This window comes from Gossypium hirsutum, chromosome A12, assembly GCF_007990345.1.
Source record: "Gossypium hirsutum isolate 1008001.06 chromosome A12, Gossypium_hirsutum_v2.1, whole genome shotgun sequence".
Lineage (NCBI taxonomy): Eukaryota > Viridiplantae > Streptophyta > Magnoliopsida > Malvales > Malvaceae > Gossypium > Gossypium hirsutum.
Window position 1 is genome coordinate 95,280,470 of NC_053435.1, and position 58,332 is coordinate 95,338,801.

The 58,332-nt window shown below is 33.1% G+C and overlaps 1 protein-coding gene, 2 non-coding genes and 1 pseudogene across 3 annotated transcripts; 2 read left to right on the plus strand and 2 right to left on the minus strand.

Moving 5' to 3' along the window:
- Nucleotides 1-1,097: 1,097 nt before the first annotated feature.
- LOC107920336 (uncharacterized) lies at nt 1,098-8,153 on the minus strand. Its single transcript, XR_005906375.1, has 12 exons — nt 7,911-8,153; nt 7,729-7,768; nt 7,032-7,604; nt 6,315-6,392; nt 5,628-6,198; nt 3,900-4,520; nt 3,638-3,792; nt 3,103-3,287; nt 2,868-3,001; nt 2,418-2,773; nt 2,237-2,340; nt 1,098-1,810 (listed from the first exon to the last, which is right to left on the minus strand). It is a non-coding gene; the product is annotated as an uncharacterized protein (transcript).
- A 5,365-nt stretch (nt 8,154-13,518) lies between these two features.
- LOC107918779 (aldehyde oxidase GLOX) lies at nt 13,519-15,872 on the plus strand. Its single transcript, XM_016848361.2, has one exon. The coding sequence runs from the start codon at nt 13,959-13,961 to the stop codon at nt 15,636-15,638; it is 1,680 nt and encodes a 559-aa protein (XP_016703850.1). The 5' UTR covers nt 13,519-13,958; the 3' UTR covers nt 15,639-15,872.
- A 1,259-nt stretch (nt 15,873-17,131) lies between these two features.
- Nucleotides 17,132-21,332, minus strand: LOC107918430 (protein NRT1/ PTR FAMILY 4.6-like; annotated as a pseudogene).
- Nucleotides 21,333-27,370: 6,038 nt separating this feature from the next.
- Nucleotides 27,371-27,477, plus strand: LOC121211792 (small nucleolar RNA R71). Its single transcript, XR_005907010.1, has one exon. It is a non-coding gene; the product is annotated as a small nucleolar RNA R71 (small nucleolar RNA).
- Nucleotides 27,478-58,332: the final 30,855 nt, after the last annotated feature.

The following is a 58,332-nucleotide window of genomic DNA, read 5'->3' on the forward strand; positions in this document are numbered from 1 at the left end:
TATTTGATTCGATAATCGGGTTAAGTATAGGGGTGTTACAATAATAATATTGTTATAATTTTTGTTTATTATTTTTATATATTCAATAAACTATTATACATATAGTGATTTAAATAATAACAACATGAAAAGCGTACTTTATGCAGTCACTTCAGTAAGTAATTTTGCTAACTCAATCACTTTGATCCAAAACCAAAACAAGAAAAAGCTCACTGAGTCAAAGCTAAGAAGTTACTTTGTTTAAGGGAACACCTTAACTAATATTGTACAACCATACAATGACAAGACTATATCTTTCATTAGCGCTTATCTCTTATATGTTTAGCATATGAATCATCGTGAAATCACATTATGACCTACTTAAAACTCTATAGCAATAAGTGCAATCACACTTGAGTACACGTATAGAAAATCTACTATAACTCAACTAATGACTCGCTTTAGCAAAACCATTGTCCAAAAAAAAAAAAAAACCTTTGCATATTAAAATATTATCAAACTTTCCCAAAATCTTTCTTTTCTCTCTAAAATCACCGGAACAACCTTAGAAAACTTTGGGTAGCAATTCTTATATTAACAATATTCTTAATGTCTTATTAAAAGTATTCTTAATAATTATCTGAAAATACAAAGCAGCCAACTCTTAATCTTATCCTAAAGTAGCCCTTGTTTGGCTAGTGGATTTCAGATCTGGAGATTTACAAAAATAATTTAGTTTTTGGTCAATGGATTATTGGAGTAGACTTTTCTCATGGTCCAAAAATATTTACATCAACTAATCTTTGGTCAATGGACTATTGGAGTCGACCTTTTTCCAAAATTGGAATTTAGTTCACATTTTATTTGGATTTTGTTTTCGGAGATAAACATCCCCCCAGATTTTGATAATCGGAATCTGACTTTTCTCATGGTCCCATCGTTCGACTAAAGTTGGCATTTAAGTTGGATTCTGGTTGGCTTTATTTAAACTAAAACTCATCATTGGTGCCTTAATTAGTGTTCTAATTCCATTTTGATGTAGCCTATTTTGCTCCTGAAAGACGGCTAGTTTCCAACTGAAAACGGAACTAAAATTGGCAAAGCAGGAAGGTAGAATAGGGAAGGATGAATTGTATGACCAGTAATCAAAATAAATGATGCAGATAGCAACTTATATCTTATCCACCATAAAATATTCAAATGCCAAAGAAAAAAAACACAAGTACCAGCTTCATAACCGGTGCTAGTCTTCTTGATCTGCAAACTTCAAGCCATTTGGGATGCTCATGAACCAGGGTTGCTTGCTGCCATCTCCATGAGTTACAGCAGTTTTTATAAGAGGATTACGGAATCGTTATTTTTCAAATGTAACATTGCTGTCTTAGAATCCTAATAATTTTTTGTATGACCAGATTATCCATAAAGCACTCTGGTTCTCTGATTTTTTTTATTTGCAACTGGTACACTCTCCCGCCTCTAGATTCTCCTAAAAAGAACATTTCTTTCTTGTCAGAGAGGGTATATAAAAAATGCCATTCTCAAGATAGCAGCTGCTTGAAGAAATCCTTGCGGTTGTATTTTTCATACGGGTTAGCAAAGCAAGTGCTTTTTTTTGCTCAACACGGGAAGATAACCATCTTGGTTTCAAAGATTCTGCACAATCTGGCAGTAAAAGCCTAATGCCAGGTTACAAAATGAAGCTTTGAAATCCTTGATGGTTCAATTTAAAGTAACATAAGAGACGCAAGTTGAAATCCATCCTAAATAATCCCTATGGAGACACTAGAAGTTGCATTTATCTTCAGTGAGTGCTCTGGGATATATGTACGACCTGTTGCATCATAAGGGATCAACCATAAACATTACATTTGATGATACCCAGTAACAAAGCGTAACATTTTATGGAATGAAGAAACTAAAATGAAATGAGCAAGATCAACAAAAGGTGCCCGTGAGAATGTGAACATAAAATATACTACCTTATTGGTTGAAGAGAAGAAACTACTAAATACAATGTAATCCAGAAAATGCAATCATTATTCTATTATGCTCTAAGTGCACCGGAGTTTTATCTTTCAGTGTCATACATGGATATATGATGTGCTCAGGATCAGTGCAAGGCTAACTATCAAATCATAAATAGATCTCATAGACAACATAGAAACCAGATATAACAATTTTCAATTATGCCACTTGCAAGGTAGATCATTTAATAATAATAATAATAATAATAATAATAATAATAGCAGATGGATACCTTTCTCCTTAACATCAATCCGTAAACTGTCCAAAGTTATAATGCCATCAATCAATGGAAGTAGCTCAAGCTTGATGGTAGCCGTAGATTGAGCAGGAACACATCTGAAGCAATCAATCGAAATTGTTATCATTTTCTATATCCAAATTTTGAAATAGTATTATAAAAGGTGATGCATTACCCTAATGGTACTCTACTCAGCAGCCAGAGATGAGTATATCCCCAATAGGAAGTTGGAATGAAATTAGATATTGTAGTCAACTGCTCATTGGAAGATGTAATCCTAGTCCTAGCGTCACCATTCTGTTTCTGATTCTCTGATACAGTGGGCATTGAGCTGAATCTCTTCACTGCATTATTGCGCCTCTCGCTACTTGCTTTCCCCTCAAGATCAGAAAAACCAATAAATGGGCTCAATGGTGCTGTCGGATAAGAATTCAAGGATACCACAGATGGAGGTGAGGTAAAGGAGGCTGGGGCAAGAACTGTCATAGTTAGATCTTCAGGTGTCAAATTTGATGCCTGAAGAGTTAAGACCTGACAATCACACCAGTTGAATGAGAATTGTCATGGTTAGAAAAATTGATAGTGCACAAGGATGAAAGAGAGTGAGAATCAAATAGCATAAAACCTGAACTGGAAGCTGGGTGATTCTTTCATTGGGTCTAGAATATTGTCCGGACATTTTGCATGTGACAGATATCATAAGATCCCTTAAAACCCGTGGTCTCCAATTTGTTGGCTGCTTTAAAAACAATCTTGATTCTAAAACATAAAAAGGAACCAGTACACTAATAGTTAGAACATGTATATTACTGCAAACTTGTTGGATGATATTGTAAACTGAGAGAAATGCAAGCACATACTGCTGTAATTGCAGCGGCATGATACCATAATTGCATACTTGTGAACATTTGAAGTACTCCCCTTTTTGTCGGAAGTCTTCAAACGAGGTTTCAAAGTGGATGACTTGGACTTTCCTCCATAAATTTTGAGGTCTTTCCATATAGAAGAAGCTGGTTTTAAAATAAAAGAATGCTCTTCACCCCTCCTGCAACAGAAACCATCAATAAGCTCACGGGATAGAACTCTGCTAAACCTTAATTCCAGAACCACTTCAAGATATTAGATAACAGCCAAATATATGTATACAGTATACCCTTCAAAGTCAGTCCTCATGTATGCAACATTTGTAGCAAATTTACTTATTTAATATTCTACAACAATTTGGTTTTGTTGCTCGTAAAATGAATCAGCCACATTCTAAGAAAGTGTGACTAGATATGGCAAAAAAAGATGAATATATTTTTCTTTTTGAGGGTATACCCTAATCATCATGCTAAACTGCTAAATGTCAAAAAACATTGAGAAGTAAATTAAGGTACCTAAAGTGAAAACAACCTGAGAGCTAGATTTGGCAAACAATGGCCATCTCCCGCTTCAATACATGCAATTGGTAAGGAAGCAGGTGGTCCACCTTTTGAAGCCTCTTCTAAAACAAGTGTTATAGCATCTATGTATACTACAATATCTGGTATATGTGCTGGAGAAACATTCTGCAAAATAACTTCATAAGTAAATAAAAGAACCTAGCGAGCATGTCCACAGAGAGTGGAGACGAAGTGTTTGTGATTTATCAGGTATAGTAAACATTAAGATTTACCATTATCAGAACACAAAGGAGGTCATCTGTATTACAGTTGGCAGAATAAGAATGAATCTCAACAGGTTTAATTATTTCAAGTTTCCTCCTCCATCTTCTTCCTGGGATATGGATCCCTTCTAATCCACAACGGACAGAAAATCTTTCTCGCTCTAGTGACACACCCCGAAATGATAAAATATCTTCAATCCCTGTTCTTTGACTCTTCAAAATCTTTTGAGAAGAGTAATGGTCCACCTCATCAAGGTCAAATGATAATTTAGAACTTTGTGCTTTAGCGGGTCCACGAGGAGGAAAATTTTGAGGAAGTGATGACATGGAGTAACTTCTAAAATTACTAAAAGAAAAGAGCTGGGAGCCAGAGGAGGCAGAAAGGGTAGATCTATGAGATGGGCTACCAATTCCAGAACCTAAAGGATGAGAAGATAAAGCACGAGGTGAAAGAAGAGTGTTATCCACAGGAAGCAACCATTTCAACAGTTCTCCACATGGATCGTGATTTGCATAAACTCCATTGTCCTCATTCTCAGAGAGGTTTCTGTCCAGATATTTCTCAAACTGAAGAATTTCAATGACAGGATCTCTGAAAAAACCAACGCCAACATTTACTTGTAAAAGTACCTGCATCCTTCCAAACAGAGAAATAGAATGAGAATCATTAGTCTGAATCAACAAGTCAACTAGCCAAGAAAACAGTTGATTCAATATGCCAACTAGAACAATGGATTGTGAAACAAAACAGAAGCGTTGCATCTAAGGGCTTCTGCGGTCAATTGTAGAACAAGAGAAGCCCTAGATAATAGTTAAGGAAAGTAGTTTAAAATCTGAATAAGTTGAAAAAAAGAACCAAAAAGTCAGCAGCCAGGTTGCAAAATGTAGCAAATTGAAGTTCAGTTACATAACTAGCAATGCCCTCATAAGCAACCCTCCAAATTATAAGGTAAGAATATCCTACCTGAAATTACTTTTTACATAACTCGAAGTTACCAACCTTTTCTCACAACACCATCCAAGAACTCAAGTCTTTGAATATAGGTTACATCAGCAAATCTTGATATCAAATAGCAATGTCTAACACTCTCAGTAGCAAAGATCCACAAAGGTGGAGTTTAGGAGCTCAACTTGACATTAAGGTACTAACCAATAGTGCACCCATCTTGTCATAAATATGGTTAATCTTCAATAACTTGGCTCAAAATCTCTCTATTCTCCTCATTTTCTTTTTTCAATTTTTTGTTTGGCTTCGTAGAAAATCCAATTGTCTGTAGCTTTGTTATTAAAAGATTTATTGTCAGAAAAAGGAGACAGTTCTTGGGATAGAAAGGTGAATTCTTGCCAGGTTTTGACAGTGGGGGATTGGAAAACGCTTTAGCCTCTAATTGGAGGCAAGACAGAAAGGGGATGGTTCAAGCAAGAGTCAGAGATAGGTTGCAGAGAATGCATAACTTCTATGCGACCCTGCCCCTGCCATTCTTTTCTCTAGGGAAGTGAGCATTGCTCACTTACCCAGCTAAATGTTTACCAGGTTCAACAATAATACATCCAACATAGTTAGACAGAACTATCAAGCAGCTTTTACAATAACACCATTTGCATGCAAAACAGACACAGTTAACTTGCTAATATCAGCTAAAAGAAATTAAGTGCAAATGCCTGCCACATTTATCTTAAGTCAAAGCAAATAGGAAAACAATATCTTTAACAATTTAGTTCTTCAGTGGTTCTTACCACTATATCTCCATTGGAAAGAGAGCAACAGTTAACAGTATCTCTAGCAACTCCACTAGAAACATTAGCATCAAAGTTTCCTCTATCAATAACTGCAGTCCAACTAGATATATTCTTGGTAGTGTTTTTGGCTTCATTTGCAATAGATTGTTGACTATCAATTTCATATGAATCAGAAGCTATCTGAGAAGCACCTTTTTTGACCACAAAGGCTCATCCCACTCTGCAATCCTCACAAAGAAATGAGAGTTATTAAACCTTTTCAATAGTGTTTCTGTCTGTCTTCTCTGCTCTTCCATTCTAAGAAATGATTCACTATCAGAGACATCTGTTGCTGGATCAATCTTCTCTTTCTCCAAATTTTCATCATTCTGACTTATTACTGCACCATTAGGACTCACTTCCTCTCCTCCAGCCACTGAACTTGTCTCACGCTCCATGTCTCCATTTTGTTTCTCAGTGCCTTTCTGCATGCCATTTTTACTCATCACTTCAGCAACTTTAAATGGTGTAATAATTTCTGTTTCCTGATTACATGCTGATAAGCATACTAGAACATGAACTTGTTCACCTGGAGAAGGAAACGGGAATAGTTTCAAGTTACAAACACAATATCTCCTAAGTGACTGCAAATCAACAGCACACTAAATCTTAGAGAAGTAAGAGATTTGAAAAATAAAAAGGTACCAGGAAAAACAAAAGAACGATCCAGGGAGCGTAATGAACGCATGTGTGGTGCACAATCCCAATCATCAGGGAGATCCTCTAGAAAAGCATATCAAGATTAATATAGGACAAAGAAATATGGAATAAATCGAATACTAGTCCAGGAAGTAGATCAAGAGCATGCACCTATACAAACTTCAGGAAATTATTATCAAACTGAAATATACTTATAATAATTCCACCAACATCGTGAACCTGACAAGCCATCACAAGCACAATTCTATGCCATACCAATGACTCCTATACTAAAATCACAGCCTACCAAGACATACCTTATTAACCAACTAGATGATCAAAAAAACTTCTAGTACCATCATATTTCAGTGATTAGTGCATTCTCATTCTAGTTTCCAGACATTATAAATCAGCAATTAAAACAAATACCTGGCCATTGGCTTTCTACACAACCTCAACTATTCAGATATAGGATGTTAAAATCATATTGATTCAATGCACAGCATGAGGTCATACACTTGCAGCAAATATCTCTAATAAAGACAAATCAGTATTTTACAAATTTAACTGTTTTCAAGGAATAGGGAGAGGAGAAAAAAGAACAAAAATGAATAAAATTCAATCAATAAAACCATAAATATAGATGGGAAAAACTACAAGAACCAAAAATTGCCAAACAAAAATGTGTGGATTAGTTAGCTTTAGTGGACAGTTTGCACTTACTATTTGGAATAATGATCCATCCATCTTGCTCGGACATATCAATGTGGCTAGCAATGACTGAAGCATTCTTATCACAAGCAGCACCAGCATTCTTGCCTAATAAACCGTTGCTTTGTCCATGATTTTCAACCTTCAGATACTCTGGAAATGGATCCTCTACAATAAGCCTTTCCAAACTAGTCACTGACTTAGGAACATAAGATGATTCCGCCATATCCTCTTGTACTGATGGTGATTCTGGTGTTCCCTGTTGATTGGACCGCAGCAGCAGAAAGTTCATTGTTTCCACCAAAATCAGCTTCTGCAATGATACTTTACAACTGAAGTACTCGAGGAACAAGTTCTACTCTAAAACAAGAATGCCATCACAATGCGCACAACTAATGGTTATTTCTCTTTCAGAATCGATCAAGTTTCTCACTCAGCTCCAGTTTCTCAAGCAAAAGTGAACTTTAAATTCTACTAAACTGAATGAACCAAACCACTCTTCCAACAATAAGCTAAACTAGACCAAATTTTCTTCACCGAATTCCTTTCCCTTCAGGTCTTCGAATCATCTTGAACTTTAACTTTCTAAGTTTACAATAAAGTTCAAGTAAAATATAATAATAAAAATAATAATTCTAACTAAGTGAAATAAAGGAAACAAAATCTCGTAAACTGGATTAAGCTGTGAACTCTTACAGTCTCCGATTACCTTATTAATCACGAATGTGCACAATCAGGCAAATCCAAAGCTAGATAAATTTCAAAAAGAAAAAAAAAAGCGAAAAATGAATTCAAGAACAAAAATGTGATTGAACAATTTGCATTTGATTAAACATAACAAAAGAAACAAAGAGATGAATGGAAAATGGAAAATCGTGAACGGTTGTTTACCTGATCGGAGATCAAATGCTTATGAGCTATCCTTTTCTTCTTTCTTTAACTGTTCGGTGGCAGTGGAAAGGAAGATCTAATTTCCTGAGGAGACATTTTAACTATAATACATCGGTTGTTCAATCTGGTTTTCGCCCGTCTTTTAAAAAAGACTAGAAATTGGGGTTTTGCTCGATTGCGTGCCTTAGCCCATTTCTTCTAGCTTCGTACCAGTTTACTCCAGCCCATTCCAATTGATACTCCATGATTTGCGACTTGAATACTTTTTAAAAATTTAATTTTGTATTTTTCCATGAAAATGATAAATTTGATTTAGTTTTTGTATTTATATATACATTTATTTTATTTTTTATAAAATAGGAATAGAATTGTTCCATTTAAACTATGTAAGAATTGTGGGTTAGATATCTAATTTAATCATTTATAGTTTTGTTTCTAGAATTCATTATTTTAGCTTTTAGTTAAAATAATCGTGATTTTAAGTATTTTTTTTTAATTTATTCCAGAATAAGTTTAATATGTTTACGATTTTATATATGCATGTTATATTTAAAAAATATATGTGAGACAAATTTAAATAATTTTATTTTTAATTAAAATTAAAATTTAAAAATAATTTAAAAATTAACAATTAAAATTTATTATTAAATATTTAATCTAAATATTTGTTAAGAATAAAATTTATTATAAAAAATAAATTAATAAATTTTATTTTTTATCAAATAAAAGTAAATTCATAAATTATCGTTACATTCATAAAGTACTTGTCACATTATAAGGAAGCACCAAAGCTACCTAAAATCTATTTACACCGTTGCAGCCTTTTACACAATTAATAGTAAAAAAATTTTAGACGGGTGTAAAAGTACTTAAGTTTACATTGATGTAAGTAAATTTCTACCCTTTATTTATTGGGTAAACTACATATATATATTCAATCAACTATCAAAAAATCTCATTTTAAGCATCTAAAATAAAATAATAATAATAATAATAATTTATAATTTAAGCACTTACGTTATATAATTTGTTATTTTTTATTACTCTAAGTTAAAAATTCTTTGCAACAAATGCCCATTTCTATTCCATTTCTTTACGGTGCAAATAGTTGAGTAGAGCAGGGAAGCAGTGAGTGAATTGACCCAGAAGAAGACAGCTTAGGACGATGTTAGGTCAGTGATGATTGGGGTGGGTCGGAACCTAAACTCAAAAAATAATAAAATGTTTTATTTTGGTTAATAATTAGTTTTGGGTGAATTATATTTTAGTCCTTTTAAATTTAAAGTGGTATGCAATGGTAAATTGTGTCATATGACTTCCAATTGGGTCACATGTCAAAAAAATGTCATGTCAAAGTTGTGCTAGAGTTTTTAATAGGAGTAACCCAAATGAAGGAACTATACAATGTAAGTGCTTAAATTATAAGATTTTTATTTTGAGTGCCTAAAGTGCAATTTTTTTTATAATTAAGTGACTATTTATATAGACTACCTTATTTATTTATAAGCAAAATAAAACATTTTATTATATATACTTTTTATTATATTTGAATTAATTATACACATTTCATCTAGTAACATTTGAAAGTATTAATATTTTTAAATATTTTTTACACTTTTCTATATTTTTAAATATTTTTAATAATTTTCTGTATTTTAAAAATTTTGTATATTGAATGTTAAAAGAAAAAAAAACGTACACTATATCAACCTATATAGATTTTTAAAAAATTAAATAAATGTATATTGATTGTTTGTAACGTATACGAAATTAAAAACTATAAATGTAGCTTTCTAAAATATAAAATAACTTTACAACACTAATGTTACTATATTGAGGTCGTATCAATTTTATAAAATGATCAACACAAAGTAGCTTTCTAAAATATTAAAGCTACTATCAATTTTATTCAATTTTATTTAAAATCTAATATTATTTATAGTTTTAATTTCAAAATAATTTAAATAATATTATTTTATATTTTAGAAAGCTAGAAAAATTAATTTTCTTATCTTATGTTAAATAGAAAAAATTAATTAGATAAATATTTTTTTTATTATCTATCTCTGTATCAACCCTCTTCATTCTCTCTATCAACACAAATAATTGAAATATAAATGTAGTTTATGCTTGTCAAGCCTGACCTGACCTGAAATATGGGCTTAAAATTTTGCTCAAATCCACTCATATTTGTAAATTATTAACCTAATTCCATTTTAAGCATTTTTAAAAAATTTTAAAAATACTTATTTATATTTATATTAATTTAATATTTAATATTTAATAATTTTATATACTTTTTATTTTTTATAGTTTTATATGGGTCAAATTCTGCTATTAGATCTTATACTTTGTATAACTTGTGGAATTAGTACCTGTACTTTAATTTGATCAATTTTAGTCCTTGTACTTTTCAAAATTTGAAATTTTAGTCCTGACCAAATGGTAGCAATTAAATATGTTTGGTTAAATTATGCTGTTAGTCCTATATTATGTATAAAGTTATAGATCTAGTCTATGTTCTCCAATTGGATCATTCTTAGTCTTTATATTTTTTGAATTTCAAAATTTCAATCTTAATGTAAATGATGGTCATTAAACCTATTAATTGATTTCTTTTGAGAGTAATATATAGAAATAACAAGTTGGCGTAGCATTCCACTCGCAATAATATGTTTGATGCATCAAATTTCGAAAAAAACATAACTTAACTTAACGAATTTAATAGTTATCATTTAATCAGGACTACAATTTCAAATTCTAAAAGTACAGAGACTGAAAATGACCAAATCAAAGTACAAGTGCTAAATCCCCAACTTGTGCAAAGTACAAGGTCTAATAACATAATTTGACATTTTATATATAGTCATCTTGATATTTTAAAATGTTTATTTTATAGTAGTATAGAATTAATTTTTATGTATTATAAATTACATTATATATATAAAAAATATGATATAAAACACTAAAAACTTTAAAAATGGGTCGGGCCAGGCTTGGGCCTCGAATATTCAAGCCCAAGCCTGGCCCATATTTTATGAACATGCCTAATTTTTTTCCCAAGCCCATTTTTCGAGCTTAATATTTTTGCCCAAACCCTCCCAAATTTCGGGCGAGCTTTCTGGCCTAGGTACGTAGCCCGCCTATAAACATGAGAGAGAGAAAGATGGTTTCTTTGGTGTTGTGAGTAGACTTATATACGAGGGAGAAGGGATGCCATGCATCATAAGCTCACTGATGGCGGCACAGTCACATCTTGTCTCCTTATAGCGACGGTGATGTAACCTTTTAGGTTGGTGATGTGGCATCTTAGGACGACCAAGCAATCAATGGGCCTAACGTTTCATGCGCTCTTAGCAGAGATGACTTAGTTAGAGTTTGTCATGGTGCTGCATGATGTTTAAGGTCTGCTTAATGTAAGGTTGGGCTAACTAAGGGTGCTTTTGGATGGGTGGTGCGTTTACCTCCAATAAGATTAAAAATAACGATAATAATGAGATTAGTTATTGTAGTTGTGAGGCAAAAGATTCCACTGCACCACAGCCAACGCCCATCCAAAGACACCCTAAGACATGTGTATAAAACTAAAAATTATCAATTTGGAGAACAATGACTAAATCTACAAGTTATGCATAATATAAGAGTAATAGCAAAATTTGACTTAATAGATTTAATAGCTACGTTTAAGTTAAGATTAAAATTTTAAAATTCAAAAAATATAAAAACTAAAATTGATCAAATTAAAATATAAAGACTAAAACATCTTAAAAAAAACTAATAACAAATTTCACATAAATGCATATAAGGATAATAAATTAAAAAAATATAAATTATTAAATTATGTAGTATCAAATTTTAAAAATATGTATCAATAATAAATAACATGATATCATTTATTAAAAAATATAAATATTTATTTATATGATTTGTGATGATTATATGATTTCCAAAATCATATATATATTATATAAAAGAAGGTACGAGAGAATATATGAAAATGTTAAGTTCTGATTAGTTATTTGAGTTTGAAAATATTTTTTTAATTATATTTAAAGTGAGTTTTGTTTTTTAAAATAAGTTTTAAATATAAATTTCTTTCCATTAATAATAATTATAATAATAAATTTTAAACATCATCAAATTATATATCATATACTATAATATAAGGTGAGGAACAATGAAATTTGAAGAAAGTTTTAGTTGTAGATGAATTATTGGAGTTACAAATTATTTCCATAATTATTACTCAATTTGATGTGACTTATAAGTCAATAAATGGACGCCTTAACAATTTCAATGAATACACATATGCTCAACATGGTTTTAAGATATATATGTATATTCCAACACACATATTTGAGAAAAAAATGCATATAATTTGGCAAGTATTATAAGTCTGTAAATAGCTTTGAAAAATACATGTATTTCGATATATTATATGATAACAATAAATATTCACTTAATCTAATATATATTTATATATTCATTAATAAAATTTATATATTTACAAAAATAGTTATAAAAACATAATATTGTATAAAAAATTATAAAGTTAAATTTAGTTTCCATAAATAATTAATGAAATTTATTAAAAAATTACAAAATGATTTAATTTATTTTAATTGATAGATACAAAAATTAGTGCATCTCACACGGGTAAAATAATTGTTTAACAATATATATATGAATATAATTTAATATATTTTAATTGACATATACAATCAACCTCTTTAAAATAAATTTTAAAATTAAATTACCAATTTTCAAATAAATATCAAAAAATAAAAAATTGAAATTATTTTGCTTTTACTTTTTCAATCTTATTATTTTTGAAATATAACATTTTCAAAAAAAAAAACTAGTAATCTATATATTTGATAGAGAACTTGAAATTAATTATCAAAATGAAACTGATAAGGCCATGTGAAAGATACGTATGTTAACCGGGCCGCCGCTTACGATATGATAGACAAAAATCCAACAGTGGTGGGGACCCCTTTGCCACTTGTAAGTTACGAATCAAGATTCGCCCAGCCTGGCTAACCATGTTAGCTTCTCAATCACAACCCAACATCATCGCTAACGATGAACCATTGAAAGTTAAACCACCCCTACGCGTTGATCCGACAAACATTCACGAGCTTCTCCATTATTATATGCCTTCTACAACAATACTCATAAATACTAAATTATATATTAACTTAAACACCAAATACTAATGCCAAGAGTTAGCTTTTGAAAAGTTTAATTTTAAATCTAAAATTGTAGCTTTAATATGAAAAGTTTTGGTTTAAGCTTTAATGTTATATTTTAAATAGTTTTAGAAATGGAAATGAAAAAAAAAAACTTATTTTGAGTGAGATAAATGAGAGGAAATAGGTAATTAAACTTTTTTGAAAGTCGAAAAGCACTTTTGTTTTCTAAAGCATTTTTCTAGTTTGAAAAACATTTAGTAAAAATTCAAAGTTGTACTTTCTAAAAATAATGCTAAAGAGTTACTTAGATAGTAAACCTAAATCATAAATGCAAATTTAAATCTTATATCACAAAGAGTTGACCGGTGATTCCAAAAATGGAATCACAGACCATGAAGCAACATATTTTCCATTATTACAAACCCTAATTCCCACACGTAGATATATTTTCAATTTAAATCCACACTTAAGCAATCATCCTTTACAATCACAAGCTTTCTTTCCAAAATTTTCAATTCCCTTACTTGAAAGGAAAAAAAACTAAAAAGCTGTCTCTCTTGGAAGACAATAATAAAGTCCGCACTCCTCAGCCATTACAAAGTTTTCTCAAACTTGGCCACTATGAATCAAACCCATCTATATACTCCGCAGTGTCATATAAGTCCCCTCCAAACATTGACAGGCAGCGGCATCTCTTTCTTTTTAATATTTCCCTAATTTTAATACTAAACATCCGGTGTTTTGTAACTCATCAGCTTCACATGCTGCAATCTCTTCTCTTTCCATACTAATATATTCCTACACCAATCAATTCCCGTTAAAATCTCTGGTTGGCCATCAAGAACCAGCTAAAATGGGGTTCAAGAATCCATCTCTTTTCATGATCTTCTCCTCTTTATGCATTCTTTATTCTTTCTTGAAGTTATCTAAAGCTGACCCATGGCTTTTGGTCAACCAAACCTCGCCTTCCTCCAATGTATCAGGGGGTAACTGGCAGCTCTTACAATCAAGCGTAGGCGTCTCCGCCATGCACCTCCAACTCCTACCAAACAACAAAGTTGTCATCTTTGACCGTACGGATTTCGGCTCTTCCAACATTTCATTACCCCCCGGCAGCTTCTGTCCTAAAACCGACTGCACTACCCACTCTGTCCTTTACGATGTCGTATCCAACACTCTCCGTCCCCTCCACGTCTTAACAGACACCTTTTGCTCTTCCGGTGCCCTCGACCCCAACGGTACCCTTATACAAACCGGCGGATTCAATGAAGGCGACCACGTCATTCGCACCTTCGCCCCATGTAGCGCCGACTCTGTCGCCTGCGACTGGAATGAACTCAACGCTACTCGCCTTGTCGACCGTCGATGGTACGCTACTAACCAAGTTTTACCTGACGGACGAATCATCATTCTTGGCGGTAGAAGGGTCTTTACCTACGAGTTTTACCCTAAAAATGACGCCCTCAACAACAGCAAGAGCTTTTACCTTCGTTTCTTGGTGGAAACTAGGGACCCTGAAGAGAACAATCTTTACCCTTTCTTGCATTTATTGCCAGATGGGAATCTATTCATATTCGCTAACAAAAAATCCATATTGTTTGATTATAAAAGGGACATTGTTCTAAAACAGTTCCCTCTTATTCCTGGAGATGATAAGAGAAACTATCCTAGTACCGGCTCTTCGGTCATGCTTCCATTGAGGCTGTCTGGGAGGTGGCCTCCGGTGGTTGAGGTGCTCATTTGCGGCGGTGCACCCGCGGGGGCATTCATGAAGTCGGATAAGATGAAGGTTTTTGTAGAAGCGTCGAGGACATGTGGCAGGCTGAGAGTGAACGATGCAAATCCGCAATGGCTTATGGAGGCCATGCCCATGCCACGTGTCATGTCTGACATGATACTCTTACCCACGGGTGATATGATCATTATCAACGGCGCTGCTAATGGGACTGCAGGTTGGGAGGATGCTGTAAACCCGGTTCTCAATCCGATTCTGTACTCCGTTAATGGACAACTATCTCAGAGATTTACGGTTTTGTCCCCGTCAAAGATCCCGAGAATGTACCACTCCACAGCAATCCTTCTTCCAGATGGCAGGATATTAGTGGCTGGGGGAAATCCTCATACTACGTATGTATTCACAGGATTATACCCCACCGAGCTGAGTTTGGAGGCTTATAATCCTTACTACTTGGATGCTAAATTCAACTTGTTAAGGCCCTCCATTATATCGGTGGAGTCGGGGAGTACGGTGTCGTATGGCAGTAGATTCGGAGTGTCCTTTTCGGTGTCGCTTTATAGGCAGGGCACGGTTTCCGTAGCGCTGATATGGCCGTCGTTCACGACACACTCGACCGGGATGAACCAACGCATGGTGGTTTTGAACACGGCGAGCGTGGCTCAATTGTCGATGGCCAATTTCAAGCTGGTAGTGGATGGGCCGACCAATGCTAACGTGGCACCTCCGGGTTATTATATGCTGTTCGTGGTCCATTCGGGTATTCCTAGTCACGCAGTTTGGGTAAAGGTGATGTGATTTTAATAATTGATTTCCCCAACGTGATTGATCATATACAATTGGATACTGTTCTTTTATTTTTTGGTTTCTTATTTGAGCCGAAATACAAAAATAATAAATAATAAATCCATAGCATAATTTAGGTTGATAAGCTTCAAGCAGTAAGCATTGAAGCCCAAATTTTAGCTTCTCCCCTTTTTTTTTTTTTTGATTCTTAAGATTTATTGTATACAACAATTATAATTTGGTTCACAGGCGCTTCCCTTTTCGTCCTTTATGCATTTGATTTTTTATTTTCTTACTTAAATCGAAATGAGTTCAATAGTAATATTATATATAATTGTTCATCCATATTAATTCATATATAAAAAGATTAATTAAATTTATTTACATCCATTCATATTGTTTTTAAAACTTATTATGTTAATTTTATTTAATTTTTAATTAATTTATGTTTTTTTATTATATCTGTAGGCAACTCATATATATCTATATATATTGTTTAAATCCATTTTTGGATATAATAGTTTTATTCAAAATCTTTCAAATGTGAAATGATGTTTGTGTTTGGATGAATAATGTCTCTTTGAAAATGTGTATTAACTGACAGTAGAATTTTTTAATTTGTTTAAAAAAAAAACCAAGTGTGCTTAATTAATATATTTTTTTAAAAATAAAGACTAAATAAATAAGATAAATGACAATTTCTTGAACTTATTTATGAAGTTATAAAATTACCCTGCATTGTTTAGATTCCATAAGACGTAACATCAAAGATTATTTTCATATGCACTCTCGGTCGAAAGTAAAATTTCCACAATGAAGGTATATAATAAAGCTAAACTACAACTAAAATCATTAAATTATTAATAAATTTATTTTTTATCATTTAATTTTAAAAATTATAAAATGGTCGTTGAATTAATCGAAAACTATTTAAATATTTTTATTTATATCATTGGGATGTTAATTTTTTTTTAAAATCCGGCTAGCGAGCTCTAAGTGAAAATTCGACGATCAGTATGGTGGATCAATACCCATCAACGAGTAAAGCATACCTTATATCCAAGTCAATCTAACAGTTAATGTTGAAGATTGATGAAGAAATTTGTTTAGATTTTGGCTTGCATATTCATGGCATTCAAAGTTGCTTAATGAAAAAATCTAAACTATAAAAGAAATGGGAAATGGGAGCTTTCGATCGGAGTAGATGATGGGAATAAAGAATGCCATACAATAACAATTTTAACAATTTATTGATTTAAATGAAAACTTTTAATAGTTCATAATCATTTTGTAACTTTTTGAAGTATAGTAACCAAAACGTAAACTCAATAATAGTTTAATAACCTTATATGTAGTTTACCCTAATAGTAATAACTATGCTGTTTATTTAATTTTTAGAATTTTAAATTTACCACTTTAATTGTGAAATTTTTAAATTTAGGCACCAAATAATTATTCTAACATCAAACTAGGGAGGGGAAAGAAAAGGAAAAGCAGAAATCCTATAATTAGAAAGTCGCATGTTAAATAAAGAGTAGAAAATGCAAAGCCCAAGGAAAAAGCTAAAATAGCTGATAACCAACAGTTAGTGACGCAGTTGCCTATATACATGCTTACAAACAAATATCTCAAAAAGCACAGGGTTTGGCATTTATGTCACGGGCAATTGGGATAAGCATGGGGCTGAGCTGAGGTTTCATTTCTTTGAAATCATCAAGCGAATTACTGGAGCAGAACAAAAGAAAACCCAGAGACTTGCTGCTTCAGTGCATAGCATTTGAAATACGTCAGAATTTGGTAGTGGATGTTTTTACTTGGTAGATCCAACTGATCTGTATTTGTAGCGCATGGCCCAGAACAGGTAATGCATGAAATTCAAGACGCTAAGCACACACACAAGCCAGTAGAATCTGTCCAAACGATACCCATTTATTGTATGATCAGAGAGCCAAGGCTTGTTTCCGGACTTCTCTGTCACGTTATTTACTATTGATACAATCACCGAGCTTAAATAATACCCCATGGCCAAAGAAGCCCAGCAGAGAGATGTAGCCAAGGATCTCATGCTTGATGGCGCCTCTGTGAAGAAAAATTCAAGTAAGCCTGCCAAGGTGAAAAGATCTGCTGACCCCAAAAACAAATACTGCAAAGCAATCCAAAAAATGGTAATGGGTAATGGGTTGTTCGAGTCAAGTAGGCCTGAGTTGTTTGCCAGTGCCACTCTCTTTCTCTTGATCTCAACAAGGGCTGCAACTGCCATGGCTATTATGGAAAGAAATAAACCAATTCCAATTCGTTGTAGTTGAGAGATGCCGGTCTCGGTTTTAGTTAATCTCCTAGCGAATGGGATAATGAAGTGATCGTAAACTGGTGCTAGGATCATGATGAAGACCACAGGGAAAACCGGTAGGGAAGCTGGTGGGATTTTCAATGAACCAAGCTTAGTGTTCATGGTGGCAGCTTGTTCTACAGAAAATGTGGAGAGCTGAGCTAGGCAGCAGTTGAGAATAATGGTGCAAGCAAATATGGGTAGGATTTTCAGAACAATCTTGACTTCCTCCACTTGCTGGACCGAGCATTCAAGTGCTGGGTAAGCTGGCTTGTTCTCCACTGCTCTGTTGATGAATTTGAGGCTTTTTGTTGGGATTCCGTCTCCACCTTGCTCAATTTGTTTAGCATTTTCTTCAGCTTCCTTGCTGGTTTGGGTTCGATAAGAGGGGCTTGTGGTAAGGTTGGCAATGGCATTGCTTGGACTTCGGCTTACGCAACTACTGTTCAGCATAGCGGCAACCAAGACCTGTTGAAGTAAAAACACGTATCGTTACTAGTATATATCTTATTTTGTGGAATTCATTCAATTAAAACATGTCCAATTTGCTTTTAGCATACCTTGCAAATGGTTGTCAAAGGGCTGCCAAAGGGTATTTTGCTCCTATAAAACGTAGAGCCAGCGAGGAAGATCGGGATTGATAACAAGATTGCAATGGTGGAGATGGCAAAACCCCACTCCCACCCTTTGTTGTCTTCGATCTACACAACAAAAGTGACGGCAATAAGGGCACCAAATGAGAGACTGAAGACAAAGTAGTTGAAGAAGGTGGATCTTTGCTTCCTTCCCTGTGGGGTATTCTCATCAAACTGCTCGGCGCCATGGGTTGGTAAGGAACCCTTTATCCCTCCAATGCCAAGTGCCACAAGATAGAGGCCCATGAACAGCATTGCTGCTTTCCCACCTCTAACTTCCTCGCATGGGATGGAGGATGCGGATGGACTGCATTTGGGTGGCTTTAGGGAAGGTGCCCGTGCTTGTATTGTAAGAATGATCAACCCCTAATCAACCATAACAGATTTGGCTATTTCATTATCACTGTCATCACATATGCTAGTTCAAATCAATCATGTCAACAGTTGAAGCTTATGTTAAAGGCCATAGCTCATTCATTGGACCAAAATGAACCGTATAAAACATTTTGAAGGCCTTAAAATACAGGCCAGAAGGGATCAGTCCTGGACCAAACTAATAGGCCAGTTTCCCTCTATAATTTCCCACATCCAATACCAAAAAACTAAAAAACTTGCACCATGGCTAAAGGAAAAGTCCAACACTTTGGGGTTCACTTTAAAAATCATCCAATGAAGTTAAACATTTCTACAAAGAGTGGGTCCTTCATCACATGTTACCCACACACAAGATATTGGACTACATTGCCGACGAAACGTCATTGTAATGACCCTGTGGCTGTTTTCTACATAGCTTTAAAAAAAATTGGGGTGCATGTGGGTTTGATTCTCACTTCTCATTCCATAGACATTCCAATTCTCACTTTGGGTCTACCATAGTAACCTGTAGCCACACACGTGGTACACGAACTTGCCCAAAAAAAGTAACTATTCATATATATACATATGATTTTTTTTATTGTTGTACTTTAGGAAGAAAATCCCATTTGAGGAAAGAAATAAAGGGATTATAATTGGATTTGATTTTCTAATGATTTTCTCCCACATAATACAAAGTCATTGGTGGATGAAAATACTGTATCTTAAACGTAGACCGTACGAGCTGGAGAGACAAACGTGTCCCCCAACCGTACCCAAAGCTGCGACGATTTGGACGTTCTTATAAACAGGTGTCTAACCAAAAGAGTTACCATCTGTCATGTAGGCTTATCATATCATGGGTGTGCTTTCAAACAGAGACAATATTTCAAAGCAATAAGACAAGATAGATATAGAAAAAGGAAGTTTCTCATGTCGTAAATAGCGACACAAATATTATAAAAAGGTCCCCGCCACCTCCTCCCTATAGCCCCATCACCAAAGGCGTTGCCTTTGATTGGATACGTTTCAATTTTCATGACTATCCAATGGACCCGACGTTTCTCCTTCCCCTCCACGTCTAAATTTATCTTTAAAATGTGCCTTTTCACAATTTAATTGGACATCAAATAAAATTTGAGGTGAAAGAATCTCAAAAGCTAAATGTTGTTGCAAGTTTTCTCATGTGATGAAAGATTGAAATTTGAAAGAGACCCTTTTACTTTTTCTCTTTTTCATGTTTTGTTTTGAATTATATATATGTGGGATCTGATAGAAAGATTGAAATTTATGAGCATTCATCAATAATGCCTCGATAGATGTACCTAAACAGACGGTGTTCCTTGGATCTATATACCAAAGTCTTAGGGTTGCTTTGCGCCTATGACGGCCCCCAAACTTTAATGCTTTGCACACTAAGATTTTTGGTCATTGTCTTTTTTTTTTCTAAAGTGCTCATCTTTCATGCAAAAGGCCTCTAACTTGCTTTCTCAAAAGAAAAAAAAAAGAAAAAGGAAAAAAGAAGAATCATCGATGAAATTCAAAAACGACAATAGAAATGGTTATGCATATAGAGAGAAGAAGAAGCAGGAGATAGTTAGTACCAGAAACTCGATGAATGCGCTTATCAAGTAGATGTGATAAGTGGTGAAGAAAGCATCAGATAAGAAACCTCCAAGCAGAGCTAGAAGAAAGGCAGTCCCCATGAAATTGGTGACATTGTTTGCCGATTTAGATGGAGATAAGTGCATGTACTTGGACAAATACATCACTAGGTTGCTGGCATTTGCCAAGTACGCCAGGTTCTCCAGCACTTCCACAACTGACGACACACACAAAAATTATCATTATACCATATCAATGAAAGATAATAAATATATTATATAAGTAGTCCCTTTCAGGCTGGTTCTTTCATAGGTAACTAAGCTAAATTACCCAAGACAAAGGAGGCTGCAAAAATGCCACCATGTCTACCCTTGAGAGCAGGTCGATTCCTCCAATCAGCATAGCCTTCCCATCTGGTATCCTGTAGGTTCACCCCACGTTCCTGCGGCCAAAACTCAAATCAAAACGAAGTGTTATTAGGAAAATAAGAAAGCAATACACAGCTTTCTTGTATGTTAGCTTGAACAAAGCAAATTAAGCAAGGGGGAGGAGTGAAAGAGAGGAGGAGAACATAAAAAGAAAAAAAGAAAATGGAGAGAAAATTAGGGGAGGAAAGAGGAACCCACCATTGCTAGCTGTTTCTCTCTCTTAAGTTTCCAACTTGGTTAAGTTGGATTGGATCTCAGGTGAGAGAGGAAAATTAGATTGGAAAAGATGGGTGGTGAGTGGTGGATGTATTTAAAGAGTGGGGAAGGGAACTTTGGAGGAGAGAATTGTCTAGACAACTTAGAAAATGACTTCGATCCATCCCCTATGGTATTTAACTCAAATGATTCTAATCTTCAATATTCCTAAATTTTGCTTTATTATTTTCTTAATATTATTATTTTTTATAAGTAGGATTCTTCTGTGATAACTAATGAGATATTAGCACATATTACATAAATCATGTGTGGGTTTTGTATAAATTTATTTTAACTTAAAATCTTATTATTATGTGTGGATGATGTTTAATCCTATTTGTGCTTTTTAATTTCTAGTTAGAGTTATTTAAATGTGTTTGTTATAATTCCAATCTAATACCTTTGCCTTTATTATTATTGATGGATATGATTGTATGTTTCATTTTTGTAAAAATATAATAACAAAAATGATCACATATTACAACCTTAATTATGAAATATATAAATTAATTTTTTATATATATGTTTTAAATATGAAACTAGTTTTAAGACCCAACCTATTAAATTTTGGACAAATAAAAATTAAAATAGTATATATATCTTTTTTTAGAATCAAAATACTTTTTATATTTGTTTTCTAGTATATAAAAATTAATTATTTTAAAAGTCTTGATTATATCTATCAATAATAATCATAGTATAAGATAGAAAAATAAATTGTATACCATCCACAAAGAGGAAAGGAGAGGAAGATTAGGATAAAATTATGAAATCCTCCCAACCCAAAGCAAAGAGAGGAATAAGGTGTATATTTGACTCTCAACATAACCACATACTGAGTATATTTATATTCAATTACTAAATGTAAAGTTGTTAAAGCCTCAGCCTCCTAGTTATAGTATGTTAGCTTTCGCTAAATAGCAACAATGTTAAAAGGAAAGCAAATCTTTAATCTTTGGGATTTTTATTTCTTTATTATTTTCCATGTTTCTAGTACCACTACTATAATAATAAAATATATATACTTGTTGATTAAAATATAACTAAGATGAAAGAACTGATTCGTTAATCCTCCCCGTATACGTGTTCCAACATGATCCTTTAAGCTTTGCTCCTGACTGATCAATTCAAGAATTTTATCTCCTGGATGACGACAACATGTACATGCATAGCAGCTTTTATACAAGTGCATTTCTGCCTGATTATATTTGTTTTATAACTATTTTCCAAAACCCTAAATCAAAGTTTCACACGAATGAATGGAATCTTTGTAGATTTGCTATCATCTATTTTGTTTATTAAAACTGAGTTTTGACGGTCTCTTGTAAAAATCTTGACCAAGAAATACGAGTAAAGAATGATTATGGAGAAAAAGTGAGTCAAATTATAGCTTTTTTAAGGACATACCCACCATCGCCCACTTAACATGCTTAGTGGTACGACCATTGATGGTGATCTTTCTAAAACTATATATAAAAATAAAGATACCTTAGAAGAAGATTTAATTCTTTGGTTTGGTTAAAGTTAACAGACATGATAGAATTTATGCTGGCAACATGGTTTTCAGTATCATTTTTGTATCGATCGATATGTTTCAGTTTTAAACCAATATTATATAGTTTATGTTCTATTCTAATTCAAGTTTCAGTGTATTGGTACGTTTTAACCTACACTTATTAGTATTAGATTTTAATATTTTAAACTAATTTATTTATATATTTATCTTTTAACTATATTTACTTTTTATAATTATAAATATAATCAATTAATTAAATTATTAAATTTAATTAATAATTTTAAAATTTATATTTATACATACATATTGATATCAAAACAAAAACAGTTGAGTGTTAGGATACTAATTATTTTGGCCGGCAGCAAAAGAGGAGCTATATTGTATTATTGCGTTGTTCACTATCTATGGGTTCTAAGCTAACCCTGACCTTAATTATTTATAGAGGAAAGATGTAGCATCCTTTGATCTTTTTCTGTTAATAAAATTTGTAAAGGCATTAGTTAGGAGTTTGGTGTAACACTTTTTAGCCTTTTGCAATTGTGGAGGTAGACCAAAGGATTCCTACCACATTTGTTTGGGAAATTGAAGTTCAACTATTCGTTGACTGCTTGGAATAGCCAATTGAACCCATGGCTAATTGATTCAATTTATCGTGAGAATTTTTTAAACATTCTACAATATGGTGCTTTGATGTGTAATGAAAATTGGTGAAAAGCATAGGGCAAAATCAAAGCATCCATGCTATAAAAGAAGCATTTCATCAATCACCACAAAAATTTAAGATTCATTGAAAACCAACGGGAGAATGCATGCAAGTTGCAGATAGTTAATAAGGCATCATATAAGAAGGTTCACACATTTCCCATCAGATTATGACAATACTTTGTGACCATCATAAACCATTAATTTTAACATGATCCACAAACTTAGTTCGTCCTATATTTATATATATATAAAATCAAGGTATTCTTTGTTTTACCCAAAATTCTTTTGTTTTTTCTTTCTTTTTACGCCTTAATTTCTCCGATTAAATCTTGCCACATACTGTTTTATCGACCTGTAATAATCTGTCTAACATAAATTTTGATGTAAGCAATGCGTTGTTCAACTTGTACCCAATCAGAGTACGACACCTAATTAATGAATATGATGTGTAAAGGTCGCTGTTTCATGAAAGACGGGAGTTATGAACACCAATGAAATTGTGTCTTTGGACATTTTTTTTTCTCTTAATCTGAATGCGATTGGTGTTATATATGTATTCGAAAAATGCTTTTCATAAACGAACCATGATGACGCTAATGAGTTTATTCCATGCACATGCTTGTCAAGTTCAGAAAGTCATAAAATGGAAACCATGTTCAGTATTTTAATTACAAAAATACTGATGAGGTGAATTAATTTAACAGGCGGGAAATTGATGAAACCGGCCAAAACGGCCGTTTGTTTATTGCGCCAATTATAACGTAAGATTTAGGAAAAAGATTTGTAGTAAATATCCATAATTGAATTTGTCCACATAAAATTTTAAATTTTTTTTAGTATGATTAAGACTTCTTTCTTGTTTGTTTTATAGTGCGTGAAGATCATTTTTTTTTAAAAATTTTGTAATTTGTCTTTTTTTTTTTTACAGCATCATCTCAAATGCTCCAACTTGAATTATTTTCTTTAAGAGTGCATGTACTTTACTATTTATTCATACCATTATCGTGTTATAAAATAAGAAAACCATTTTTGTTTAAAAGTTTTGCATCCAGAATATCCTAATTGGATTTTGAAAACACGAAATCTCGTTTTTACTTTTATTTAATTTTCTACGTTTTTCACCAAAAAGAAAATATTGAAAAATTTCTCTCTTAACATTAAATTTAATTTTTTTCTCTCATTTGCAGATAATTCTCTTATTTAAATCTATATTTATCATTAATCCCTTCCCAATGAACCTAACTCACACTCATTGTACAACATATTTCTCTATCTCGTAACCCAACTTTATCACTTTTCCACCATTGCGATGTTAAACTGTATAGCTTTCATTTCTTCTTTTCTTTTTCTCTAGTTTTATTTCAACCCTACACTAATCATTCCCTGGGAATATAGTAAAAAAATAGAAGAAAAAGATGGAGAAACTGACATCTACCGTTTATGGCAGGAGTGTGTTTATCTAGTTATAGGAGTTAAGAAAAACCCATATAAGTCATTCGATTTTGAGAGATGCATTGGTAGCAATCAGGAGATTTAAAGAATAAAAAGTTCCATTCGAATTTGAGAGTGAAGGATGTTGTTCATTTTCTATACACGATCTCCCAAATCTTATGAAGAAATAGAAGAACCTACTGATTTGTTTTATTCTCTTATTGTTGGTTTGAATATTTCTATAGAATGGGTGTGATTTGTAACACTTCTAGTTATTTTTATTATTTATGATTTGAAGGATGTTTCTACCAGGTTTGATTATTAATGGTGCGGCTTAATTTAAGCACAACTTTTTGTGCAAAAGTAATTCCTTTCTATCGAAGGATGTTTTACGCAATACACATGCTATAAATATTGTCAAACCATTAAAAATATTACGCTATGCTTATTTTTTGGTCATTGTTTTCAAAATTAGACGAAACTAAACAGTCGAATCAACTGGTATGAGGACTAGCCGAGGTATCGATCCAGAATAAGTAGTTGGATTGGTTGACCTATAAACTAGTTAAATTGGTTAGTTAAACTTGTTGAAATGGGTGGTCAGATTAATTGAATAAATTTTTTTTAAAAAAATTTTATTTTTAATAATTTATTCAACTGAAGTGGACGAATCGATCAGATTAGGAATCGGTGATCTGACCAATTTAACCATCGGTCTAGTTTTAAAAACCTTGATTTTAGTGTTAATGTAATTGTATGATGTTACTAGGAAAATTTGAAGTATTTCACAATGAAAACAATGGGTGGAATGGATTTGTAGACAAGGAGTATAAAAAGTGTAGTTTGAAGTAGTTGTGGATATGACTCGGGTTTAGGGTCAGGTTTGTATAACATTATTTTGAGGGTTTAAGGTTTATCTGATTCATTGTCACAATATATAATTGTTATTATAATACATTATAAAAAATGAATTTGATTTATCGCTTGTAATGAAATGATTTTTTCCCTTTTATTTTTTTAGTTTTAAAACATAAATAAGCAAATATATTTTAAACATGAGCAGGTGCATTAGAAATGCTTAATTCTTCTAGCATTCTGCCCATAAAAAACTTGGTAAAAGTTAAGGGTTCTATTTCTATCCGCTATTTTTTGGGACTTAGACATAAGCTTCCTTTAGTGGTTCTTATTTAAGGATTTCTCCTACTCTTCCCTTTTTTTCCTTTTTTAACTTTTTACTATGAAACTTGATGCAAAAGCAAAAGGTGAAGAAAAATAAAATACATCTTTGATATTTTCTCTACAAATTGCAATATGTTCCAATATCTTTTTTTATCATTCAATCATTTCATACTTTTAAGAAACAAATAGTGATAGTCTTTATGTGTTTGGTTTGTTAATCAAACTTTCTATATAAAAAGTTAGCTATATCCATCTTTCTACAAAGTAAAAAGAAAAAAAAGAAGATAGACTAAAAAACAACATATAAAAAGCTCATAAATATACAATGTTTAAAATAAAGATAAGTTACAATATTGTAAATAAGAACTTCAATTGTAACAATTGAAATATGTTAGGTAAGCATTACATTTCTCCATCATTTAACAGAAACAAATAGTTGAAAGAAATGATTCATTAATTTTGATGTGTAAGTTAAAGACTTCTCATATACGTAGTTACAACAAATAATAAAATTACCTTGTAACTAAATTCATAACTACTTGTAACTAACAATAGTTACTTTAATATTCCCCTTACACATTCTCGAACAAAATCATCAAGTGCTAGCACATTCATCTTATCACGACAACGAGAAAACACTCCTATAGTTAATAGCTTAGTAAGTACATAAACTATCTAATCACTTTCAGATATATGATTAATTTAAAGTTGTCCACTAAGAACTTTATCACTCACAAAATGCAAATCAAGCTCAACATGCTTGACTCAAGCATGTAATACGAGATTAGCAGCCAAAGACACAGCGGTAGAGATGTCACACCAAATCACTGGGACACCTTTAAGACTTACACCAATCTTATTCAGTAAGGAGCAAAACCAAGTCAACTCAGATGTAGCATTTGCTAGACTTCTATATTCAGCTTCAGATGTTGATAGAGACATAACACTTTACTTTTTAGAAGCCCAACAGATGAGATTATCCCCAAGATGCACACAAAAACTTGAGGTTGACTTATGATCCTCAAGGGAACTTGCTCAATCAACATTTGAAAAACCTGTTAAAGACATACTCGAAGGCTGAAAACACTAGCATAGTAACCGCGTCGAGGTTGAAAACACCAGCAACTTTCGTCGGCTTTGTTCTCATGACTTGCCACTGATAGTTATTCAGTGACATTTCTTCAATAAATTCGTAAGCCTCTTCAAGTGTTTTGTTGTTTAGTGTTCTACCGGCGGCTGCGTCGATAAGTTTCTTTGTTGAGGGGTTCACACCGTTGTAAAAGGTCTGAACCTACAGTCATGGAGGTAACCCATGGTGAGGGCACTTTCTCAATAGATCCTTGTATCTCTCCCATGCATCATAAAGAGTTTCTAGATCCATCTGCACAAAAGAAGAGATATCATTCCTCAATTTAGCCGTTTTAGCAGGCGAAAAATATTTAAGTAAGAATTTTTCGGTCATTTGTTCCCAAGTGGTGATTGACCTTCGTGGTAATGAGTTCAACCACTGTTTAGCCTTATTCCTTAATGAAAGGGGAAACAACCGAAGGCGAATGGCATCGTCAGAAACGCTATTGATTTAAAGGTGTCACAGAATTCCAGAAAATTCGCTAAATGAGTGTTTGGATCTTTGTCCTACAAACCATCAAACTGAAAAACTGTTGTATCACTTGAATCGTGTTAGGTTTCAGTTCAAAATTATTTGCAGCAACAGAAGGTCTAACTATATTCGATTCAGTTCCTGTTAAAGTAGGTTTAGCATAATCATACATAGTACGAGGAGCAGGATTCTGATCTACTGGATTTGCAGCAACCACAAGAGGTAGCAGATTATTTTGATTATCAGCCATCTCCTTGTTGTAGTATGGATATCGTCCTCTCGCTCTTCCTCTATGTATTGTAAGCTGCGCCTTATTTTTCTTCTATTTTTGCGAGCTGTGCTCTCGATCTCACTATCAAAAAGTAAAGGTCCTGACGGGTTTCTTCTAGTCATTAACTATAAAACCTGCCAGAAGTAAAGAAAAGAAAATTTAGTGAATAAAAACAAAATTAAATTGTAATAAAAAAAGGCTAAAGTAATAAAAATCAAGTGTTCCTAATATCTTAGTCACCGGCAACAACGCCAAAAAATTGATGGTCGCTAAACTAACTAAAAATTTGACTTAAGGCAAGCGCACCTATCGAACAGTAGTATAGTTATGGTGAGACCGGAAATATCGTATCCACAAGGACTAAAAGTACTAGTAATTACTATCTTTTTATTATCTAGCCTAAAAAATTTAGGGAATGTTTTATTAAGACTAATTATCTAATTAACTAAGGTTACGACAGAGATTAAAGTTGAAAAATACTTTTGAAAAACCGATTGAGAAGACAATACCCAAGAAAGAATCCACCTAGACTTCATTTATTACCTTTGAATTAGACGAATTATTCACTTGACTTATTCTGTAGAAATCCTTGATTTATGTTAATATCCCTTTCGAGACTAAAAACAACTGACTCTAGGTTGATTAATCGAAATCTCTTTCTAATTAAAACCCTTATTGTCGCATTAACTCGATCTATGGATTCACTTATTAGATTTGGCTCTAATCCGACAGATTTATGTCGTCCTATTTCTAGGATTGCATGTAACTCCGCTTAATAATGAATGATCTACTCTTAAACAGGGACTTTTGCTCCACTGAATAAGCACATCAAAAACCTGAATTAATATCCTAGAATATTAAAGCAAGAATTAAAACTCACAATTAAGAATAAAAACAAGTATTTATCATATAAATCAAAGAGTAATAAGATTCGTCTTAGGTTTCATCTCCCTTAGGTATTTAGGGAGTTTAGTTCATAATAATAATGGAAAACATTTCAAAGTTTGGAAAACAACAAAACATAAAGAAACCCAAAGAACTTTTAGGAAATTGGAAGGAAATCTTCAGTCTTGATGTAGATCTTGGCTCCGAGGTGATTCTGATTGCTGTTCTTAAGTACTTTTCTACCTTCTACTCTCCATGTCCCCCTTAATCCTCTTCTAGGGTGTTTATATAAGCTTTAGAATGTTTCAAAACCCTCTAAAGTGGCCATTTTCAAGTAGAACTAGACTTAGGCTCGATAGGGACACAGTCGTATGCCACGCCCGTGTGAAAGTGCTCAAGCCATGTATAATTTTGAGTTGGTTTCTAGTCGACACGGCCATGACACGCGGGCGTGTAGTCTGCCCGTGTGCCTTACACGGGCATGTGGTTTACCGGTGTGGAAGTGCCTAGGCCGTGTGAAACACTGTTTTAAGCCCAATTTGTCCGTTTTTGGCCCGTTTCTTGCTCTTTTTGCTATTCTAAGCTCTCCTGAGTGTAAAACTTGAAATTAAAGGATTAGGAGCATCAAATTCACTAAAACCAAGGAAAAATCATTCATAAATATGCCAAGCATATTTATCAACCCACAATTTGTTTATAAAAGGTGTCGAAACCATCTTTCAAAATTTTAATTTTAATAAAAAACGGGGAATCGACTTTTTAAAAAACGAAAATGGAGTCACCACTAATATTTTTTGTTTAAGTGTGATTGGATCACCAAGAATTTTGGTCATTTTAATAAAACATTTTGGTTTACTAAAACAACGATTTTGGTCTGCGAATTTTTGAGAAAACGGGTTTGGGAATCGGTTACGCGTGAGGAGTGATTAGCACCTTCATTACGCCCAAAATTGGTACCAAACCGATTGAATGTTGTCCTTATGTCTAAGATTTAAAAATGTTTTCGAAATGTGATCCCTTTTACAAACATTTGAATAGCCCGAGTTGGTCGTCAAAATTCTCTTGTTTCAGAGGAATACAGTATCACATCCAGCACGATTGGACACGATCCTTTATACCCTCGAAACACAAGGAATTTCGAGTTCCGAAGAGTTTATATGTTGGAAACAACAAAAGGATGTCCAGTTATTTAGTCCAACGAGAAAATCAAAACTCAGCACAGTAGGGCACGACTCATCGAATTTCTAGACATCGGACATTGCCTTATGTTAGAATTTGGAGAACATGAGTGAAACTCTAAAGGAATATTCAATTATTTGGAACAAGCAGGAGATCGCAACCCAGCACGATAGGGCACGATTCCCTGAATTGCCAAACATCAAACATTACCTTCGTTTTGAAGAATTTTTAAAGACATGAATGAGATTCCAAAGGATTGTTCGGTTACTTTGACCAGACGAGAAATCGCAACCCAGCACTATAAGGCACGATTCCCGAATTGCCAAACACCGAGTATTGCCTTCGTTTTAAAGGATTCTTAGATGAATAATTATAAAAATAGCTTAAAGCGCGTTAATACGATTTGTAATGAAACGAAATTAATCTTAAAGATTTGGACCTTACAAAACCAAATTTCATAAACCAAGTGGAAAACAACGATATGGGATAATAGACACATATGATATACAATCAATTAACAAACTAATAATTGAGCATAACTAAACTAAGAATGTAACCCGATTACAATCATGTATGGGAAATAATTGATATAATAATACAATGATGAAAATAACAATATAACAATTCAATACAACCAAAACAATACACATAATACATAGCATGATATAAAATAGTCAATGCAAGATGTAAAAAAAAACAACACAGCAATTAGAAGCTAATGTGCTATAACGATTTTAAAATAATAACGAATAAATGGACACATAATCTATATGTTGACTAATTTGTATAAAAACTAGGGACATATATATAATTTTTAAAATAGATATTATAGAATAAAAGTTTGAATCAAATTGCATGTAAAATATTTTAGACACAAATTCATTTAAAAGTTGGCAATGTACATGATAATTTAAATAATGTATATGATATGAAAGAATAATAAAGATACATGACAAGATATAATACACAAAATAGATTTACAAAACATATATACATGAATAACTTTTAAAAATAATTATTTGTAAAAACATAGAAATACATACAAGCTTAAATTAATTTTATAAGAAATTATATAATAGATTTAAGAACATGCTTATATATATATATATAAAGAAGACTATATGTATAAAATTCATGGATTTAATAATATATATAGATCAAATATAGGTATCAATAAATATATATTTGCATAATAATGATTTAAAAGATATATTATGTAGAATCATGTAATAAGATATAAGAATAAATTTAAAACGAATTGTATGTGTAAAAATAATATGAAATTATTAGTATACATGAAATAAAACTAACTTTGTTATAAAATATGTATATTTATGTGTATAAATAATATATAAGAATAAATTTAAAAGGAATTATATGTGTGAAAATAATATGAGGTTAATAATATATATAAAATAAAATTAACTTTAATACAAAGTACACATATATATGTATAATAGTGTATATAAAAAATATTTACATAAAATAGTGTACAAAATATAAAAATATAATTACCCAAAAAAAGTAAGCAAATGATAAATAATGATAAACACGAATTAAAAAGGTATAAAATGAAGAAAGAAAGAAAGAAAAAACTAATTGAAATCAAATTAAAAAATAAGGATAATTTACAAATGAAATAGTTTATAGGGCCAATATGTAATGCGTACAATTGTATGAGGACTAGAATGGGAATATCCCCGAGTTCAAAACGCAGCGCTACACCATGGGCTAAAATGAAAATACTTGCGAATTAGAGAACCAAATAATAAGAAAGGCAATTCTAGTCCTGAAAATACACAATTGCATGTCTGCGCAAAAAGAGGAGGACTAAACCTGAAAATAACCCTTCACCGCAAAAACACGCGGGTCCTGAGGGTATTCGGGTCAGATCCGATCGGGCGTGGGTTTCTTCATGAAACGACGCCGTTTCAATGCCAACACTCCGGGCATAAAACGACACCGTTTTGAATATGTATGTAAACTAAAACTTTGCCCTAAAACATTCATTTGGCTGATTTTTCTTCCAAAACAGATTTCAAAAACCCTTTTTCTTTAAAACTCTTCAACCCCTCCGCCCTCTCAGTCGACCCATGGCTTCATCGGCGCCGAATGCCCCTCCACTCCGTCGCGGCTCAAGACTCGAGAACAAAGGAAACAAGATGCATCCCTTGGTCCGAATCCACGCCGGAGAAAGGGCTCCCGATGGCCGAAACCGAAGGTAGGATCCTTTCCCTGATCTCAAAAGGTAACCCTTTTTCTGCCTTCTCCGACTATCTATATATATACTATATTCGAAACGATTTTACAAAGGGAGATAGGAACCAAAAAAAAACCATCTTGATTCTTTTTGTATTTGATTGCCCTCTTTTTGAGTAATATCCGTTCGTAGTTGAAGTTACAATAAAAGGAATGGCTTTATAGCCGAAAATAATAAGAAAAATACAAAGAATTTCTTTTCTATTTGTTTTTTCTCTTTGCTGCTGTTTTGCTGTGCTGTTCTTGTCTTTATGCAGGTACGGAGGAGGACATGGAGCACTGAGGTGGTACGGTCATGTTGACGTAGAGATGAGGACGAGGGCTGCTGCGAGGCTGTTGCAGCGCAAGAGGGTGACCTAGGGTTCTCGAAAGTGTTTTGATTTTGGGCCACTTAGGCCTTGTATTTCTGCGCTAGGTTTAATTTGGGTAGTGGGTTTTAAGTTGTAATGGGCTTGTAATAGACTGATGGACTTTTATTAATTTATATTTGGTTTATTGTTATTTATTTTGTATTTTGGTGGATCCGGGCAAATTGGCCTGCTTACAAAGGGTATTATCCACAAAAGGAGAACCACTCAAAGCAGTCAAACAAGGAGAGCTTACCATTGGCATTTTCACAAACTTGGTGTTTGCAATATTAGCGCGCTCCAACAACTTTCGCGCATACTTCGACTAAGACACATGAAGACATGCTGCGCATACTTCGACTAAGACACATGAAGACATGCAGCATGTCTATTAATTTCTAAGCTAAGGAAATAGCTTGATTCGCCTAAGTCTTTTAATGAAAATTTTTCATTAAGACATTAAATCACTTCATCCAGTTCTAAACAATAATCACCAGTTACAATTATGTCATCAACATAAACAAGCATAAACACACACCCAGATACATCCTGCCTAAAAAACAACAAAGGATCGACTTTTAAATATTGAAACTTTAACTGTTAAACAAGAAAACCTTATAACTTCTCAAACCATGCTCTTGGTGCCTATTTAAGACCATACAAAGCTTTGTTCAGTCAACATGAAAGTGTATTCTCATTATCATTATACACATCAAACCTAAGAGGTTGCTTCATGTAAATAACTTCAGCCAAGTCACCATTTATGAAAGCATTGTTCACATTAACTTGATGCAACTTCCACTTCCTTGACACAAATAAGGCAAGAATTATTCTGGCAATATTAGCTTTGACCACTGAACTAACGATTTCATGGTAATCTAACCTAAGAGCTTGTAAGAACCCTTAAGTGACAATACAGACTTTATTACGAGTAACACTTCCATCAAAATTCTTCTTAACTTTGATAACCACTTATAGCCTACAAGCGATCCATCTGCTGGTGGAGAAACTAAACTTTAGGTATTATTCTTGACCAAAGCTTGTAATTCATCATACACATCATTCGTCCATGATGGAATAGACATAACTTCATGAATGTTCACTGGCTCAACCAAACTCACCACAACATTATACGCTTTTGGGTTGTAAACACCAACCTTTACTCCAAGTTATCATAAGATGACAGCTGGACATCTGCTGGTTTGAAGACAACAAGGGAGTCACCACTGGATTACTTGGAACAACCACCAAGTTTGGTATAGACAAGATTGGAGCATTATCACTAGTAAAAGTGGTGGCAACATGCTAGGGACACAATAGAGAAAAGTCAACAGTACCAAAATAGAATACCATAGAGGAAGTACTCACAGAAGAAGGAACCATGATGATTGGAAGTGTAGTGATTGTACTTGAGTCATTTGTCACTGAAATGAAACTTGAAATGGGCAATTTGACCTTGGCAAATCGAAAAACCTCATCATCAAATTGGACATGGCAAGAAATGTACACACGCTCAGCCTGATCCAAGCAATTGTAACACTTGTAACCCTTTTTTATATTCAACAGATTCACTAATTTAATTTCATCTTTGAACTTCAATTATTTGATTAAATAATAATTCGAAAAACTTAAATTTAGTTCTCATGTCATTTTCGTACTTAGTGAGAAAACACATCCATTTCTAACTGTGACACATTTCTATAACTTTATCATTTTCATCCAATTTTGTTAATCTGATTTTATATGCAATTCATTTCTGATTTTAACAATATAACGGAAGGACCAATTGGACATATATAATTAAGGCTAAAATTATTTATAATTAAATTCCAGTTTTTTTCTTATTACTTATAAACTCATTTAGCCACAAATTCATTCCACTATAGTATTGTGACTGAGATTTCCCTAATTACATACCATTACGAAAACTACTCGATTAGTGCTCATCCAATGTCCTTATCATAAGTATGTTACCTTAATAGGATATCATTAATCCTCTTTAGGATAAATTTGTTCTCTCAATATGGTTCTATTTTATCTAATGGTAATCATTACTTCTTCCTTTATGAAAAGTTAATTACTATCAAATAGTAATCAAGTCATTTGTCACAAAGACAAATGGTCCATAACCACATTTACTTTTCATCTATCATGTAATGTCAATGAAAGAATATCATTTACCCATTTCTTGGGTTATAAATTCCACTATAATGAATGATGCTACATACTGCAGAAGTCGTATACCCAACGCACTAGTTTTTTTATTCCTTATCTAATTAAACTCAAGCTTTCACTTATATCAAAGCTTACGAATCATGCATACATAGCCCATCATTTACTCAGGATTAAGGTATGCCACACAATGGACGTTACAAGTGAATAAATCCATAAACGGATTCAAGATCTATTCTCTTTGGGTTTTGTCCAATATATTGTCAGCCCATTCAATCAAATCTATGTCTCTATCTTCTAGGAGTCATCCGTTCTTATGCTCAAGATAAAAAAATCTGCCCAATTGGACTTGATAAACAACATATTAGTCTTTCAATTATTTTGTTCATTTTTTATTAGACTAAAACATGTTTAGGTTCATCTACTAATATAAGTTGTCTTTCTGTATTACGATTCAACCACGTAATATCGCTTAGTATTAGTTAAATAATACAAACCTAGTGAGTCAATATTTGCTTTCATTTTTCTTTGCATGAAAAAACCATTGAGGACAATATACAAAAAACATTATTGTAATTTATGGATATTATTATTAAATCATTTTTTCAAAAAATACAAGTATAAATGTACGAGAATACTACATTTAGAGAACCAGATCCAACAGCTCCACAATTATCAGACCACATAATGGAAAACATCGATCAACCAAGAAACTACTGCTAAAAGCCCTAGGAGACCCACTACATTAATGATACATGAAAAGCCAACTCTCAAATGACTTATCATCCTCCTCAAGATTTTAGAGTCTAATTCTGCAAACACCATCATAGTGTTTTATTCCAACAAAGCCCTTTAAAAAAACATCCTCGCATTGGCAAATCCCATGTATACGCCAAAATATTACTAGAAACAAAAACTAAAACTACCACTGCTTCAAAGAAAGCAAAGTAAAAAAAACTCCACAATTTTTAGAGGAAACATAATGGATTAAAACTAAAATCAAAATTACTACCGCTTTCAAAAAGAATAGAGCGGATTATTATATACAAGCTTTCATAGAATGGTGTCGACAAAACTAAGTCACCATGAAAACCGTCGCAAAAGTAGCTGAAAATGAGTTTGGAAAGAAAAACCAAAAAAAAAAAAGTTGAGAGAGAAGGGGTGGTAATGTTATTGTACGTTCTAAAAAAAGGCTAAGGAAAAGGTTTTAACGAAATCAACCTATTATAAGTAAAGTATAAAAATTTCTAACACAACAATAATTCTATTAGAAACCGTTAGATATTTTGATATGCCAAAATTTTCCTTTTTTTTGCCTATATATGAGAACCAATTGCTTGTACCAAATTTTTATTGTTATACCAATCTTTTTAATACATACCAAAATTTTTAAGAGATGTCGTTATATATTTTGCTGTACCAAAATTTTTAACCAAATACCAATACTTTTAATGAGATATTATTACTTTTAATGAAAATGATTAGATATTTTGGTATACAAAAATTTCTCTTTTTCTACTCATGTGGGGAGACCAGTAGTCTCTATTAAAATTTCTGACGCAATGCCAAAATTTGTATCCAAATATCAAAATTTCTAACCAAATACTAACATTTCTAATGGATACTAAAACTTGTAACCAAATACCGAAGTTTCTAAAGCGATACAAATATACATAATGTGATACCAGAAATTCATGTTCTTCACTCTTTAGAACTTTGGTCTGGAAAATTTAAATTTTTCTCGGAAAAACTTAAAAATTTCAGATTTGAGTAATCGAAGTATGGAGAATTTTTAGAATAAATTTTTTTCAAATCTTTTTTGGCTTCATCCTTTTATTTTATCTTCTGAAATCTATAGCTTAAATCTAAAAAAATAGTTTTCAAAACTACTATCATCTTGCTTTAATCAAAACTTTCTAAAAGAGTTGAATTTGACCTTTAATCTTTAAAAGGAAGATGAATTGTTATTTTTTTAATGGAATTACTGATTAAAACATTAAATTCTTAAACGTGACAGCTCGCATGACAATCCATGTGTTCTTCAAGCTAATTTCTTTTCAACTTTTTATAATTTTGAATTTTTTTATTTTTGGAATATTTTATTATTTATTAATGTGACATATAAAATAAATAGTGTTATGTGAGCATGAAATTCACACGGGTTACCATGCCAACATCATTATAAATATTAATATTGTAGTCAACATTTTCGTTAAAAAAAGCGATTTGATTTTTTTTTTGAAAAATTAATGTCCAAATTTAGCTCAAAAAATGAATAAGAGCCAAATTGAAAAAAGATATAAACATTAATGGAACATTTGGTTCACCGAATCGTAATATTACATTCTAGAATGAGATTACGGTGTTTGGATTTCAACATTCCAGCCATCTCGTCATCTCACATTCTGACCCTCCCATAATCTCACATCACGGTCATCCTTTAATATAGAGTGTAATATCATTACAACTCATTCCTTAGGTAATTTTAGATTATGGGCATAATCTTAAAATTTGGACCAATTTGCCCTTTGTTTTTATTATTCTAATCAATTTAGGCTTGTTTTTTTCTTAAATATAATTTAAGATTAATTAAAGACAAAAAAAATATATTTTTCTTTAGTAGTGAACTAGTAGATATCATACATTACAATTATGATCATTATATTTTATTCAATAATTTATTTATTAATATATTAATTATTGTTATAACCATAATTATGGTTGGTGCTACAATCATTTTTCATGAATTATAATAATTATGATTTATAAATTTATTTTAACACAATATATTTACTTATTAATATATAATTTTAGTAAAAAAATAAGAATTGCAATAATTTATCATAATTTTATGGTAATTGAGACTAAAAAATATTAATGGAACTAAACTTGTTAAAAATAAATAAATTTTGTAACAAGGGCAATTGAGTAAAACGTGTTTTTAAGTAATTTTATATTTCATCAACCATACAACTGAATATTATATTCCAGTCAAATGAATCAAATAAGGTAATATCACATTTCACTTGTAATCTTGCATTCCCTAAATGTTATTTCGAAACATAATCTAAGATTTGATAAACCAAATGCCCTCTAAGAGTTAAATTTATTCTTATACCTGATTTTTTTAACACTCAAATCTCTCCATGCAAACAAAACCAAAAATGGAAATTGTTAAGATATTTCTAAATATATGCCTAAAAGATATACAATAACATACAATATATTCCTAAAAGATAATATCCCACAATAATATCCTAACAAAAATTCTTCCATAGAAACAAATTTCTCTCCTCATTTGATTATTAAGGCAAGAACAGAGATAAATTTTGATTATAATGAAGAAAGAAATTAAAGAAGAAAAGTTTTTTCTTTCAAGTTGAAAAGTTGATGTTCAATAACAAAAGCAAACGAAACAATGGGTTTTCTCTTTTCTTGAAGAATGAAAGAGGGGAGTTGTTGGCTTCTCATGCAAATTTTGGGTCACTTTTGATAAATTTGAAGAATGAAATGATAGTTTAGGAGGAGGTAAAGTAATATACTTAAATCTTAGGCCGATTGGAGAGGGAGAGTTCGAAACTATAGTTGTATATCTAGGAAGACGGGGGCTTATTTTGGCAAAACCTTCTTAAATGTTAGGGTAGATTTTCGGTATGGGTTAGCCATCAAAGAAAGGCGACCGATGGTGGCGGGCGGCAACCTTCTTGACAATAGTTGTCTGATTCTAGATTTTGGTAAATTAAAATTTCTAATTAATAACAAAAAATGTTTGGTATATGAAAATATCTAACGAGATGTTTATGGGAATAATCAATTACAAATTTTATTTTATATGAAAACTTTAAAAAAAAGCTTATATTAGGAAGTGTACGCTAGAATTTTTGGAAAAGGAGAGACTAATAAATGAGTAGTTTTAACCGACAAAAAATACCTTGGGTTCATTGGCAAGGGAAGCACAATATATACATATATATGAGAAAGAAAAACTTTTAAAATCTATTTTAAGAAACTATAAAAAATTAATTAAAGATTTCATATAACAAAATTTCGATCTTGAAGCTTGCGGACAAATTTGTAGAGTATAACAACAGCTGATAAAAGTTAATGCGTTAATTAATTAATTACCAGAAAACGTAATTATTTTAGGCGGATGAGCGGCTGATGTTGAAATTTTGATCATCTGACATTCAATATTGAAAGTAATTAAGCAAAAGTTTTAGATGTGCGAGGTGGCTTATTTTCAATCTTAGTGAATTTAATTTGGCATATAATCACCAACACCGCTTGCATATTTACTCATATTCAAATGTTTGATAGCTTAGGTTAGGCATAGTTTGAGATTTTTCAAATGTGGGGAGTTGAATGTTATGAATGAATTTCTGTTTATAATTGCTAATATCATTCTACCATTCTTTTACTTTGTGTTGCTTAGCGATCTAATTTTGTTGTTATGTATATACAATTAAGGGTTAATTTTCCCAAGAAAAAAATATTAACCATTTTTAATCATGGATTACAAACATAACTCATGATTCTATTATAATTTTCATTCTACTTATTATCTAATAAAATTTTAATATGAAGAGAAAAAAATTTAAAATTAAGGATTGCATTATATTACTAATGAAGGTATATAACTAATTTATTATTAAAGGAATGGATAGTGGAAGAAGATATTTTGGCAAAAGAAAGTGGAAGGGGCCCAAATTATATTATAATATTCATTCAGCATAGTTTAATTAAATGATATAAAAAGATTAGCTTTGTAAATGCATGAATTATATAGAGAAATTAGGAAAAGGGCGTGTGGTTCAATACATCATGCTTCTTTAATACCCATTTAGAGACCCTCCCATTAACATCTTTTCTTTCTCTCCTCACATTACATCTAAAAAAAAAACCCCTCTTATAATTAGGTATTTATAGATATATTTGGGGTGGAAGCATTGTTCTAACTTTTTTAATTTTAGTATTCTTCAGATGAATTCTAGAGAATGTTGTTGGTGAAATAAGAAAAATCCATGATCATGATGATGATGATGATGAAATTTGAGAGAGAAAAAGTGATACAAAGAGACAATGACTAGAGAGAAGAGATGAGAAATTATTTACTATGGAAATTGAATATAAATAGCCATTACTTTTTCTTTTCTTTTGTTTTTTTGAAAGAATTTTTATTTATATCTTTCAATATTACTTTTTATCTTTTGAATTCAACCATTCTTTTTAGATAGAAAGAAGAATGATAGGATAAAATATTAATATATTAAGCATTAACAATATCACTAATATTAATATAATTTAAATAAAGTATTATGTAATTAAAAATATTTTAATGGATTATCAAAATAAAATAGTTACTTATAATTTTATTATATTAAATTATCATTTTTAAATATTTTATTAATATTTTATTTACATTAATATAATTATTAATTATTAATTATAATCTATATTTTCTACTCTTATATTTCATTATATTATTAAAATATTATTCGTAAATTTATCTTTTTAAACATATTCCTTAATTCCCATTCGACCAACAAATAATGTAATACAATTACTAAAAAGCATTCCTACTTTATTTCATTCTCTTTCTGTTCAATGAACCAAACATAATATTATTCTTCGAAAATTGTGAAACAAAGGCTTTTTTACTGAAATAAATTAAAAAAATTATTTACTAAAATAATTTGTCAGCTCGATTATTTATCAAAATAGGTCGTTTTTCATTCACACCTATCTGACAGGCGCGGTTTTTTTTTATATTAATTTTTTTAAATAAAATATTATTTTTTTATTTTTATTAAAAATATTTAAAGATATATACAGGTAAAAATACAGTCTAACGGGTCAAAATACGGGTAAAAACGGGTCGCACCTGTCAGATAGGCGCGATTAATCGAGCCTGACAGCTAGGCACAAATGAGTTGCCCGTATAGTCCCCCTCTTGCAGCATCTACTGCTGCATGCCGCCCACCCTGCTGCCCCTTCTGCCTGCACAGTACCTCTCCTGCAGCATCTGTTGCTGCATGCATGCCCCCCGTTTCATCTGCCAGCAACTGTTGCTGCATCATGCTGCAGCTGTGTCTAGTCCCTTCAATGGGAAAAAGTTGCAAATGAGGAACCTTATAAGAATGGTCCCCCAAACCCCATCCACCGGAAGAGAGAAAGAAAAGAAAGAAATGAGAAGAAGAAAAGAAGAAGAAGAAGAAGAAAGAAAGAAAGAAAAAAGGTAATGTATTTTTTAGTAAATAATTTTGTTTATAATTTAAAGAGTTTAATTAAGATATTGTGATTATTTTTTGTTATTAATTATTAATTATAAAATATTTATGTTTAGTGTTTATAGTTTTGGATTAATATTTTGTATTGTCGAAACCAATTTTTCGAGGTTTGGAAAAAACGGGGATCGACTTTAAAAAACGAAAATGTGGAGCTACCACCAATCTTTTTTTGTTTAGGTGTGACTGGACCACCTAATAAAACATTTTATTCCATTTAAATTAATTTTGGCTTGCGTAAATATGAGAAAACGGGTTCGGGAGTCAGTTACGTATGAGGAAGGATTAGCACCCTCATTACGCCCAAAATTGGTACCAAATTGATTAAATACTGTCCTTATGTCTGAGATTTAAAAATGTTTTTGAAATGTGGTTCCTTTTTTGAATAGCCCAAGTCGGTCGTCAAAATTCTCTTGTTTCAGAGGAATACAACATCACATCCAGCACGATAGGACAAGATCCTTTACACCCTCGAAAACACGATAAATTTCGACTTCCAAAAGTTTATATGTTGAAAATCACAAAAGGATGCCCAATTATTTAGTCGAACGAAAAAATCGAAACCCAGCACAGTAGGCATGATTCCTCGAATTTCTAGACATCAAATATTGCCTTATTTTAGAATTTAGAGAACATAAGTGAAATTCTAAAGAGATATTCGATTATTTTGAACAAACGGGAAATTGCAACCCAGCACGATAGGGCATGATTCCCCGAATTGCCAAACATCGAACATTACCTTCGTTTTGAAGAATTTTTAAAGACATGAGTGAAATTCCAAAAGAATATTCGATTATTTTGAACAAACGGGAAATTGCAACATAGCACGATAGGGCACGATTCCCCGAATTGCCAAACATCGAACATTGCGTTCGTTTTAAAGAATTTTTGAATGAATAGTTATAAAACTAGCTTAAAACGCATTAATTCGACTTGGAATAATGGAATACTTAGTTTTAAAAAAGGGGTTGAAAATTATAAAACAACATTTCGTAAACCAAAAGAAAAAATAAAAGCATGGGATAATATATGTGCATAAGTATCATGATAGATGAATGAAAATAAAATAGCCTATTTAATCAACTAACAAAACAAATAATTAAATATAGCTAACTGTAATGGCCAATTTTTGGCCCAAGCAAACAAGCAAAAAATAAAATCCACATAACCAAATTTCAAGTCCATTTACAATGTTAAACAGCCCAAAAATCAAAACTACCCAATTACAATAACTAAACCTACCCAAACCCAATACCCAAAACCAGCCCAAATTAGAACTACCCAAACCTAAGCAATTTTCAGCAAAGAAAAGTGGTGATGAACCCTAGCCGTCACCCCACCTTGGCCACCTATGCCACTACCAGTTGTCTGCCACCAGCACACCCACTTGCCTCCACCACTCTATACCTGCAAAAGAAGACAAAAAGAGGACAGCAAAGAAAAACACCAAAAAATAAAATTCTTTGTATTTTTTCTTTGGATTTTGGGCTATATAAAAGCCCTATGTTCCTTGTGCCATGGGGAGGGGGGGAATCGATTGTATTTTGGAGATAAGAGATTGTATTAGAGGGGGTTGTATTATAGAGATTTTTGGGAGAAATTAAAAGGAGAAAACAAGTTCAAAAGGTGTTTGTCCTTATTTTTATTTATTTATTTATTTTTTTATCTTCTTTCTATTCGTTCGCTTTATCTATTTTACAAATATTTTTAACAAAAAAAAAACTTGCAAAAAAAAAATATAAAAAAGGGAAAGAGGGAAGGAACTTACCGGTGTTCAGTTTTCCAACATCGTGGACGACCGAGGAAGCCACCGCCGAAGATCGGTGGCCAGAAACCGAATGGATTCTTGAGTTCTAGGGTGCTTCTCATTAATTTTTGAAGTTTTTGGGTCGTTTTAACCCCAAATCTCGGCTCTACTCGAGAAGAGAAGCGAAAAAAGGTCTCGGAAGATTTTTCAGCCACCGTGGACGGCGGCGCCGCCGTCGGTGGCCGATGACCGGCGTGACGGTTGATGGTCGGTCCGATGACCGGAGGAGGGGAAGGGTTGAGAGAGTTGAGAGCCTTCTCTCTATTTTGAAAAATGAATGTAGGGTGATAGGGTGATGTTTTAACTCTTTTTTTTGTTGTTTTTTTAAAAAAAAGGTTTTTTTTATGATAAAAAAAAAAGAAAATAAAGTATGGTTTTAATTAATAATAAAACAAAATAGTATGAGGAAGTAGTTTTAATTAACAATAAAACAAAATAGTATGGGAAAATAGTTTTAATTAACAATAAAACAAAATAGCATAGGGAGTGTTTTTGATTAATAATAAAACAAAGTAGCATGGGGGAAGTGGAATCAGCTTTTTGCTTGGGACCATGCATGTTACCTTTAATTGGGTAATTTACGCAATTAGTCTCCTCCTTTGTGTTAGCTTTCAATCGGGCCATATTTAAGTTTTTTATATTATTTTAAATTAGCCCTGCAGTTTGTATGCTATTTCAATTTGCCCCCTTTGCGCGGTATTTTAAGATTTGGGGCATTTTTAATTTTAGATCTCGGACATTTATACACAATTAATTTTAGCCCAAAATTCTGTTTCAATAATTTGCTTTACTTGTAAGTTATCTCTTGGATTTTATTTCTTCTCTCAATTAAGTTTCAGTTATTCTTTTTAGAATAAACATGTTTCTATATATTATTTTGATTTCATACTTTTGTAACTATTATTTTTCTCTTTTCTTTTTTTTTACGTGCATACCTGTTTATATGAAATACCTTTATATTATTATTACTACTATATGTATATATTTATAATATTACTAATAGTTTATTTTTTACATTATTATGTATATACCATGTAAATATTTTAATATTATATTATGTATATATTTTATATATATATCTTTTAATATTGTATTTTTATTGTTTTGCATATGCCCTAATATTATATCGTTTATATATATTTTTTTATTTTCCATATTATCTTACTTTATATATTTTTAACTATATCATGTATATGCTACTACTATATATCTATTTATGTAGTATTATTAATAGTTGTTTCTAATATTATGATTATTTCTAATATGTATATATTATGTATTTACCTTCAATATTATATATCGTATATTTCTAATACTATTACGTTATTACTACTATTATATTTTTACCCATTACTCTTTAAATACACTTATTTTACCTTTTACTCTTCACTCACTATATATATTGTTTACTTATCTATATATTCACATACATATATATAATTTCACACATCATTCCAAAATTTTTACTTGTAATATTACTATTAATATTATTATTATCTTCACTATACTATCGTTCTTTAGTCTTACATAATGATTGTTTATTTATTACTAGTTTTTTTAATCTCGAATATTTCCTAGCTTATTCGTTATTGTCTTTTTATTCGTTTTATTCATTTATTTGTTACCTCGAAATAAGATTTTTTTGCAAATAAGGCAATGCTTGGTGTTTGGAAATTTTGAGAAAGCAGTGCCCTAACTTATTGGGTTGCCACTTTTCTCGTTGAATTCGAATAATTAAGTACCCTTCTAAGTTTTTTTTAGAGGTTTTCTAAATGCAAGCCACTATCTTGGAATTTCAAAGCAATATGTCCTAACTTATTGGATATAGCGTTTTGCTGTTTCGAGATAGGAATTTCAAAAAAGGGATAACTTAATGTCAATATTTTAACGCTAGTGAATCCCAATTTTCAAAGTTAAAATATTTTAAAGAGGACTACATCTTAAATTTTTTTCTTTCGACATTAAAGACATTTGATAATCAATTAGGTACCAATTTTTGGGCGTTACGAGGGTGCTAATCCTTCCTTGTACGTAACCGACTCCTGAACCCGTTCTTTTATTTCGTGGACCAAAACTAATGATTTTAAAACAAAATGTTTTAAAGGTGATCCAATCACACCTAAAAAGATTGGTGGCGACTCCCATTTTCGTTTTTAAAATCGATTGTCATTTTCCAAAACTCGATTTGAAAATGGTTTCGACAGCTTGGCGACTCCACTGGGGAAAAATAAGAGAGTCAGGCCATGTAATTGATTATCTCTTGTCTTAATGTCGGAAATTAAAAATTTTAAAATTTAATCATCTTTGCATTACATGTGTTTGTATTATTGCATGCTATATTTTGATCGCATTGCATTTGCATGACTGTTGTGGTCACACCCTTAAGTGGGAGTGAGAAGCTACGCCTTCATGAGGTTTTCGCCTCCGTGCAGGATAGTGGATCACTTTCGGGATACATCCGTACCTATGATTTCGTGAGATTTTCATCTCCGTGTAGCCATAGGGAAATGTATTCCCCTGAACTGAACTCGATTCAAATGAGCCTATAATGGGTGAGGATCAAGGAATCTGCTGGTTCGGGTACCTCAAACTTTAGAACCAACCCCATGTCGAAGGACCATATAAGCCCAACTTAGACATTACCCTTATAAGTTATCGTTGAAATTTATTGATATCATGTGATACTGACTATCTCTTTTCTTTTGCTTGCATGTCATTTTGCATTTACAAAGATATCGGTTCACGGTCAGTTTCTAAGTTAGGAAGTTTTATTATGGAGAACGGACTTCTTGATAAAGTGGAAGGCAACGTTAACATCCATAGATGGTCCGAGCAAACTCAACTAGAAAAGGGAGATAGTATAACTGAGGGATACATGTCGGAATTGTCAGATTACACTCGTATTAGCGTCACGCAGAATAATCCCCAAGAGCTTAAGGCAATTTAGGATCAGTGGGGCAAATAGACTAAGTAATTATTCTACGGTAACTATGGAGACTTACCTTACTTGCTTAATGTTCAGATAGGCGAGCACTTATTCAGAGCCCTTGCTCAGTTTTGGAACCCGGCGTACAGTTGCTTTACTTTTAGGGAGGTAGACATGGTACCTACTGTGGAAGAGTACACTACTTTACTTCGTTGTCCCCGGTTTCAGAATGATAGGATCTATTCCCGAGCTCCTTGTGTCCCTACCTTTTGGAAGAAATTGATGATTATTACGGGGATGAGCGAGCAGTGGGTCACGGCCAGAATTAAAGAGAAAGGTGAGTGCGAGTGCATCTCGTGGGGCGCTTTGAAAAATTTGATTTTGACACACCCTGATGAGACAAAGAAGATAGATGTTTTTGCTCTAAGTTTATATGGATTGATGGTCTTCCCTAGGGCTTTGGGATATATGGATGAGGCAACCACGGATCTTTTTCATCGACTCAGTAAAAAGGTCACTTCTGTCCCTGCAATTTTGGCGGAAACATTTAGGTCTTTAGGTGCATGTAGAAGGGCTGGTGCTGGCAGGTTTATAGGGTGTGCTAAGTTGCTTTTGGCTTGGTTCTACAATCATTTTTGATTGATAGATAGGGTGGTTTGTAAGGTTTACTTTGAGGATTATTCACCTTTGAAAGATATAGTAGCTTCAACCAGGAGAGTTGATGTTTCAGAAGAGAATTGGATAGCGTTACTTCAAAACCTTCAGTCGAAAGATGTCGAGTGGAGGGCTCCGTGAATGATGCCTGGTGAGGTTCTTTACCGATGCGGTAGTTTTGATTGGGTACCCCTATTGAGGATTTGGGGTGCCATTGGCTATGCCCCTTTGCTCGTACTGAGGCAGCATGGATTGAGACAGTTCATACCAGCGACTTAGGGGTTGGCTCAAAGTGAGTTTGTATATAGAGGAGCCGATTACAAGAGGAGAGTTAGTGAAGTTTCTAGTACTTGGAAGAAGACTTGTCGATTGAGAGGAAAAGCTATTAGCCCCGCTACGACGCCGGAATACATAGAATGGATAGGTAGAAGAGTTAATAATAATATCCCTAAGCCAAGTATGGAAGGAGCTCGACCAATGGAGGAATATTTGCAAGTAAGACCCTCAGAGTTAGAAATTATGAAACAGGAGTTTGAGAAACAAAGCTTAGAGTTCGAGAGGAGGATAGCAAAGCTCGAAGAAGAAAAGATGTACTTGAGTTTGGACGTTGATGTTCAAAAGATGGAAGTCGAGAAAGAGAGGAAAGAAAAAAGGAAGATTGAGGAAGATCGAGATGATCTAAGGGAACATTACAAAAGGGCACAAGTAGCATTGAGGAGTGCGAGAGTAGGAGGATCTTCGAATCAGTGGCAGAAGGAGGTCCAAGAATAAAAGGCTAGAGCTGAGTACTGGAAGAGGAAATTCCAAGAAATGCAGGTGCAAAATTTGGCATTAGAGGAAGAGGATAAAGGATTGAAGACCAAGGTAATGGAACTTGGAAAATCCCTGCGTTGGCACCAAAACCATAATTCTACGGTCGAGTTAAAGGAGCTAAGAAGCAAGGTTGAAGATTTGGAGGTGGCATTGCATGATGGTGAACTCCGGGTTGAGCAGCTCAAGGCGCAAGAGGATTATCTGAGGGGAGAGCTACATTAGGCTAAAAAACAGGTCAGAAAAAGGGATTATGTCATTGGTGAAACTATAGCTCAGATTCGAGAGGTTGCTGAGTATGTGCAAGATTTGGCAATTCGAGCTGACGTATTGAGTCTGATGTATTCATCATCGTCGGATGTAGGACGAAAGTTAGCCCTTTTATTAAATAGAGTTAAAGCTTTGGGCCTTAGGGTGAAATCGTATTTGTAATCCTCTTATATGTAAAGATATTCTTTTTCTAAATAAAATTTTCTAAATGAAGTTGAACCAGAATCAATATTCTTTTTGTATTCATGCATTTGCATCTCATAACATTTCATCACATCATTTGCATTCAAGGTTATAGAAAGACCTTGATTAGTTAAAGTTTACTTTCCAGAGAGGTAGAAAAGAAAATCTGGAAATCACACACCCCTACGGCACTCGTACTAAAACTAAGAACATGGATCAAAGGTTCGAGCAATTACAAAAAGATATGCAAGATCAAATGTAAGAGCAGTTGGCTAAAATACAGAATGAAATGAGGGAGCAGATGCTAGAGGCTCAGAGAAACATGATGGCTGAAATGGCTCAGCTGCTAAGAGCCACTGATAAAGGAAAAGCTCTCATGGAGATCACTGAAGAGGAGAATGAAGGTCCTCCTCCGGGTTTTACTCCACCTCATGTGCCCCCGCAAATCGAGGTACCTCCTAGAAGACCATCTGTCACAGTAAGGCCTTAATATGAGACAGTGGATGCTGGAATCCCCATAAATTTCCCATCTGGTTTGGGAAATAATTTGGGTGATAACTTGATCAACCCTATTACTCTTGATCTGGATTTAATGGAGAAGGAAAGAATGGTCACTGAATCCTCAAAACAATTGGAATATCGTTGCAGGTAGTTAGAGGAGAAGTTTAGGGTTTTAGAAGGCGCTGGTAATCATCATAGGATTGATGCCAAAGACTTAAGTTTGGTTCCAGATTTGGTGCTTCCTCATAAATTTAAGATGCCAGAGTTTGAAAGGTACAACAGGACTACTTGCCCAGAGGCACACATAACAATGTTTTGTAGAAGAATGACTGGTTATGTGAACAACGGTTAACTATTGGTCCATTGTTTTCAGGACAGCCTAGTGGGAGCGGCGGCTAGGTGGTACAATCAGTTGAGCCGTGCAAGAATCAGTTCATGGAGAGATCTTGCACAGGCTTTCATACAACAGTATAACCATGTGACTGATACGACGCCAGATAGGATCACACTTCAAAATATGGAGAAAAAACCTAATGAGAGTTTTAGGCAATATGCACAACGATGGAGGGGTGGCAATGCAAGTACAACCACCATTGTTGGAAAAGGAAACCACCATGTTATTTATTAATACTTTGAAGGCGCCATTCATCACACATATGATTGGAAGTACCACAAAAAGTTTTGCGGATATAGTTATGGCGGGTGAGATGATTGAGAATGCCGTGAGAGGCGGTAAAATCGAGGGGAAAGTGGCTAAAAGATCGGCCCCAAGGAGAAAAGACAATGAGGTAAACAACATGAATAGCTTCAATTCCAGGGCAATCACAGTTGGAAAACCTAAAATAGCTACGGGTGAGCAACAAAATACTCAAAGACAATAATCGGGTAAGAGACAGAATTCGGAGAGGATGCAATTCACTCCTATCCCTGTGACATATCGTGAGCTTTATCAAAGCTTATACGATGCACATGCCGTTGCTCCATTTCACTTGAAACTTTTACAGCCACCTTACCCCAAATGGTATAATGCAAATGCTAAATGTGAATATCACGCGGGAATATCGGGGCATTCAATTGAAAACTGCACTGGGTTCAAGAAGGTCGTGGAGAGGCTCATCAAAATTGGGGTTGTGAAATTTGATAGTACCCTTGATACTGAAAGCCCGTTACCGGATCATGGCAATCAAGGAGTGAATGCCATTGATGAAATAAATAAAAGAAAAATCAAGAAAGACATTGCTGAGGTGAAGACACCTATGAAGGTAATATGAGAGGAGATGGTGAAGAGAGGTATACTGACCTCTAGAAAAGGAGGAGAATGAATAGAGAACCATTGTGAGTTCCATGGGGAGGTGGGTCATATGATCCAAAATTGTGAAGAGTTCAAGGTCATGGTACAATGCCTTATAGTTAACAAAGAGTTGCAGTTTTCTGAGGGTAGTTCTTATGAAGGACAAATATATGTGCTGGAGAATGAACGACAAAGAACCAACCAACCGAGAATTATTATTTCCTTGCCAGGGAATAATGAGGAGGGGTTCCGAACTAGGCCCAAAATAGTCATCCATAAACCCAGTCCTTTCCCTTATAAGGATGACAGGAGGGTGCCATGGAGCTATGACTGCAATATAACAATACCTGAGGGGGAGGGTATAGCTAGCGCGTCCAGGGGCACGCAAAATGAAGGTTCTCATACACGAAGTGGGAAACGTTATGACGGGGGGAATATCAGAGTAGAGCCCGCAAAGACGAAAGATGTCAAGGCTGAAAGGGAAAATGAAACTGAAGTACTCATCAATGAGCCGGTAAAGGAGGAAGAGGCTAAGGAGTTTCTAAAATTCCTAAAACATAGCGAGTATAGCGTGGTCGAGCAGTTGCGCAAGCAACCGGCACGTATATCAGTGTTAGCCCTACTCTTGAGCTCTGAGGTGCATCGAGATGTATTGTTAAAGGTGCTTAACGAAACATATGTTACCCATGACATATCCCTTAACAAGCTAGACCGGTTAGTAAATAATATCAGTGCTGACAATTTCATTTATTTTAATGATGATGAAATTCCACCTGGGGGCATAGGGTCAACCAAAGCCTTACACATCACTACTCGGTGCAAAGGATACACACTTCCAAGTGTACTCGTGGATAATGGGTCTACTTTGAACGTCCTGCCGCTATCCACCTTGAACAGATTGCCCATTGACAGTTCGCATATGAAAACGTGTCATAGTGTGGTAAGAGCCTTTGATGAAACTGAAAGAAAAGTAATGGGGCGAATCGACATCCCTTTGGAGATTGGGCCGAATACGTATAAAGTTGATTTCCTAGTGATGGATATCAAGCCCTCCTAAAATTGTTTATTGGGGAGACTATAGATACACTCGGCAGGAGCAGTGCCCTCTTCATTGCACCAAAAACTAAAGTTAGTGATGGATGGTTGCTTAATAACCATCAATGCGGAAGAGGACATCATAGCGGCAGTTACCAGCAAAGCCTCTTATGTTGAGGCAAATGAAGAGGCTATTAAATGTTCTTTCCGCTCTTTAAAGGTCATTAATGCCACCTTTATTTTGGAGGGAAGCAAAGTGTCAGTACCCAAAATGTTTGGAGCCATGAGGATGGCCCTACAAATGATGATGGGGAAAGGAGCATTGCCGGGAAAAGGGCTAGGAAGACAGTTACAAGGAGAGGTTCAAATCCCAAAACTGATTGAGAAGAAGGACCGCTTTGGCTTGGGCTTCACGCCAGACCACAAGCACAAGTGGCAGGAAATAGAGAAGCGCCAAGCGAGAAGAAAGGCGTGTTTGAATGGAAAAGAAGTGGAGTGGGAACCGATGACATTCCCACCTATATCCAAATCCTTCAAATCAGGAGGACTGCTGATAAAGGAAAGTCATCAAGTTAATGCTGTACACAATGAAGGATTGGAGCAAGGAAGCCTCGAGGGCATTCGCCCTTACGAACCGGGGAGCTCTCTGAATAATTGGACTGCAGAAGACCTTCCTGTAGTCTTTAGGAATTTTTCAGAGTTATCGGAGACGGCGCGCTTTAAAACCCAAAATAGTAGGGTAATAGGCTACGGCATAGCAGATCTGACCTTCATCGGGGCAGATCTAAGATGACAGATCTTATCTCTCTGTATTCGGCGGGGAGCATATCGAAGATATAGTTGATTTGGCTTTCACGTGTTTACGATGAAGCAAATCTAAGATGATTTGTCGTCTCTGTATTGTCAGAGAACGAATCGAAGTTTGGCATCTTCACTTTGATGGAGAGTAGACACATAGCAGATCTGACCTTCAGATGTTTATGCTGAAGCAGATCCAAGATGGTTTGGCATCCTTGTGTTTACAAGGAACAAATCGAAGACATAGCTGATTTGGCTTTCACGTGTTTACGTTAAAACAAATCTAAGATGATTTGTCGTCTCTGTATTGTCAGAGAACAAATCGAAGTCTGGCATTTCCACTTTGATGGAAGGCAGACACATAGCAGATCTTACCTTCAGATGTTTACGCTGAAGCAGATCCAAGATGATAGATATTATCTCTCTGTATTCGGCAGGGAGCAGATCGAAGATATAGCTGATTTGGCTTTCACGTGTTTATGATGAAGCAAATCTAAAATGATTTGTCGTCTCTGTATTGTCAGAGAACAAATCGAAGTCTGGCATTTCCACTTTGATGGAAGGCAAACACATAGCAGATCTTACCTTCAGATGTTTACGCTGAAGCAGATCCAAGATGACAGATCTTATCTCTCTGTATTCGGCAGGGAGCAGATCGAAGATATAGCTGATTTGGCTTTCACGTGTTTACGATGAAGCAAATCTAAGATGATTTGTCGTCTCTGTATTATCAGAGAACAAATTGAAGTCTGGCATTTCCACTTTGATGGAAGGCAGACACATAGCAGATCTTACCTTCAGATGTTTACGCTGAAGTAGATCCAAGATGATAGATCTTATTTCTCTATATTCGGCAGGGAGCAGATTGAAGATATAGCTGATTTGGCTTTCACGTGTTTTCGATGAAGCAAATCTAAGATTATTTGTCGTCTCTGTATTGTCAGAGAACAAATCGAAGTCTGGCATTTCCACTTTGATGGAAGGCAGACACATAGCAGATCTTACCCTCATATGTTTACGCTGAAGCAGATCCAAGATGACAGATCTTATCTCTCTGTATTCGGCAGGGAACAGATCGAAGATATAGCTGATTTGGCTTTCACGTGTTTTCGATAAAGCAAATCTAAGATGATTTGTCGTCTCTGTATTGTCAGAGAACGAATCAAAGTTTGGCATCTTCACTTTGATGGAAAGCAGACACATAGCAGATCTCGCCTTCGGATGTTTATGCTGAAGCGAATCCAAGATGTTTGGCATCCTTATGCTTACAAGGAGCAAATCGAATCATAGTTGATTTGGCTTTTACTTGCTTACGTTAAAGCAAATCTAAGATTATTTGGCATCTCTGTATTATCAGGGAACAAATCGAAGAAGCAGATTTGGCGTTTCTGTGTTCGACGGAGAGCAGATCGAAGATATCAACATAACAGTCATGAGTTTGCAATGAGCAGATTGAAAAGTAAATTTGGCGTCTCTGTATTAGACGGGAAGCAGATCGAAGATAATAGATTTGGCGTCTCTGTAGTAGACCGGGGGCAGATCAAAGATAGCAGATATCGTGTAACGACCCGAACTTTAAGGTTATTAGAAAAGTGTATTTTCGGGTCACCGTTTCTGAAAAATGGATTAGATTATAAAAAAAAGTAAAAAATATTTATGAAGTTAAGTGAGTGATTAATTAAAGTTTAATTAAGTAAATTTAGCTTAATTAAGGATAATTGGATAAAAGATTAAATTGAATATAATGTGAAAGTTTAGTTTTAAAGTAATAGAAAATAAAAGGATCAAAATGGCAATTAAGCTATACCCATGAAATGAGGCGGTGAATAGAAGAAAAATCAAGATTTTTCTTGAATTATGTATATCATTAAATTATTAAATATATATGTATATATAAAAAAAAAGAAGAAAAACAAGTGTATAAAAATGATTGGTACAAGTGTTAAATAAATATTTGTTATTAAATAGATTTTTATTATAGTTATTATTGTCATTATATATATATATATAAAAGAAACAAAAGAATAAAAAGAGGAAAGAAACAGAATAGCAGGGGACGAAACAGAGAAGGGAGAAAGGAAGAAAAGAAAAAGGGAAAAATAAGGTTTTAAAGGTTCCAAGTTAATTTGGTAAGTCAATTTAGCCCATTTTCTTATGATTTTTGAGTTTTTGGAATCCTAGAGATAAATACTACTTGTTTTAAGTAGAAATTTTGAAAGTCATTAGATTTCTAAGTATGGTTCATGTTGAATAAAATGATGGAATTGGGGGTTTATTTGATAGAAATTTTGATTGGAATTGAATAAAGGATTGAATCGTAAACTAAGCTATAAGTTTTGAGTTTTAGGGATTAAATGGAAATAAATTCGAAATTATGAAAATATGCTGGAAATTTAATAGTTAAGTATGAGTTTGGACAAAATTTGAATATAAATGAAGTATGAATTGAGATAGAAAAAGTAAGTAAATCTAGTTAAGATTAAATTGAAATTAAAGTAGAAATTGAATAAAAATTGTATTAATTAGATATAAATTAGTAGTGAATTAACGAATATGAATTGTTTTAACTCCCGTAGCTAATGTTGTCTCGGGAAACCTCGGCTAAGCAAGGAAAAAAAATGGCAAAGACAAACGGAGTTAGCTCGAGAAAATACGGTTTGTATTTCTATAATCCGAACCTAGTTATTAATTGTTATATTTTTTTTATTCAATGCATTTAATAAATGTTGAAGTGAGAATTATTGTGTTTATAATGGAAATGGATTAATTTGTTATGTGATGAATTTATATTGATTGAATTAAATTGAATTATATATTATAAATATATGTGTGTGTGTGTGTGTGTGTGTGTGTGTGTGTGTGTGAATGAGATATTATGCAATTATGATAATTGAATTTTGGATAAATATTATGATAAATAATTAAGATGGGAATTATTTGTATTTTGTCTTTATAATTGAAATGAATTGAAATAGTGTGTGATAAATTTATATTGAATTGATTTATGAATATCTGTTTTATTGAATTTATATTGATTGAATTATATAATATATATGACTTATGTAGAAATTTGAATATTGAATGAATGTTATATTGAAAAATATATTGATTGGAAATATGAGGAAATTGATATGAATATATGAGATTGTGATATTTGAATATTTGGTATTGAAAACAGAATTGAATTGTATTGAATTATGAATTAATGTGCATAATTGAAATATATTTGTTGAATTGAATGAAATTGTATGAATTGTGAAAATGGGTAAATATTTGTAATTATCGGAATGAGATATTGATGAAAGAATTATTAAATTGAGAAAGTGAATGAAATACCCTATTAACTAGTCGGGTTGAGTCGGATATAATTGGCATGCCATAGGATCTGGAAGTGTACGGGATTTGCCGGCTTTATCGATCAGGCACTTTATGTGTCGTATTTTAGGCACCTCGTGTGTCGTATCAGGCACCTCGTGTGTCGTTTTAGGCACTTTATGTGTCGTATACTGATCAAGTACTGTGTATCGTTTTAGGCACAATGTGCCGTACTGGTGTGTTTGGGTTGGAATCCGTGTATCCGTCAAAGTCCGGGTTTGTTAATAGGGGTAAATAAGTGAAAAGATAAATCGAGTGAATTTGATTAATTGAACTATTGGAATGAAATGAGAAATTGAATTGAGAATTGAAATTGAGATATGAGATTGAAAACATGAACCAAAAGGTTCATGAAATGAGTGAAGTTCAAATGGATGATGATTGATGTTAGAATGAATTAAAATGGTATATTGTTAAGAAGTAAAGTGTGAATACAAGTGAATTGTGAAAATATTGAAAGAATTTATACAGTAAGCAAATGAAAAGAATTGAGCAAATATGTTGTTGTGTTTGTTATATGGCTTGTATAGAATTTTTATGGTAAGTAAATGAAACTTATCTATAAAATAAATAAATGAATGGTTATATTTATCATTGTGATTTTAAGTTTAATTGTTATATTATCAAGTGTTCGGATTATAGAAATACCACTGAGCATACCATACTCAGCATACGGTTTGTTTCCGTGTGCAGGTTTAGTAAAGATAGAACGTTGAATCAGCATCCCAGTCCGATCCCGAATTCATTAAGGTAAAGTGTGTTAATTATTGGTAATGGCATGTACCTAGGATGTCTTATGTGTATGTCATTTTGAAATTGTAAATGTAAGGATGAAATAAATAAATTTAGATTTGGCTATGGTATAAAATAGGATTTGACTAATTTGGTATGAATTTGAATTTTTGTGAGACAATGTCAGATTGATTTTGGAATTCCCTATTCTGAATTGGGAAAATCATTAAAAATTGTATAAAAATAATTACAGGCTATAATTTATATTCTTAGAATCTTTAATGAGTCTATTTTCAAGAGAAATAAACGGGAACATCATCCAAGTCCTGTGCTATGAGATAATTAAATTTTAGTAAAGAAAGGTCGAAACTGTCAAACAGCAGATCAGAGGTAACTTTGAGGAATAAACTGTACTAATTGGCTAAACCAAAAATTCTGAAAATTTTATGGTAGAAAGGTATATGAGTCTAGTTTTAAGAAAAATTAACAGAACTTAATTTGGAGTTTCGTAACTCTAGATATAAATATTTTAGTGACTGTTACTCAAGAAGACAGTTTTGACATGAACATAAGAAAGTAAATGAAATTGTGTGTAATTATTCTGTTAACTCCGGTAATGCTCCATAACTCTCTTTCGGGACGGTTTGGGGTTAGGGGGTGTTACATATCGCCTTCTTGAGTTGCAGTGAAGCAAATTGAAGCCGTCAAGAGGCCATTTAAAGAAGATCAAGTACCAAGAAATTAAAATTCGGCAAGACTAAGAAAAATTGGCCATTTTGGAGTCTTTGCTCCATTCTCATTACACGACAGTGAGCAGAGAGGGGCAGCTGTAATGGCCAATTTTTGGCCCAAGCAAACAAGCAAAAAATAAAATCCACATAACCAAATTCCAAGTCCATTTACAATGTTAAACAGCCCAAAAATCAAAACTACCCAATTACAATAACTAAACCTACCCAAAACCCAATACCCAAAACTAGCCCAAATTAGAACTACCCAAACCTAAGCAATTTTCAGCAAAGAAAAGTGGTGATGAACCCTAGCCGTCACCCCACCTTGGCCACCTACGCCACTACCAATTGTCTGCCACCAGCACACCCACTTGCCTCCACCACTCTATACCTGCAAAAGAAGACAAAAAAAAGGACAGCAAAGAAAAACACCAAAAAATAAAATTCTTTGTATTTTTTCTTTGGATTTTGGGCTATATAAAAGCCCTATGTTCCTTGTGCCATGAGGAGGGGAATGTAACGGCCTAATTTTTAGTGGTGTCAGAAATGGTGATTTGAGGTCACTAAATCCGACAAATAAGATTGAACAAGATAGTAATTTAATATTTATGAGTCAAGTAAGAATTTAGAAGAATTTGTGAAATGGTGAAATTAGTGAATTAAAAGAATTTATTAGGTCAAACGGGTCAAAAATGAGGTATCGAGACCTCAAATTTGAAAATCAAGCTATAAAATATTTTTATAAATATTTATGAAGTTTCATTTAGCTAGTATTAAAGTTTGGTTGAGAAATTTTAACGATTAGGTAGTCAATTAAATAAAAAGGACTAAATTGTAATAAAAATAAATTTTGCTAAAAGGATTAAATAGCTCAAGTGTTAAAAGAAGGAAGATTTAAAGGGAAATTAAGCCTAAAAGTGAATAGGCTGGATGGCAAAGGCAAGAAAATCAGCAGAAAAATAAGGGAAATAAGGGCAAAATTGGAAATTTTACAACTTTAACATATAAAATAAGAATAAAATTGAAGAATCTAGAGATCTCTTCATATTTTATCAGCCAAAACGCCATAGAAGGTCTGGAGAAAGCTGGTTTTTCATATTTTACATCATGTAAGTTTAATTCTTGCTTTTTCTTGATAATTTTTATGTTTTTATGACTTTTACAACTAGGTCCATATTTTTAATTCATTAGTTTTTGATTATATGGATAATTTTGAAAGTTTCCATGAATAAGTGCTGAAAGTTTATGATGATTTATCAAGGAATTGAGGTTTTAATTCTATTATATAATGATTTTATGAAGAGATTTTCATAAAAATCATTATTTAGGACCTAATTGTGAAAGTTATAAAATTAGGGTTTTGTGATGAAACTTTGAATGTCAAAGGCTGCGAAATAGTTTATAATGTTTAAATAAAGTGTTATTTGTGAAGAATTAGTTCAATTGATGAATAAATTGAGTAGGGACTAAATTGTAAAAATTGAAAAGTTTAGGGTAATTGTGTAATTTCTAAAATTTAAGGGCATAAATTGTAAAATAGAATAGAATTGAAATGGATGCTAATGAAGGAATGATTTTATAATTATAGATCAAGAAAACGAACTGAATCGTGGAAAGGAGAAAATTCAAGAATAGTCCCTGAATTTCTACGACTTTTGCAAATTAGTCCAGGTAAGTTCATATGGCAAAGTTCAATGTTTTGATATGAAAATCTTATGATTGTTAAAGTATTTTATTGTTGATGAATACTATCAATTTGCATTAACTAATAAATAATGTGTAACTAAAAGTACAAATTAGTAGGAACAATGGATTTGAGTGCTTCTATTCTGTGACCCTGATGAATTGACGAAAAATATGTGATAAGTGCGCCTGTTTAAGACCATATCTGGGCTATGGCATCGGTGAAATGTGATAATATGACTCCGTATAAGACCATAGCTGGGCTATCGCATCGGTATAATGTGATAATGTGATTCCGTATAAGACCATGTCTGGGATATGGCTTCGGTATGATATGTGAACCGTGTAAGACCATGGCAAGGCTATGGCTTCGGTGTGTGATGCGTAATAATGTGAAAGTCCATAGTTTACTATGGCAATGTGATAATGAAGCACTCAATTCCCTTATTGTTCCCTAATTTGACAATGAAGTAAAT

Coding starts and splice junctions, on each gene's coding strand:
- LOC107918779 (XM_016848361.2), top strand. CDS start 13,959: ATGGGGTTCAAGAATCCATCTCTTTTCATGATCTTCTCCTCTTTATGC.